Genomic DNA, 69,630 nt, shown 5'->3' with positions numbered 1-69,630 from the left:
TGCCACCTCCTCTGCCTTCCTGGCTGCCCAGGGATGTTCCTGGGCCACAAAGAAGGCCACAAATGTGCCTTAATCCTGACATCACTAATAGTACTGCTGCTTACAATCAACCTACTAGGCCTATTACCATATACATTTACCCCAACCACCCAGCTATCAATGAACATTGCACTAGCCTTCCCACTATGACTAGCCACCCTACTCACAGGCCTATGAAATCAACCCTCAGCCTCCCGAGGACACCTACTACCCAAAGGAACCCCAACACTACTAATTCCTGCCCTAATCATAATCGAAACCACCAGCCTCCTTATCCGACCACTAGCGCTAGGAGTCCGCCTCACAGCAAACCTTACAGCAGGACATCTCCTTATTCAACTCATCTCCACAGCCACAACCGCCTTACTCCCCATCATCCCAGCAGTGTCAATCCTATCTGCATCAATCCGATTCCTCCTAACAATCCTAGAAGTAGCAGTAGCCATAATCCACACCTACGTCTTTGTTCTCCTACTAAGCCTATACTTACCAGAAAACATCTAATGGCTCACCAAGCACACTCCTACCACATAGTAGAGCCAAGCCCCTGGCCCATCTTGGGAGCAGCTGCCGCCATACTTACTATGTCACGTTTAATCATATGATTCCACCACAACTCATCACAACTCCTGGCCCTAGCTCTGCTCTCCATAGTCCTAGTTGTAATCCAATGATGACAAGACGTTGTACAAGGAAGCACATTCCAAGGCCACCACACCCCTACTGTCCAAAAACGCCTGTGACACGGAATAATCCTCTTCATCATATCCGAAAGCCGCCTTCTTCCTGGGTTTCTCCTGGGCATTCTTCCACTCCACAGCTGTCTGGGCACCAAGGGCATGTGCTGCTGCGCTCAGCGAGCAGCTGGGTGGGGGCTGATCCAGGGCATAGAATCATAGAATGGGTTGGGTTGGAAGGGATCATCTAGTCCACCCCCCTGCCATGGACAGGGACATCTTTCATTAGATCAGGTAGCTCAAAGCCCCACCCAACCTGACCTTGAACACTTCCAGTGATGGGGCAGCCACACTTCTCTGGGCGACCAGAGTCTCACAACTCTTACTGGAAAATATTTCTTCCTTATGCCCAAGCTAAACCAACCCTCTTTCACTTTAAAACCATTGCCCCTTGTCCTGTCACTACAAGCCTTGATAAAAAGTCTGCCTCCGTCCTTCTTGCAAGCGCCCTTTATATATTGAAAGGCCGCAGGAAGCTCTGCCCAGAGCCTGCACTTCTGCACTCTGAACAACCCCAACTCTCTCAGCCTTTCTTCATAGCAGACGTGTTCCAGCCCTCGGATCATTTTTGTGGCCCTCCTCTGGACCCGCTCCAACAGATCCATGTCTGCAGTGCAAGCTGTTGGAAGCCCCCTGGAAGAACGTTTGCGAGGAACAAGTCAAGCTGCCACACACCTTCTTTGTTTTATTATTCTTCCTAAAGGAGGTCTTGAGCCTGCGGGTGGTCATTGTGGCTCGCCACCTTCTCGTGAACCTGTACTCGGTACATAGCGGTGTACAGACAGAGCCGTCGTAGGGAGCACAGCAGCCACCTCCCTCCGACCGGTCACCTGGCATTCACGGTGTTAGTAAAAAAGGATTTGCTCACATTTTGTTTTCTTCTCGTTCGTGCGCAGGTACTGGAAAGAAGGCAGCAGAAGTACACCCTAGCTAAAACCCCTTGTATTGCTGGCAGTAACGGTGCCTCTTGGCTGGGAGCATGAGAAGTACCCCTTTTCATGCTCTTGACCCTTTATATACAGTTTTGAGACTACTCACATATTCATTTTTGCAATGTACATAACCTATATGCTTTGGCCATGACATCCCTTGTTACCATACGCTTTTGAGGATTTGTTCACATCAACCCCCATGCAAGCATGCTTAATGCATATTTATAAGCTGAGTTTGCACTATTTTGTTGCAACTTTGGCGCTTTCAGCTGGTTTGGCCTGGTTTCTCCTAACAACAAACCCTCTTATGCAAGTGCGGTCATTGTTGGTCAAGTTCCATTGCGCCTGTGTGAAAATGGGCAACCATTTACGCAGGACAGTGCATACACCCTCCTGCCTGCAAATCGGGCAAGAACCAGGTCTGAGGCAGAGCCATCGTGGGGCACGCACACGCAGAAGGGAAAGCAGCAGCCACCTCCCTCCAGCCCGTCAGCTGACATTCATTATTGACACAGTCGCGCACTTGTCCTACAATCACAGATGTCTGTCTTCTCTTTCTGGTTTTATTTCAAAAGAACCGGGACGTCACTGGGCGGCTCCCAAAGGCAGCCGCCAGCTTTGGTGGCAGGACCCAGTTAAGGATGTCCCTGTTCAGCAGGACCAGGATGAGGACGACGATCTGCAGGAAGGCGAGGAACAGAAGAAATCTCCTGTGGGACAGGAGAGGGGTCAGGCAGAACAGGGGGCAAATGTGTCTCAGCTCTTTCCAACCACCCTCTTCGCACAGCACCGTGGCACCTTGAACCGTGCTGGGCACAACACTCCCCGCTCAGGACTGGGGTGAGGGGCCCGGCTACCTCTCTCGGCTCTACTGTACATCTCCCCGGTGGGCCCCAAAATCCCCCCCTACACGCCCCCCAAGCTAGGAAGAAAAGAAATACTGAACCATTTCATCCCAGAGAAGTCCAAAGCTGCCTAGTGCCCTTGGACCACTGGCACGGACATGCCAGTGCCTATGGAAGAGCCCCGGCACCCTGACTCCCCCGGGCCACTCACCTCAGCCAAGAAGTGATGTTATGCCTCCTTGACGCCAGCTGCTCCTCCTAGAGGCCAAGGCACAGCAGGGACATGTGTTGGGGTGTGCGAGGCGGCGAGGTTTGGGGGCTCAGCCCCCTCCCTCGTTCGCGCTGAGATCAGTGCCCCCATGTCCCCCGGGCACAGTGCAGACCCTTCCCTCCCCAAGGCCCACAGCGGGGTTGTCTGTCCTACCAGCCGCACAGCCACCATCTCCTGCACAGCGACTCGCCTGTCTTGTCCGCCTGCGCCGCCTTCCCCCTGCTACGGACACCATGGGGTTCTGGGCTGTGAGAAGAGACCTCGGCCGGCATGGTGGCCCCCTGGGTGGCCAACAGGGAGCCAGGGTGCTGCCCAGGCTCTGCCGGGGCTGGCACCAGGCACCGCGGCATCCCAGCACTGCACAGACCCACCCCCTGCCCCTGTCCCGCCCCAGGCCTGGGGGGCATGGAGGAGAGCCTGGGAGCTGCTCAGAGTGGTGCAGAGCTGCTTGCAGGAGTCCCGAGTGGCACAGAGGGGTTTTGAGCTGCTTAGGAGAAGACAAAGGGCTCTGCAGAGCAGGCTGGAGCAGCGGACAGGAGCCACAAAGATGTCTGCAAGTGGCAGAGCTCTGCCCAAAGCTGCTGAGCATCCCCCACCCCGCTGCCCCAGGTTTCAGTCGGGGCCCCGTCACCACTCACAAAGCTGTTGGCTCTCGGAGGCATTCCTGTCTCTCCAGGAGGTGCTGGAGCTTGTTGCTGAACAGCTTGTGCCAGCTCTGACCACTGCTCCCCCTGCAAAGCAAGCGGGACACATTGCAGGGAGCCATGGTGGGAAAGGGCATCCCCACTCAGTCCCCAGGGCACCGGGAGGTCAGGCCAGGGCCAGGGCGGCAGGCACACGGGTGTCCTGGGGCCAGCACCATTGCTCAGCAGCTCTGGCCACTCCCCGAGGCACTTCTGGGTGCGGGTCACAGACCTTGATCAGCTCCCGCACTTTTGTGCCTCTCTCTGCCTTTCCCTGACAGAGGTGTGCCTGGGAGAGAAGGGGGAATGGGAACGGCTCCAGGAGGGGCAAGGGGTGGAGGAGGACCCCCATGCCACCGGCCAGGGCGCAACGCCACACTCCCCATCGCCTCCCCTCCAGCCCATGCCTGGGTTCCTCTCACACACGGTGTCCCCGTGCACCCAAGTGAGGGTCACTCATCGCACCCCCTTCCCCAAAGCCATAGTGCTGTGCCTGCTGTGCCTGCTGTGCCTGCAGACCCATCAGGGTCCCCTCTGCAGCACAGCCACAGCCAAGAGCCTGGGGGATGTCCAGAGGCCCAATCCCTCCATCATGGATGCCATATCCCAGAGTAAATATCCTCCGCAGCCACACCACTGCCCGTGGCTGCTGGGCTGCACGGACCCAGCACTGGCACCCCCCTCCCGGACCCTGTCAGAACGGGCCTCCTTTTCCCCTGTACCTTCAGCACCTCTTCCAGGCTTGCAGCTGCCTCCTCCTTTGCCAGCTGAACGTGCTCCTGTGGGAGAGGAGGGGAAGAGAATCAGGCATCAGGGCACCGGGACGCTCCCACGAGTGCACGCATGGCTCCCTTCGGGCACTGCCTTTGCCCTCACGTCCCCTCTCCTTCCCAGCCCTGCAGGCACTGCAGGCAGCCAGAGCGACCCCCAGGCCCAACTCTGGACACGGTCTACAGCTGGACATGGGGCTGAGCAAGTGGCTCTAGGTGACCCTGCTTGAGCAGGGGCATTGCACAAGACCAGATGATCTCCAGAGGTCCCTTCCAGCCTCAACCAGTCTGTGATTCTGTGAACTCACCTTTGCCTGGGCCACCAGCCCCTCCAGCTGCTGGAGCTCCCGGCGGTTGTTCTCAAAACACCGCGCCACAAGACGGTTCTGGGAAGAGGAGCCGGACACAGGCACTGAGCCCCTGACACAGGTGCCGCAGCTGGGGGACGTGGGCAGAGGAGGGGACACTAACCTCCATGCTGAGCTCCTCCATGGTTTGCCGCAGCTCCTGCTGCTGCTTGCCCTGCAGGGGGAAAGGAGGGCTCAGGGGCTCAGGTCTCGCAGCCCCAGCCCCCGGGCACAAGGGGAACACTCCACACCTACCAGACACTGCAGCAGCTCCTTGTGCCTTTGTGAGTCACCAGAACACTGCAGCAGGCGCTCCCGGAGCATGCGGAGGTCTTGCTTCAGCACCTCTGCCTGCATGGCTGCACCTGCGCGTCGGGAGCCAGCAGGGTGTGAGGGGCACGGCCGTGGGAACTATCAGGCACGCACACTCACAGGGACGTTGCCCTGCCCTGACTCACAATCGCACGTGGACACGCGGGTGCGCTCAGGAGAACGCAGCCCTGCACGGCTGTGCACAGGCACGCCACCCTGCTCGCCTGTAGCTGTGCCCAGCACTGCAGGCACTGGCACAGGTACAGCCGTACGCCCACGGGCACAGGCACACAGCGCCTTGTGCTGCCCAAGCACAGGTGCACCCGTGCTCTCTCATGCAAAGGCCACACACATGCACCATCAGGAATGGCCAGGGCTGGCACAGGAGCCTCCCCCAGAGAGGGGCTCCGTCAGCCGCCTGCACTCACGCACCAGCATTCCACTCTGCCAGCGGTCCTGTGCTCGTGCATGCACTGGTTCCATGCGCGGCTTGGCCTGCACCAGCCGGGTGCTGAGCTTCTGGCCAGGTATGGCGCAGGGCTGAGGAGAGAAGGAGTTTCTCCTGCCCTGCTTTGCCGGGCACCCGCGCGGCCCCTCTGCACAGTGGACGCCGGAGAGGTTGTTGGCGAGTACTCTCCATACTCCTGCCCAGCAGCACCCAGGTTCTCCTCCAGATGCTCCCCCGCCTCTGGGAGCAGCACCCTTTGTACCCTCCAGGGCGCCCGTGTCACAAGCCCACAGTGACATCACGGGGACACGGCCACCACTGCCCACTGTGACACGACAATCACCTCCCCGGGGCTGGTGCCAAGAGCTGACGTGAGAAACAGGGCATCACTCTCAGCACCCACTCTCAGCGCACGGCCGGAGCAGCCACGGTCACCGCGTGTCGGCCTCTCCCCACGGGGTTTGCCTGTCCCGCGGAAGTCCAGCTGCGGCAGCTCCCCACACCAGGTCCACACGGGAGCTGGGCTGCACATGGACTCCCAGCAGGCACACGCAGACACTCACAGAGAGGTGCGTGCAGCACGGGTGTGCACGGACACACACACCGCTTGGGCTCCAAGACAGGGCTGAAACACCCAGCCCCCACCAGGATCCAGCACCCAGCTCCGGGGGGGAAGTGCAGCCCAGGAAGGGGAACAAAAAGACTAGCCCTGTGCTCTAGTCTGTGCTTGCAGGCTGCCAAGAGGAGTGGAGTGTCTCTCCTGCTCAGAGAGCCGTGGCTGCTGGCACGCAGGGGAGCACCAGGAGGAAGGGGTGGGGGCACCCGGCAGGCAGGCAGTGACTGAGGGGATCAGGGCTGTCTGGGGGGAGGCAGAGACATCTGTGAGGCTGATGTCTTTAACAATGCCCGGTGAGCAGCATTGCTGCGGAAAGCCGCCTGCCACGCAGGAGCATGGAGCGTGCCGAGCTTGAGCCTCTGGATATGAGGCAGGGTGTGAAATTCACTGTCTGTCATCGCAGCACCTCTCTTTCGCTCGACTTTTAAGTAATTCATTAATACCTGACGGGCGTTGCAACCTGTCCTGTTTTCTGATCATTTGGGTTTGTCCATCTGAGGGAAAACCCCATGCCTTTCCTCAGCTGCAAATACCAATAGAGAGAGCATTGTAGGTGGACATGGTGCTGGAGATGGAGACACCACTGGAGGTGCAGACGCCACTGCAGATACCTTTGCAGACGCACAGTCCATTGGCCAGAACATTGTAGATGCAGATGCCATTGCAGATATCCTTGACAATGCCTTTTCACATACAGCCATAGACAGCAATACCACGAGGAAGATACCGACTCAATTGCAGATGCAACGGCAGATACAGGGGCACATACAGACAGAAAACACCTACCATTAGAGATACAAGTACAGTCACAGACACCGTTACACATACACTTGCAGGGGCAGTCATAGATACAGACAGAACTGCACATGCAGTTCCAGCCACCAGAGGAGCCACAGCCACGAGTACACATTCAGTTACAGCTATGGATACAGATACAGAGTCCAATCTCGCTCCTGGGAGGGGATCCATTACAGAGAGAGGTGCTGTTACACATACAGGGAGTGGTAGACATACCACTGAAGGTACAGGGAGTATCTGCATCTCCATTGGGTGACTGCAATGGCTTCAGCATCTTTGAGAGCAACTCTAAAGGCAATTGCATCTGCAAGGCCATCTGCAGTGGTATCTGCGTCTGCAAGGCCATCTCCAGTGGCATCAAGGGCTCTATCTTCAAAGGAAGCTTCAACGGCATCTCCATCTGCAATGGCGTCTGCAAAGGTACCTGCATCTGCAACGGCATCTTCATCTGAAGTGGTGTCTGACATGGCATCTGCATCTCCACTGGTGTCTGTAATGGTTTCTGCATCTGCAATGGCGTCTGCAATGGCACCTGCATCTTCAACAGCATCTCCATCCGCAACTCATCTGAAATTGTATTTGCATCTGCAATGGCATCTGCATCTGCAGTGGTGTCTGCAGTGGAGAGCGTACAGATGCACACAGAGCATTGCAGACGCTATGGCTTTGCAGATGCCATTGCAGATTCAAATGCCATTGCAGCCACCATTTCAGCTGAACAAGCCACTGCTGACAACCCTGCAGGTGCTGCTATCAAAGCAAACAGCACTGCAGAGGCAGGTACCACTGCAGCTGAAGAAACCATTGCAGATGGCATTGCAGATCCAGCTCCCGCTGCAGGTGCAGAGGCCCTTGGAGATGCCGATCCCATTGCAGCTATCGATAGCGTTGCACATACTGATACAGGTACCCACGCCATTGCCGATGCCACTACCAGGACTGTCACAGATCCCAACACCAGTACAGAGAAGGCGATAGCATTACAGGTAGTCACACAGATCCTGAGACCGTCAGTGGTACAGATACCATTAGAGATACCCCTGCGCTTCCTAGTTCAGCTAGAGAGGGAATTACGTGTGCGCATACAGAAACCATTCCAAGTACATGTGCAGGTCCAGATACCGTTAGCAATGCAGATACAGTTACAGGTACAATTACGGGTACAGGCACAGATACCATTAGAGACACAGATACTGGCACCATCAAATACACTGCTGCCAGCATCATCACAGAGAACAATATCATTACAGGCACGGACCCACACTGAATTGCCAATACAACTGCAGGGACAGGCACAAACCAGACACAATTCCAGATACAGGTGCAATTGCACATACAATTGAGGATACAAGTGCAGTCACTGATCCAAGTGCACTTTCAATTACACCAAAAGCAGCAGATACAGCAAGTGACACCATTACCGACTGAGGGCCCGTGACAGACAGAGGAACCATCAGACACCTCTGCACCGCAAGTTCCCATTGCAGATGCTATTGATGATGCATAGAGTGTTGCGGATGCCAGAGCAGATGCAGATGCCATTACAGACAGAGACAGCATTGCAAATGGCATGGCAGATCAAATACCATTGCAGAACCCATTGCACAGACCTTTGCAGATGCACAGATGCCACAGGTGCAGGCACCAAAGCCAATAGCGCTGCAGATGCAGACGCCATGCCAGATGCAGATTCTGCTGCAGCTGCAGATAGCACTGCAGAAACCACCGCAGAGACCATTGCTGATGCAAAGTCAGGTGCAGGTACACTAGGAGATGCAGAGGCCACAGCAGACACTCAGAGCATTACAAATGCCTTTGCCGATGCAGAGGCCATCGCACATTCTGACCCCACTACAGATCGAGACAGCAATAGTGTTACAGAGTGACACACACGTACCGAGACCAATAATGGTACGTGGCGTTAGGGATATCATTGCAGGTAGAGGCAGAATTACTCGTGCACGTACAGAAACCAAATACACCATTTGCCATGGACTGATCCAGACGGCACTGGAACAGGGTGAAGCTCCAGAACATCTGCATTACATTGATGACATCATTGTGTGGGGCAATACAGCAGAAGAAGTTTTTGAGAAGGGAAAGAAAATAGTCCAAATCCTTCTGAAGGCCGGTTTTGCCATCAAACAAAGAAAGGTCAAGGGACCTGCACAGGAGATGCAATTTTTAGAAATAAAATGGCAAGACGGACGTCGTCAGCTCCCAATGGATGTGATCAACAAAATAACAGCTCTGTCCCCACCAGCTAGCAAGAAGGAAACACAATCATAGAATCATAGAATTGTTTAGGTTGGAAAAGACCTTTAAGATCATCCAGTCCAACCATTCACCTAACATTACCAAGTCTACACTAAACCAACCAAGGGTAGACTAGACTAAACCATGTCCCCAAGTGCCACATCTGCCCGTTTTTGAACGCTTCCAGGGATGGTGACTGCACCACCTCTCTGGGCAGCCTGTTCCAATGCTTGACCACCCTTTCCGTGAAGAAGTTTTTCCTAATATCCAACCTAAGCCTCCCCTGGTGCAGCTTGAGCCCATTTCCTCTTGTCCTATTGCTAATTACGTGGGAGAAGAGACCAACACCCACCTCACTACAACCTCCTTTCAGGCATCGGTAGAGAGCGATAAGGTCACCCCTCAGCCTCCTCTTCTCCAGACAGAGTGCCCTCAGCCGCTCCTCAGAAGGCCTGTGCTCCAGTCCCTTCACCAGCTTCATTGCCCTTCTCTGGTGTCCTGGTTTCGGCTGGGATAGAGTTAATTTTCTTCCTAGTAGCAGGCACAGTGCTGTGGTTTGGATTTAGTAGGAGAAGAATGTTGATAACATGCTCATGTCTTTAGTTGTTGCTAAATACTGCTTATGCCAGTCAAGGACTTTTTCAGCTTCCCATGCTCTGCCAGGGGCACAAGAAACTGGGAGGGGGCACAGCCAGGACAGCTGACCCAAACTGCCCCAAGGGCTATTCCATACCATATGACGTCATGCTCAGTACATAAACTGGGTGGGGGTTGGCCGACTGGGTACCGATCGGCAGGTGGTGAGCAATTGCATTGTGCATCACTTGCTTTGTATATTCTTATTATTATCATCATTATTGTCATTATTATATTGTTACTATTATCATTAGTATTTTACTTTACTTCAATTATTAAACTGTTCTTATCTCAACCCAGGAGTGTTTCTCACTCTTACTCCTCCGATTCTCTCCCCCATCCCATCGGGGTAGGGAGAGTGAGCGAGCGGCTGCGTGGTGCTGAGCTGCTGGCTGGGGCTAAACCACGACAACTATAAATTGGAGAATGCTGCTGTCACCTCTTCTCTGTATAGAAACTGGGGGGAGTTGAGCAGGGGGCAGCGATTGCTGCTTGGGGACTGGCTGGGGATCGGGTCAGTGGGTGGTGAGCAATTGCATCATAGAATCATAGAATCATAGAACGCTTTGGGTTGGAAGGGACCTTTAGAGCTCACCCAGCCCAACCCCCCTGCAGGGAGCAGGGACAGCTTGAACCAGATCTGGTTGCTCACAGACCCGTCCAACCTGACCTTGAAGGTTTCCAGGGATGGGGCCTCCACCACCTCTCTGGGCAACCTGTTCCAGTGCTTCACCACCCTCAGTGTGAAAAATTTCTTCCTTATACCCAGTCTAAATCTATTCTTCTTTAGTTTAAATCCATTATTCCTTGTCCTGTCACAACAGGCCTTGCTAAAAAGATTCTCCCCATCCTTCCTGTAGGCCCCCTTTCAGTACTGGAAGGTCGCAATAAGGTCTCCTCGCAGCCTTCTCCAGGCTGAACAACCCCAACTCTCTCAGCCGGGCCTCGTAGGAGAGGTGCTCCAGCCCTCGGATCATTTTGGTGGCCTCCTCTGGACCCGCTCCAGCAGCTCCATGTCCTTCCTGTGCTGAGGGCCCCAGAGCTGGACGCAGGGCTCCAGGTGAGGTCTCACCAGAGCAGAGCAGAGGGGCAGAATCCCCTCCCTCGACCTGCTGGCCACGCTTGTTTTGATGCAGCCCAGGATTCGGTTGGCTTTCTGGGCTGCAAGCGCACATTGCTGGCTCATGTCCAGCTTTTCATCCCCCAGTAGCCCCAAGTCCTTCTCCGCAGGGCTGCTCTCCATCCCTCCATCCCCCAGCCTGCATTGATATTGGGGGTTGCCTCGTCCCAGGTGCAGGACCTTGCACTTGGCTTTGTTGAACCTCATGAGGTTCACAGAGACCCACCTCTCCAGCTTCTCCAGATCCCTTTGGATGACATCTCGTCCTTCTGGTGTGTCAACCGCACCACTCAGCTTGGTGTCGTCTGCAAACTTGCTGAGGGTGCACTCGATCCCACTGTCTGTGTCATGGATGAAGATATTAAACAGCACTGGTCTCAGTACGGACCCCTGAGGAACACCATCTGTCTCCATTTGGACATCGAGCCGTTGACCATTACCTTCTGGATGCAACCATGCAACCAATTCCTTATCCACCAAACAGTCCACCATTCAAATCCATATCTCCCCAGTTTAGAGAAAAGGATGTTGTGGGGGACTGTGTTGAATGCTTTACAGAAATCCAAGTAGATGACATCTGTCATCTGTGAGGAGCTCCTCACTCATCCATGCTGGCCTCCTGCTGCCTTTGCTTGATTTCCTGTTTCTTGGGAGGCACCTTTCTTGAGCTTGGAAGAGGTGGTCCATGAATATCAAGCAGCTCTGCAGGACCCCTCTTCTCTCCATGGCCATCTCCCATGGGATTCTTCCAAACTGATCTCTGACAAGGTTGAAATCTGCTGTCCTGAAAGCCAGGGCTCTAGTCCTGCTCTTTGCCCTGCTCCCTCCCTTCCGCATCCTCAACTCCACCATCTCATGGTCACTGCAGCCAAGGCTGCCACTGGCTTTCAAATCCCCGAGCAGTTCTTCCTTGTTCAGCAGTGCCCGGTCCAGCAGAGCACCTCTCCTTCTTGGTTCCCCCATCACCTGTGCCAGGAAATGCACTCGAGAAATCTCCTAGATTGCTTGGCCCTGCCGCATTGTCCTTCCAGCAGCTACACCAGGGTGGTTCAGGCCCCCCATGAGGACCAGGCCCTGTGAATGTGAGGCTTCTTTCACTTGTTTCAAGAAGGCCTCATCTACATCTTCCTCCTGAACAGCTCTCTAGCAGATACCTGCTAACGCAGCACCCGCGTTGGTCTGCCTTCTGATCCTGAGCCATAAGCTGGCTCCCGTCCCACCCCGAGCAGGAGGCAAGTCCACCTCCTCGCCTCCCCAGATGGTCCTTCCTGAAGAGCCCGTGTCCCTCCACTGCAGCCGTCCTGCTGTGCCATTGACCCACCACACCTCCGTGGTCCCGGTGTGGTCACAGCCCTGCAATCACGCACAGACTGCTGGCCCTGCTGGTGGTTCTCCATGCCGCGTGCATGAGCGTGCAGGCGCTGCAGGGAGGCACCAGCTGTGCTGGGTTCCCAGGAGGAGTGTGAGAGCCTCCTCTGTCATGCTGCCTGTGTGTTGGGATGTGCAGGAGTGGGGCTGCACGTCTTCAAGCTGTGGGCTATGTGTGGACTTTATTCCCTCCTCCACCTAGGAGCACTTCTGGGATCACACATGGGGTGTGCATAATCCCTTTAGAGCGGTCCAGCACCGGGCACAGGCCAGTCAGTCCAGCTGGGAACAGCCCCAGAGCTCTTTATTTTGTATTTATAGGTGGATCTCAGCAGCTGAGAAGCCTCCCAGCTTCTTTGCTAACAGCCACTGCTACGGCCGCTGCTGCCGGCACCTTCCCTGCTGCTGCGGTACCAGCACCTAGTGCTAGGGAGGAAGAAAGAAAAGCCTATGACTGTATGGAGAGGGAGAAGGCAGAGAAATCCTGCAGGCATAGCTCAGGCCACCTGTGGTGGGATCTGCTTGCGATGAAGCCTGAAGGTGTCTGTGAAGTGGGAGAGGCCCCTGATGCCCAAGCCCATGAGAAGGCCCCAGGTGCAGCTGATCAGCCTGGGGCTGAGTCAGGCTGGGCCAAGACCTTGAGTGCCCCATACAGGTGTCCCCCCAGGGGCAAGGTGTCTTGGCCCAAGACTTTTCAAGGGAAGGACATGCTCTCTGCTTTGGAAAGGGGAGAGCCAGCCATCAGAGGGACCCCTCTGTCTTCAGCCAGGACTTCCACATCCCAGATGGAAAGCCAATTCTGGATGCCCGGGCAGTCCCCTTGGGTGTCAGGGAGATCCAGCCCACAGCCAAGCTCCAGAACCTGCTTCAGTCTCACAAGGGCTGGCAGAGAAATATCCTCTTTCCCCCAGGGCTGCCCTCAGTGGAGGGATGGGCTTCCCTTGCAGCTGGGGAAGCACCATCTCTTTTTGGAGATAGTTACCAGGGGAGCTGCCTCTGCTGCTCCTGACGCCGCCTGTGGTTGTCAGTGACGTGCTTGAATATGTTCCTCTGTGCTTGATACGGCTCCAGCCTTCTGAGGACCTGGAGCGCTCGTGGGGAAAGGTGCCTGCAACAACAGGGAAGCATCATCCCTCAGCCCGTGGGGTCATGACTGCTTGGCTGCCCCGGGCTGTGTGCAGAGCCAGCGCACACTTACTCAGGCCGGAGTCTCTCCCGCTGGGCTGCTGCTGCCATCTCCTCTGCTGGGAGAGGGTTTTCAGCCTTTCTCCAGCTCTGGGTGACCTCCTTTCTCCTGGGCTGGGCTGGAGGGTGGGGAGTCCAAGTGCCTCCAGTGCCCAGTGCCTGCCAAGAAGGAGACACTCTCAGCAAACCAGACGGCAAACAGAGGTGCTGTTTGCTAGAGGACTTCTCTTCAGAGGAGCCTGCAGCAGGACCTGGGAGCCGGGAGACTCAGCATCGTCTGCCCGTCATCATGGCCGACGGCTGCTTTTGCCCCTTGGACCCTGCTGCCAGTCTCCCTGACAGGGATGAGCAGGCAAAACCCTGCCCTGCAGCTGGGTCAGTCCTGCTCCCACTCCCTGGAGACCTGCCGCCCTGGTGCCCCGAGAGAGAGGGTCACTGCTGCTCTCAGCGGTGTCAGTCACTGCCCGTATCTGGGGCGGCTGTCGGTCCTCCCCTGCAGACCAGGCTTGCCACGCTGCCCATTCTGCCTTTGCTTGCTGTCGCCGCTCTTGCCACTGGGTCTTCCCTCGCTCCCACTCTGCAGACAGCTGCCAGACCTCCTGGAGGGGATGGAAACGCAGCAGCAGACAGGATTAGTCTCAGCTCCCAGAGGGGATGTTCCTTTGGGCCTGGCCCATGTCGGTGCCTCTTGCTTCAGCTGGTCGGTCAGCAGCGCTTTTCCCCTAACAGATGAGGGGCCGTGGAGTCATGCCAGGCTCCTCAACTCATGGCAAACACAGCTGAGCGAGCAAAGACCTCCACTGTCAATGACCTAGAAAGGACTTGTACACTTTCCATAGCCCCTGGACACAATAAAGTGTTTCATGACAAACCCAGGGGCAATAACAGGCAGGAAGGACGTGCAGCCCCTTCCTTTTCCTGAAGAAGATCTGAAGGAGGTGACAGCCAGGTTACAATGAACGCACGCCAAGGGATCCTTTCAGGATGGCTCTCTGCACAAAGAGGCTTTTGCCGAGTCTCAACCAGCACGGTAGTTACAGCAAGGCAGAGCACGTACCTGCAACGCTCTCTTGCAGGCTTCAGAGGACGGGAGTGCAGCGGTGGGCCTGGCTGGAGGAGCTGGCTCCTGCCTGCCTGGCTCCTTCATCCTGGGGGAGCTGCCTGGACACGGGGGGAGCACACTGCAAAGAGACACCAGGAGGAGTCGGCATGAGCACGGGGCACTTTGGCCTCTCCTTTTCATCTGGTACCAAGGCTCCCCAGGCTGGCAGAAGCAGCAGGGGAGGTGGGGCCATCTCCCATGGCAAGGGGGAGCCTTTCCTGAGCCCCATCAGATGGATGGGAGAGGGCTGCACCTCAGCTCTGTTGTGAGGGCAAACAAAGCGATGTGGGGTGCACTCAGCATGTGCCGTCTTCCTCACTAAGGGGCCTGCCATGGGGCAAGCAAGCTCATAAAAACCGTGGGGCATGAGTCAGGCACTTTCCTGAGTCCCTGCATCCGCACTGTCCAAAGGGGATGTCTCTCCCACATGGGTGCAAGGATCCCTTTCATCCCTTCCCACAAGGCTCTCACCTGGCAGAAGGCTTCTTCCCCATGTCTTGCTGCCTTGTGCCTGGCCCCTGGCTTGGCAGCACGGGGAGGGATAACTTCACCCGCCTGTGCAGCAGCTGGTCAGGATGCCCCTCTGTGCCTGGGAAAGGAGGAAGCTCTTCAGAGCAGCCGCGTGGAGAGTGCGTTTTAAGTGGGCTGTGGTCACCCAGCGTGGGGCAGGGTACCCGTACCTCTTCTGCTCCCATGCTTTTCTGCAGCCTTCTTGTGCCAGGTGGAGAAAGACTTGGCCAGCGCTCTGCTGACCACCAGGAACTGAAACCTGGAAAGCAAATGATGACACAGGCTTGAAGAAGGGTGACCCTCTACCCTCTGCAGCTTCCCAGCACTAATCCTCCTGACTGTCGTGCAAGGCATGGCAGCCCTTTTCCTTTGTGGCCATGCACAGGTTTTACTGGCAATCTCCCCCCAACACCAGAAAATGCAGCTGCAAGTCCTCTCCGTGTGCAGCTGCTTCTCTCTGGTGGGAATGACGGCAGGCTGGGCGTGAGAAACACAATCACGGTGCCCGGTCACTGCAGGAGAATACAGGCATAGCCCAAACTCAGCATTAGTTAACCATAAACCAGTCACTTCAGGACTGATCCCTGACGTGATGCTGAGTGTTGAGCCCCGACAATGCGCGCTGCTGAGCAGGAGCTGGGAAGCCGCCCGCTCAGTCGGTCGGTCGAGGGCTGCAGAGGAAACGCACTCACCTTGGGAATGCCTGGGCAGGAGCAGCCTGCATCCCCCGAGCGGTGGTCGCTCCACCGCAGACATCCGCAACTGGCATCCACAGCTTCTGCAAAGTGACCCAGAGCTGTTGGAAGGTTTCCAAGGCAGTTTTCTCTTGGCTCCCAAAGGAAGCAGACCTGTCTCCTGCTCCAGAAGAAAGCCACTTCTCCAAACCCCTCTTCCAAATCCTCCTCCATGAGCGTTAGCCCTTGCTCTGCTCTGGAGAAGCTGCACAGCAAACACTGAAGCTGCGCAAGAACACTGCCAGGCTTTTTGTAGGGCAAGGACCCAGAAACTCAGAAGAAACTTTCTTTGCTAATGGAGAAGTTAGTGGGGGTGAGCATGGGGAAAGGCACTTGAGTGGCCTGCAACGTCCAGGCTGGCCAATGGCGACTGGGTTGCTCAGCCTTCAGTGGGCTTCCCAAAGACATTGCAGCAGCCCTCAAAACCTGAGCAGCTTACAGTGTGAAGCAGTGCAATGCGGCTGGCCTTGCTCTCCAGCCCTGTGACGCAGTCGTAGTAAAACCGCATGCACAGGACACCGTCTTCGCAGGACAGAACGCCAATGTCCTTGAAGGCGAAGGAGAGGTGCTGGCTGTTCCTCAGGTGGTAAGAGTACAAGAGTATGGTCTCTTTCACACAGTCCTCCACCGTGTGCCACGGCAAGGAGGTGGCTCGCGATAGCCACCTGTAGTTCAGCGGCTTGATCTTGACATTGCCTGGAAGGAGGAGGAACAGCGTCACTGCCACAGCAGGCCACATTTCCATCTAAGAGTCATAACAAAATGCCATAGAAAAGAGCTCCTGGGGAGTGGTTTGTTTTGGGGGAGCTCAAGCTATGCCCCGACCTTTGGACGCAATTCTCTACTTCTCCCAGCCCTTTCCAAAAAGCAGAGAGCACACACCCCAGCCCCGGACATGGAGGCCGAGAGTGGAGGGTGGCCGCTGCCTCCTCACCAGGGATAACCACTGTGGGGAACGTCAGCTCCTGCAGGCATGACACATCAATATCCAGCTGGAAGACGGGTCTGCGAACCACATACACCTCTTTGTCGCCCTGGCATTGCTCTTGGACCATAGCGAAGGTCCCGAGTCCTGCAAGCAGGACACCCTGCCCAGGAAGAAGACAAAAAGGCTGATGAGTGAGTACTGTAGAGATGGCAAAAGTAAAAGCTGTGGCCAAGGCCCATGTTCTCCATTGGTTTTCTTCCCCTCCTCAAAACACATGCTAACGTCCCTTGGCTGGAGAAGAGCCCAGGCATTTCCAGCACAGGCACTGATTCCCAGGGATTATCCTTGGCATGGACCCAGCATAATCCCCTGCCTCTCTGCTTGGTCTCTCCACTCTGAGCACAGGGAACGTGAAGCCCTATTGTGCGCCAAGTGCTTTCTCAGACTCGATCTGGCCTTGGTTTCTCTCTTGGTTGACCAAGAAGCAGCTCTGGGCACATGGGATTGTCTCAGTGTGCTGCCACGATGCTCAAGGAGGGATGGCTCCCCGGGGCCCAGGCTCTCCAGGGCAAAGGAGGACCAAGACGCCAGCCTACCTTGTCCAGCTTCAGCTGTCCCAGGATATACGCAGACACAGCATCCCAGACAGCCACAACCTCTGGAAAGCAAGGGAAAGAGGTGTCAGGCTGCAGGCCAGACGGCTCACGGCCTCTCGGCCAGCTCCTCGCCCAGGGGGTGACAGAGGCGGGTGTCCACAAACAGCCCAAACAAACACTGCCATGGCTGCGGAGCTGGGCTGTGCTCCAATGTCAGACTGCCAGCCTTCCTCTGCTCCCGGGGCAGGGCTGGAGCAGAAATGGGGATGTGGGAAGGGCTCAGGACCAGGGCAGTGGCCATCTAAGCCCCAGAAAGGGATGGCACCCCAGTGCCCAGGACACGGTCTGCCAGCCTGGTGGCACAAGAGGATCCCCTGGGAAGGAACAGAGGTTGTCCCAAAGCAGAGTGCTTGAAGGTAAAGGACTGATTTACATCAGAGGCATTTCCAGCTGGCTGGTGAGAGCCCCGTGGGAGCTGAAGGACACCCCAGCCCCAGGATGCAGGACCCCTTTTCATCCCAGAGCCAGAACCCCAAGAGGTACCCGATCCCAGGGAAAGCTGGCCCTGGATGGGCCCTGTCGCAAGGGGACCGAGCCATTCCCATGGGAGCCTTGGGACTCAGGGCAGCCGGGAGACCTGCTTGCCACATTGTTCCCCGAGCCCGGTGGGACCCTCAGGCAGGGCTCTCGCGGCAGCCCCCAGCCCCCTCCAGCCACTCCCACAGCCCAGCAGTGGCAGCTTTTGACAGTGGACAGCCCCGGTGCCTCCCCTTGGGAAGGAGCTCTCAGAACCCTTACCCTTGGTGGAGAGATACAGGAGCGTGGGGAACAAGCTGCTCAGCTCCAAGCTGACGGCCACGGTGCAGCAGCCCTCCATCGCACTTGCTGATGGCCCCTCAGCTCAGGGAAAGGGATGCTCTTTGCAGCTCCTTGCCCAAAACTCCTCTCCGACGTGCCCCTACTTTCCCTGTCAGCAAGGGTCCTGCCTGTCAGCGAGGGTCCTGCCTGTCAGCGAGGGTCCCCCAGCACAGCCCCGCTTCCTCCAAACCCCACTCCTGGCTGTGGAGCAGCTCCAAAGGGCAGCACTGGGGAGCCCCTGAGCAGTGCCCAGCAGCACCCAGGCCTTGCTGGGAAGTGTCGGCACCTCTGCGGCGCTGGGGAGACCTCCCTGTGATGTGGGGCATCCCCCTGTGACATCAGCCCGCATCATTTGAAGGTGCATTATGACACCAGCAGGGAGACGGCACAGCTGGGGAGAGAGGAGAGACATTTCCCCTCTTGTCCTGGGCAACAGTCATCCCCTTTCTCACCAGTCCTTTTCCAAAAGCCCCGCCTGCCCCCTGCACCAACACGCCTCTGCTACTGGGAGCCCATCCGGGCAGGTGGGGTTTGGGGGTTGGCTGCAGTTGGGCAGTTACAAGAGATGGGATCGAAGGCCTGTGGGATGCAACAGCCCCTCCAGTGTGCCCAAACACTCCTCTCTGCTGCGTCTCGCTTGCGTGGCAGGAGTAGGATGGGCTTGACTGCACTGGTTTTGGCTGGGATGGAGTTAATTTTCTTCATAGCAGCCCATAGGGTGGGCCCTCCCCAGCCATCCAGACCAGGCCCTCCTACCAGTGCCCCCCTTCCCTCCCAGCAATTCCCGCCTCCCAGCCAGGAGCCCTGTGGGGCTGAGGTTCAGAGAGACACAGGCAGAGGGGGTCTGGGGGTGCTGAGACACCTCTGTCCCACTGCCAGGGCGCGCATGGGCCAGGGTCTCCTTCAGCACCCTGGGGGCAGGGAGGGGAGAGGGGCCTGGAGAAGGGCCCTTGGGGGTCTGTGCTTGAAGGCAGGGAAGGAGGATGCGGCTCCAGGCTGGAGCAGGGCAGGCGAGGCACAGCCCTCCCCATGGGCACCTAGGGCAGCCCCTGTCCAGCCCGGCCCTGGGGTTTGGGGCTTGTCCTCACCAAGCCCTCTCCAGTCAGGTGTGTCTGACCTGTCTCGGCCAGGTAGCTGAGCTTCCTCCACTGCAGGAGCTCTGCACAGGCGAGGAGAGTGTCCCTAGAGGCCTGCAGAAAAGCAGAGGCTGGGAGATGGCACCACAGCCCAGGCAAGGAGACCTGGCATCCTCCTGCTCTTGGCCAGGCTCCGAGCTCTTCCCAGCCCCTTAGGAGAAGAGGCAGCGGGGCACAGAGTCTGAACTGGGTTCAGTGCCCAGGGCAGGGACACAGGGCAGCCACCACCTCACATATCTCATGCTGCCGGCCAGCAGAACAGGGATCCTCAAGCGCTGCTGAGCTGCTGCCAGGGATGGGGGCAGACTGAAGGGCAAAGCAGGTCTAGGCCCACAGCTGTAGGCAGCGAGGGCTGGGCTCCCAGAGACACCGGAGCAGGACGGCACCAGCAGCACCTCCCCATGGGAATCCCCCAGCAAGACGCTTGGCTCCCCAGCTGCGGCTGCCCCAGCTGCTTCACGCCCAGGCTCCGGGCAGGCAGAGCTTTGGTCCCAGCACGCAGGGCCGGTCCCCCTCTGGCTGCATCTCCCCTCCCACCGCTCTCCCTGCCCCAGGCTGGGGGACAAGCTGCCTCTACACCCCTTGCAACTGCTGCACCCCTCTGTGCAGACCAAGTTCACTGGCCCAATGCAGGGGGACCTGGCGCAGCAGCGCTTCGTTCCTGGGGCTATCCTGCTCTCTGGGTGCTGGGACATGCCCTGGCCCAAACAGCGGGAGGTCTCTTGGGCACAGTCTGGGCGGACAGGGACTGGGGCTCAAAGCCCTGGCCTCCCACGCCTGCAGGGACAGCTGGGGAGCCTGTAGGGACTGGTGTGTTTGGTGGCCACAGGCTGCTGCTGAGTGCTGCTGGACCAGGCAGGGCAGCTCTGGGAAATGTCCGTGCCAGCTTCTCTGGCCCTGCTTGCACTGGCTCTGCAGGGACCTTTCCTACGGACTGCGCTGGAGGAGAGCTGAAAGGGTCGGCGGGGAGGAGGAAGGCAGCGGTGGGCCCAGTGCAGGGCAGGAGGGAAGCTCTGCCCTGTCCCCAGTGACTCAGGCACCGGGACCCCGAGGTGACACACATTCCAACAGTCCGACTGCCAACAGCCCTCGCCCCTGATGCCCAAGCCCCTCCCATGGTGTCAGCACACCCTTCCCCACACCACTGGTAGGGTTTCAAATCTGTACCTCGGCCACGCTCTCCATCTGGTCATTCATACGGAAGAAGAGTGGGATTGGGCTCTTCCACACATTCTTCTTTCTCTGTCTCCTGCTGTCCCTCACCACCATACTCATCATTTCTCTGAGGCTGATGCAGAGCTGCTGCACCTGGCTGGACTTGTGGTAGGGAGGAGGACGGGAGGACTTCAGCAACAGCCGCTCCCTGCCCGTGGTGTGCAGGGGCATTAGTGTGGCCACTGGGAAGGGACAGGCTCCGGGGCCGGCTCCTGAACACAGGAGCTGTGGGCCACATGTGCAGCCACAGCTGAACGGCCCTGGGCCCCTGAAAGGCCACACAAGAGGCGTGAGGAAGGGAGCATCCCTGCCCGAGTGCTGCCCGCAGCGCTGGGCCCAACAGCAGCTGGCCTTGCAGAGTGCCCAGCACTGCGGCTCAGGCTCCCACAGCAGCCTTACATCGTCAAAGAGCTGCAGGAGCTCCTCAGAGAGTTTCGGAGCAATGGGGCTGGCCCCATGCCTCTTCGTAACACCCAACACATTCCTGCAGACAGACAGGACCTTCCTCTTAACGTCAGCATTGGCATCCTGCAGGCTCTCCATGATGCCTGGCAGCAGGACCTGCATTGTTCTTGCCTGCATGAAAAGCACAGTTTCCTTTTTGTGAAGTGGTGAAAGACCACCCTGACCCCTGAGTCACATTACTGCACCCTGCTCACCATCTCGGGTTCCTTCGACAAGGTGACGAGGCCTCTGAGCATCACTGAGAGCATCACCACGCTTGGACGCCTCAGAAACCTGCAGACTTTGCACATGTCAGCAAACTCCTCTGCATCCATATTAATGCGGGCCAGCAGCTGAAAGGAGACGGCAGTGAGAGAGCGGCAGAGCCCGCAGGGCTCCCTGCACCATGCAGCTCCTGGTTCCCACTGGCATCTCAGGGCAAGGGCACCGGGGCCACACAACCCATCCTGGGGGCAGCTCTGCCCGTGGGGGCCATGGGTCTGTGCCAGCTCCTCCTGCCCTCTGGCCACCAGCAGCCACCTGTTCCGCTGCCTCTGAGAAGCGATCGAACAGCGAGAGCGAGCACAAAGGTGGCACAACACGTGGGTGGTGACGAGTGTCTCCTGTCCCCAGCCTTGCAGCTTGCTCAGCCTGTGGAGACGCTGTGCCTCTGACCCAGAGCCAGCAACCGGTCTGTCCCTTCCCTTCCCTTCCCTTCCCTTCCCTTCCCTTCCCTTCCCTTCCCTTCCCTTCCCTTCCCTTCCCTTCCCTTCCCTTCCCTTCCCTTCCCTTCCCTTCCCTTCCCTTCCCTTCCCTTCCCTTCCCTGCCCTGCCCTGCCCTGCCCTGCCCTGCCCTGCCCTGCCCTGCCCTGCCCTGCCCTGCCCTGCCTTGCCCCAGTCCCAGGTTTCCAGCCTGCAGAGCAGGGCAGGGGGATGCAGGCGGGGGGAAGCAGTGTGCTGCCCGGGCAGGGGCAGGCTTTGTGCTTGTGCCTCACGCACCTCCCTCCCCTGGCCCTCAGCTCCCCGAGCAGAGGCCACCGTCCCCCCAGTCCCAGGGAGAGGCACTCCCTGCAGCTGAGGCCTGAGTGCCAGCATCCTCCCTGCGGAGCTCTGTCGCAGCCAGACCTCTCATGTGCCCAGGACAGCTGACAAAGCCGTGCTGAGGATCAGCCACTGCAGTGCACGGGCGTCAGTGCTGTTTAGTCACACGCTGGCCCGAGCAGAGTTTCCTGGCCCCCTTTGCCCCGCTGCTGCAATGATTGATGGAACACGTGTGTGCTCCTCTCTGGGCATCAGCCCCATGGAGATGGAAGCCTGCCCTTCACCTCACCTCCAGGGATGCTGGCGGGAAGAGGGGTGCAGGGGGAGGCCCGGTACCAGGACGAGGGCGTGTGAGATTTCTGCCCCCATGTCCCCCCACCGCACACCCTGGGGTGCTGTCAGAGCCTGGGGGCACCTCAGCCCAGCGAGGCCATTTCCCTCACCCTCTTGCTCTGCTCCTGCTGTGCGGCTGGTGACGCGTGTGGCACAGAGGGCTGTAGCCCTGGGGGGCAGAGGAGGCTCAGGGGTTTTCTCCTCTCCATCGAGCCCTGAGTGGGTCAGGGCATGGGAGCAGTGCCTGCAGCAAGAGCCTCCTCCTGCCCATTGCCCTGCAGGGACGTTGAAGGGGCCGTGCTCTGCAGTGCAGCCCCGTGCCAGGGTCAGGCCCCAGTGGAGAGCTGCTGCTGACTTCCCCCATCTTGGGAGGGTGCAAGGGCTGTTTTCTGCAGAGGGTGCCTGGGCACCCAGGGGACAAGAGGGCTCTGCTTGTCACAGACATGTCACGGGAAGAGAGCGTCTCTGCTGCAGGCAGGTGTCAAGGGGATGTAGCTCAGTGGCAGAGTGCCTGCTTCGCGTGTGGGAGGTCCTGGGTTCAACCCCTGGCATCTCCAAGGGTGCTTTTTCCCTCCGTCCCCGGCCCGTCTGTGGGGTGAGGAGGGCTGTGCCTCTTTTGAGCCCCCTCTCAGAAGAGGGGCAGGCAGCTGTGCTGGACCACAGCTCAGGTCACTGCCCTGCACCACAGACCCACCCCACCCACCGCCCAGGGACAATGCTTGGCAGCAGAGTGCCTGTGGGGAGAGCTCAGGGAGTGCACAGGCAACAGCAGCGCACTAGGAATCCTCCCTGGCTGCACTCAGAGATGTGGTGTGAGGCTGCTGCTGCAGCCCAGGTGCCCTTTGGGATCAGAGCCACACTGCCCTCGAGGCTGTCCAGGGCTAAGGGTCTCAGATTGTCCTGGCTCCAGCTGGAGATCCCAAACCGCCTGGGAAGGGACCAGGGAGAAGAGCCCAGCGTCTGTCCCATGCCACCTCCCCACCAGCTCTGCCCTCCCCACCTGTAATAGTTCTCTCTTGCTCTGGCACCTGGCAGAGCTTTGCCTCCTCCTCCTCCTCAGGGAGATGAGCCACAGGCCCTGGGGGTGTGTGAGGGTGCAGCACACCTGAGCCGGAATTGCCCATTGCATGGCATTTTGGGGCCTGAACACTCTGGCCCTGCAGGCTGGCTCCGTTCTCTGGAGCCAAGCAGGATCATCACTGTGCCCCAGATCTGTGCTTGCTCCTGCAGCTCCCAAGCACCTACCCAAGGGGCCTGATGGTGAGACCCCAACCTTCTGCACTGCTGCCCCATGCTGGGCAGAGCACGGCTGTGGAAAGCCCATGGGAGAGCAGTGTTCCCAAGGCAAGACCCCCAAGGCGATGGGTGACACACATGGGCACTGCAAACACAGCCTCCATCCCCCAGGAAACTCCCACCGGGGCAGGCTCCAGCCCTGCATCTCCACAGGGAGTGGTGGGCCCAGAGCTGGGGAGGGAGGGGCTGGCTCTGGGGCCAGGGGCTGCCTGCAGGAAAGCTCTATGCACTAGAGAAGATGAGTGTGTGAGCCTGGGCTCCCCCGAGACCCCCCCAGGGTCACCCCAGGGCTGGAGGAGCTCCCAGCAGGGAATGGGCCAACGCTGGCATGGCAGAGGCTCTTGGTGACAGCTGCCTCCTCCCCTCTTCTGCTCTAGGGCCACATCCTGCTCTTGGCAGTGATACTGAGCTGTGGATGCTCCCCGCAGGGAGCCATGGACACCCAGTGCACCTTCCAGCCCGCAGCAGAGGAGGCCATCGGGCAAGAGCTGGAGGCTGTGGAGACCCACCAGCAGCAGCAGGGAGGGCCCTCAGGGCTCCGTCTTCCTGCCCAAGTGTCAAATCCTTCTCCCCACATGGCTCCTGTGGGAAAGCTTTCTCTGCCCATGGGAGCTGGGGCAGGTGAAAGCACCAGCCCAGGGAGAGGGAGCCTGGCTCAGCTCCCAGCAGTGCCTGCTTTAGGGGAGTGTCCTGCTTTTGCCTGGGACAGAGTGAATTTTCTTCCACGGAGCTGGCATAGAGTTGTGTTTTGGATTTAGGATGAGAACAATGCTGGTAACACACTGATGCTTTAGTTGTTGCTGAGCAGTGCTCACACTGGTCAAGGGCTTTTCATCTTCCCATGTCTGCCAGGGGCACAAGAACCTGGGAGGGGGCACAGCCAGGACAGCTGACCCAAAGTGGCCAGAGGGACATTCCATACCATGTGACGTCATGCTCAGTATAGAAACTGGGGGGAGTTGGCCATGGGGCAGCAATTGCTGTTCGGGGACTGGCTGGGTATTGGTTGCTTGGTGGTGAGCAACTGCATTATGCATAACTTGCTTCGTATTTTTTATTATTATTATTATTACTATTACTCTTATTTTTATTGTTTCTACTACTTTTTATTTTATTTCAGTTATTAAACTGTTCTTATCTCAACCCAGGAATTTCCTCACTTTTCTCCTTCCAATTCTCTTCCCCAGCCCACCGAGGGGGAGGCTGAGCCAGCGGCTGTGTGGTGCTTGGCTGCCGACTGGGGCTAAACCACAACACCTGCCTAACAGTGGGACAAGGAAAGGCAATTCCCATGCCCAGTTTTTTTCCTGATATGAGAAATGCCGCTGCTGGAATGAAATCTCTCTCCCTGGCTGAGGAAGGGAACATCAGTGGTTCCTTCAGCCTCTTTCACAGCAGGTTCCCCTGGAGCCCCAGGGACACCTGAAGGGGGAAGGAAAAGCCACGCCTTGGGCTGGTCCTCTGCTGCTGAGCTGGGCTGGGCTCCTGGGAGCTCCTGGAAGCGGGCAGCGCTGCAGAGACAGCTCTGCCCAGGAGCAGCTCCTCTGCAAAGCGCAGCAGGGCTGAGGGCACTGCCTGCAGGCACCAAAGGGAGAGGAGCGAGGCAGAGAGAGATTAAAGGCACTGTGGAGTAGGAGGATACCGAGAGCTGATGGCAGGGGAGAAATGTTGCAACCACAGAACTAGCTGAGACTGGCAGATGCAAGCAGAATGAAGAAGAAAAGGAGCAAGGAAACAATTCCTAGGGAATGAGGTAGCTTCAGAAGGCGGCCAGCCCAGCGACCAAGAAAAGCAATAGGAAATCAAGAGACCACCGACCAGAATTAAGTAATGGGACTTGGGTTGGGGTGATGGGTGGTACATTCTGGGAAAGCTGTCTGTAAGGGTATAGCTGGGGTCTGCCATCTGCAGCAGGGGCTCCTTGCCTGGAGGCACCCAGCTCGAGCTGCTCTGCATGTCGGATAAATGAACCACGTATTTACTCAGCGGGCTGGCGACTCGTCTTCTGCGAGCAGGAACCTAGGGCCGAGCCCTGCTGAGGTGGCACCCGCGTAATTCCTACCATGGTCTAGGTGGCGGCTGCGTCATTCCTGAAACAACAAGCCAGGTGCCTGCTCCTGCCCTATCACCTCCTCAGGCACCTGTGACATCACAAGAAGCTGCAGAAGCCAGGTGCGTGCTCCTGCCCTAAGCGCTACAGAGCCCCCTGTGACATCACAAGCACCTGCACGAGCCAGCTCCTGCTCCTGCCCTATCACTCCTCAGCCCCCTGTGACATCACAAGCACCTGCACGAGCCAGCTCCTGCTCCTGCCCTATCACTCCTCAGCCCCCTGTGACATCACAAGCACCTGCACAGCCCAGGAGCTTGCTCCTGCCACACCATCTACTCAGGCACTCCTGACACCATGAGCAGCTGCGCAGAGAAGCTTCCTGCTCCAGCTTTGTCACCTACTCAGGCACACGTGACATCGCAAGCACATGAACAAGCCAAGTGCCCCCTTCTACCCTTTCACCTCCTCAACCACCTATGACCTCACAAGGGTCTGCAAGAGCCAGGAGCTTACTCCTGACCTAATAACGACACCCGCCATTGACATCACAAGCGTCTGCCCTAGCCAGGTGCCTCCTCCTGCCCTATCACATCTGCAGGGACAAATGACAACACAAGCTCCTCCACAAGCCAGGTGTCCTTTCATTCCCAAGCAGATACTCAGACAACAGTGACCTCAAAAGCCGCTTTGCAAGCCAGGGGTCTGCTTCTGCCCTCCCATCTAATCAGTCATCAGTGACATCACAAGCACCTGCACAAGCCAGGTTCCTGCTCCTGCTCTCTCAACTACTCAGGCACCTGTGACGCCATAAGCAGCTGCACACGCAAGGTTCCTGCTCCTGCTCTATCACCTCCTTGGCATCATGCGACATCACGAGCACCTGCACAAACCAGGTGCATGCTCCTGCCCAAACACCTACAGAGCCACAAGTGACATCACAAGCAGCTTCACAAGCCAAGGGCTCGCTCCTGCCCTATCACCTCTTCAGGCACACGTGACACCACAAGCACATGAACAAGCCAGGTGCCTCCCACCCTATCATCGACTCATCCACCTATGACATCACAAGCACCAGCACAACTCAGGGGCCTGTTCCTCACCTACCACCTACTCTGGTGCCTATGACCTCAAAAACATCTGCACAAGCCAGGGGGCTGCTCCTGCCCTAACACCTGCTCAGCCACCAGTGACCTCACAAGCACCTGCACAGCAGGAGCGTCCTCACTGCCAACAGCCCGGCGTTTTCACCTCCATCTCCTCCTCTGTCTCCCATCTCCCCGTGCTCTCCTCTCCCCCAGCCACCTTTCTCACCCTCTCCATGACCTCCCAATGCCTCTGCCTGTCTTCGTGACTGTCTGGCAGATGTTACCTCGGAAGCATTGTCCCAGCCAGGTCACCTGCACCTCCTCCTCCCTCTGCTCTCATCGTGACTGCGCCAGCTGTCTGATGTGCTTTTTGACCTCGTGAGTCCTCTTGTCCTGCCTCCCTTCTGCTGTTTCTGGGAAAATCCTGTTCCTGCAAGACAAGCGGCAACCAGGCAGTGCCCCCTCTGTGGCAACGTACCTGCCTTTCCAGAGCTGGACAGCTGGTGGGAACTGTCACCATCAGCAGCGCGTGAAGTCTTCTCCTGGCACAGGCACAGCTCTGGGTGTGCTTGGTGCGTTCCATGTTTCCTGAAGGAGAACAGCAACACTCAAAGTGGCTCCTGGGCAATGTTCTGCTGGGAGAGCTCATTGGAAGGAAGGTTTGCTGCAGGTCCCGAGGCCGGTCCGGGGCTTCTCCCTGTCCCCCAGCTCAGCCACAGGTCCCACAGCTGGCTTCACTTCTAAGAAAAGAAACCGAATCCCTCCAGATTAAGTAGTCAAAGACTTTTGGAGGGCGATTTGGGCTTCAAGTCCAGAACAAAAGAATTTCCAGTACAGAATCTCAGCCACCACCTCCATGATCGTCTTGGCAGTGACCCACAAAGGCTGCGCTGTAAAAAATGTGACAGCTGATAAAAAGGACCCTGTCCTCGCCAAATCTTTGTTTCCCTCATGCTTTCAGACTACCGCAGTAAATTATCATACTATTAGTCTGTAATTACTACCCATCTGAAAGCCCTCCAAAGCACCATTCGCTGACTTGACTCACAGCACTGTGCATAAGGGAGAACCACCACTAACCACGCACCCACCCATTACTCCTTTTGCAGCATGGCCTCTGTGGCCGAACACGTCTACATGGATATCTCCTCCTGACAGGACACGACCGGACCGAAAACAGTATCTTACCTTGTCTTGGCTCTAGTGAAAGCAAAGGATTGGAATAATGATACAAACCAGTTGAAGAGAAAGCAGGAGAGCGGAAGAGGCAGAAAAGCTGATGTGTCTCCCCCACCCCTAACTTCAGAGGGAGTTTTAAGTTTTTTTCTTTTCTGTTTTTTTTAATCACACACCTGCTGGTTAAGGAGAACTGAAAAGTATAAGACTAAGACTACCAAGTCTGTGGAATTACTCTTCTGTCCAGGACACATTGCTCTATTTTAGTTTAAATCTCGGTGGAGAGCTTTAACTTAAAATCATGGAGTTCTGATATGGGAAGAGCAAAACGTACTCTGTAAATCTTTGAAAAGAAGAGTATGTTGAAGGAAACCTGTTCATATAAACTATAAATGACACGTTTCTGCTGTCAGAGGTTATAACGCTTTTCAGTCCCTTTGCCTGCCTCATCTTCCCTGTCTTCACGTTCTTCTGATGACACTAGAGCTCCTGCACGTCAACAGAGCATTAAACTGGTCAAGTACTCTTCTAAACCGTATAAAATCCAAAATGCCCTACACAGATGCCTGGAGGTTTTGCTGTTACCATCACGTTAACACCACCATCGGCCCTGCCAAACCTACAACCTCCAAAACCTGAAGACAATCAGCACACAGGCACACACATATCCATCTTGTTCTGTCCTTGCCAAAACTGCTGGTGACTTGCCATCAGCCTCAGTGACCAACAGCAGGCAAGTCTCTCTCATTTGGCTTTGCTCTGATGCAGCTCCTAGAAAAGCGGCTCTTTCAGAAAGTCATGTCTTCTTATGTTGGGAATGTGTTTCAAAAGGGAATGCTTTTAATACTCTAGGATGGTAAAACTAAGCATGGCAATCTCGCCCCAAGTCCCAGCTCTGCCACAGATAACCTACCTGCTCATTAACATGGATGAAATTCTAGTCATGGGAGAGCACTAAGCGCTATCTTTTTCCTTTTTTTTTCTTTTCAACAAAAGGGTGGCACTTCTTCCCGAATGCAAGACGAGTCACGTGGGGTATACAGACAGCCCACGGAAAACTGAGAAATGAGTCTGTGATCACTGCCATCCCCATTCCTTGCCCCTCCAGCACTCCTGTCACGCTCCTGTCCTTGCCCGTGGTCAAGTCACGCAGTCTGCGCAACACGTACAAGACGCTGACTTTGCCAGGTATTGCCCAAATCACCTCTTATTCAAAATCTGATCAGCTCAACTACTTCACACACAGAGTCAATGCGGCCTTTCATGACTCAGCCTCCCTCCTCCTGTGATTTCCCACCGAGAACCAAGATGACAGCTCCTAATTACACGTCCTGCGAGCAGCTTCCACCCACCGTCCCCTGCTACACCCAACAGGACAGCACCGTCCTCTCCCCTGCCCGTCTCCACGCTCGGGAGGAGCTGTTCACACCCCTGGCAGCCGGCCTTGCTGCCTGGGAATTCCTGCTGCGCTGCTCAAGGCCATGGGAACTGTCACCTCGCGGCCGCATCCACATCACCGTGCTGCGTTCTGAAGGACACTGCCCATCTCTTTATAGTCCCCTCTGCCTACAGCCAGCTGCTGCCTTCTCCCTCGGAAACATCTGGGAAAAGCAACCTTTTTTTCCCTGAATGCCCGCTTTGACCTCCCCACAGGACAGGCCCACAGGCCATGGCTGTTGCTGTTAAAAGTCCGCAGCAATACAGACTTGTGCAGGGATGAAAAATACTCGGTGGCTCAGCTCATTTCAATCGTTTCAGACAAGGCTTCTGGCCAGAACGCAGTCGAGAAAATGTAAAACCAGAAGCTACCGACACTGCCACCTCGACGGGCAGCTCTCTCTTCATCAGTTCTTTGCCTTTCTTTCTGTTCTCGGGAGTACGTACCACGATTTTCCTCATCCAAAGGAACCAGAAAGGTCAGTGCCGAGCCTGCAGAACCCCTGGCACCCACACGCTCGGTGCCTACGCAGCGGCATTAGGAGGGCCCTGCACCCGCAGCAGAGACCCAACGAATGCACCCTTCTCCCGCGCCGGCAGCAAGGAAGCTCCGCTGATTGCTCAGCCGTGGCCAATGGCGCGGCTGTTGCCAGGGGGGCAGGGGCAGCCTGGGCCTCCCCTCCCAGAGCTGCCCCCCAACACCGCAGCTGGCTCCTCAGCCAGCCGGGAGCCTGGGCCTGCCGAGAGACGGCCTTCAAGAAGGGCCATGTCACCTGGAGCTGCTCTCCCAGCAGCGCAAGGGCTGTGCACAGCTCTGCCCTCCCTCGCTCCGCTCAGGGGGGCTGGGCCTGCTTGGGGAGGGAGGGGAGGGCAAGGGAAAGGGGGGGAAGGGGAGGGGGCAGGACAGGAGGGGAGGGGGCAGGAGGGGAGCTGCCCTGCATTTGCCCTGCATCAGCAAGGCTTTCCCGAAAGGCGGCTCTGTCTGTGCTGCCAACCACAGCCCTGGGCAGGAGGAGCTGTGTGCCGGGAGCCGCTGGTGTCGGCCAGGCCGGCAGCAGGCCGGAGACGGGGCTCTGCCCCCGGTGCCAGCGCCTGTGCTGAGCCCAGCACCCAGGGCCTTCCTCAGGCCTCGCCTTCCCCCGGGCGGTGAGGAGGAGAGACGCCCTGCCCTGGCATGGCCCAGGGCATCCTCCTGCGGCCAGAAGGAAGGGCAGAGCCCCGTCGCTCTCCCCACGTCCTTCGCCTCTGTCCCCAGGGCTCCCCAGCGCTGGCAGGCCCCGCAGGGCTTCAGGGCCAGGCAAACGGGCAGGCGCCAGGGGCTGCTGGGGCTCAGGGCAGCTTTGGGCATCTCAGAAGCCGAGGCGCTGCTGCCCCTTTGCTTCTGCAGATGCAGGGACGTGCTACCCCCTTCATGGGCAAAGCTGTTTTTCCTATTCGAGCCTGTTGTGTGATCAGTGCAACCCACTTACTCCACGCAGCATCAGTTGCATGATGTGTAGAGGGGACCCTCCCTTTGAACATCCAGCCCAGCACCGGCAGTCGGGGTGCCAGCAGGAGCTGGCCTTCAGCACCAACCACTTCCGAAGCAGCTCGAACCCCTTCTTATGCTGCCAGTATCTCTTTCTCAGTTGGAGTACAGCGGGCTTCAGATCCTCTGTATCCCCGACTCCAAAACCCTCGGGGTTGACCTTGAGTCTCCCCTGGTGCTTTCTGCCAGAGGCTCCAGGCAGGGCCATTCTCCCCGGCTGCGGTGTAGAGCACATTTTTAATATCCTGCCCTGCCTGGACCGGCCCAAGGGCTACTGCATGAACTATCTCCCGTTTAATTTGTTCAAAGGCTTGTTGTTGCTCAGGGCCCCATTGGAAATCGTTCTTCTTCCGGGTCACTTGGTAGAGAGGGCTTACGATCTGACTGTAATTTGGAATATGCATTCTCCAAAAACCCACAACGCCTAAGAAAGCTTGTGTGTCCTTTTGCTAGTTGGCGGGGACATAGCTGTTATTTTGTTTGATCACATCCATTGGGAGCTGACGACATCCATCTTGCCAGTTTATTCCTAAGAACTGGATCTCCTGTGCAGGTCCCTTGACCTTTCTTTGTTTGATGGCAAAACCGGCCTTCAGAAGGATTTGGACTATTTTCTTTCCCTTCTCAAAAACTTCTTCTGCTGTATTGCCCCACACAATGATGTCATCAATGTACTGCAGATGTTCTGGAGCTTCACCCTGTTCCAGTGCCGTCTGGATCAGTCCATGGCAAATGGTGGGGCTGTGCTTCCACCCCTGGGGCAGTCGGTTCCAGCTGTACTGAACACCCCTCCAGGTAAAAGCAAGCTGGGCCTGCACTCTGCTGCCAAAGGGATGGAGAAAAATGCATTAGCGATGTCAGTTGTGGCACACCACTTGGCTGCCTTTGACTCCAGTTCCTATTGAAGTTCTCGCATGTCTGGCACGGCAGCACTCAGCAGCGGTGTAACTTCGTTCAGGCCACAATAGTCCACTGTTAGTCTCCACTCCCCATTAGACTTTCTCACTGGCCATGTGGGACTGTTAAAGGGTGAGCGAGTCTTGCTGATCACTCCCTGGCTCTCCAGTCGATGAATCAGGTTATGGATGGGAATCAGGCAGTCTCGGTTGGTGCGATATTGCCGCCGGTGCACTGTTGTGGTAGTGATTGGCACCTGTTGTTCTTCGACCCTCAGCAACCCCACAATAGAAGGGTCCTCTGAGAGACCGGGCAAGGTGGACAGCTGTTTAATTTCCTCCGTCTCCAAGGCAGCTATCCCAAAAGCCCACCGGTACCCTTTGGGTCCCTGAAATACCCTCTCCTGAGGTGATCTATGCCAAGGATGCACGGAGCGTCTGGGCCAGTCACAATGGGGTGCTTCTGCCACTCATTCCCAATTAGGGTCACATCAGCCACTAGTACAGTGAGCTGTTGGGATCCCCCTGTCACTCCAGAAATACAAATGGGTTCTGCCCCTCTGTAGTTTGATGGCATCAAGGAGAGGAGACAAGAGGGCAAAGGCAGTGCCCGAAGGGAGCCATGAGTGCACTCATGCGAGCGTCCCGGTGCCCTGATGCCTGCTTCTCTTACCTCCTCTCCCACAGGAGCACGTTCAGCTGGCAAAGGAGGAGGCAGCTGCAAGCCTGGAAGAGGTGCTGAAGGTACAGGGGAAAAGGAGGCCCGTTCCGACAGGGTCCGGGAGGGGGGTGCCAGTGCTGGGTCCGTGCAGCCCAGCAGCCACGGGCAGTGGTGTGGCTGCGGAGGATATTTACTCCGGGATATGGCATCCATGATGGAGGGATTGGGCCTCTGGACATCCCCCAGGCTCTTGGCTGTGGCTGTGCTGCAGAGGGGACCCTGATGGGTCTGCAGGCACAGCAGGCACAGCAGGCACAGCACTATGGCTTTGGGGAAGGGGGTGCGATGAGTGACCCTCACTTGGGTGTACAGGGACACCGTGTGTGAGAGGAACCCAGGCATGGGCTGGAGGGGAGGCGATGGGGAGTCTGGCGTTGCGCCCTGGCCAGCGTCATGGGGGTCCTCCTCCACCCCTTGCCCCTCCTGGAGCCGTTCCCATTCCCCCTTCTCTCCCAGGCACACCTCTGTCAGGGAAAGGCAGAGGGAGGCACAAAAGTGCGGGAACTGATCAAGGTCTGTGACCCGCACCCAGAAGTGCCTCGGGGAGTGGCCAGAGCTGCTGAGCAATGGTGCTGGCCCCAGGACACCCGTGTGCCTGCCGCCCTGGCCCTGGCCTGACCTCCCAGTGCCCTGGGGACTGAGTGGGGATGCCCTTTCCCACCATGGCTCCCTGCAATGTGTCCCGCTTGCTTTGCAGGGGGAGCAGTGGTCAGAGCTGGCACAAGCTGTTCAGGAGCAGGCTGAGGTCAAGAAGGTACTGGGGACTGGAGGGACGGGGGCTCCACAGGTTTGTGGGGGGAAGCCCCCTCAGAGCAGACATGGCATGGACTCCTGACCGGGCCCTTTGCTTCTCCAGCTGCTCAGGAACAAGCTCCAGCACCTCCTGGAGAGACAGGAATGCCTCCAAGAGCCAACAGCTTTGTGAGTGGCGATGGGGCCCTGACTGAAACCTGGGGCAGCGGGGTGGGGGATGCTCAGCAGCTTTGGGCAGAGCTCTGCCACTTGCAGACATCTTTGTGGCTCCTGTCCGCTGCTCCAGCCTGCTCTGGAGAGCCCTTTGTCTTCTCCTAAGCAGCTCAAAACCTCTCTGTGCCACTCGGGACTCCTGCAAGCAGCTCTGCAGCACTCTGAGCAGCTCCCACGCTCTCCTCCATGCCCCCCAGGCCTGGGGCGGGACAGGGGCAGGGGGTGGGTCTGTGCAGTGCTGGGATGCCGCAGTGCCTGGTGCCAGCCCCGGCAGAGCCTGGGCAGCACCCTGGCTCCCTGTTGGCCACCCAGGGGGCCACCATGCCGGCCGAGGTCTCTTCTCACAGCCCAGAACCCCATGGTGTCCGTAGCAGGGGGAAGGCGGCGCAGGCGGACAAGACAGGCGAGTCGCTGCTGCAGGAGATGGTGGCTGTGCGGCTGGTAGGACAGACAACCCCGCTGTGGGCCTTGGGGAGGGAAGGGTCTGCACTGTGCCCGGGGGACATGGGGGCACTGATCTCAGCGTGAACGAGGGAGGGGGGCTGAGCCCCCAAACCTCGCCGCCTCGCACACCCCAACACATGTCCCTGCTGTGCCTTGGCCTCTAGGAGGAGCAGCTGGCGTCGAGGAGGCATAACATCACTTCTTGGCTGAGGTGAGTGGCCCGGGGGAGTCAGGGTGCCGGGGCTCTTCCATAGGCACTGGCATGTCCGTGCCAGTGGTCCAAGGGCACTAGGCAGCTTTGGACTTCTCTGGGATGAAATGGTTCAGTATTTCTTTTCTTCCTAGCTTGGGGGGCGTGTAGGGGGGGATTTTGGGGCCCACCGGGGAGACGTAGAGTAGAGCCGAGAGAGGTAGCCGGGCCCCTCACCCCAGTCCTGAGCGGGGAGTGTTGTGCCCAGCACGGTTCAAGGTGCCACGGTGCTGTGCGAAGAGAGTGGTTGGAAAGAGCTGAGACACATTTGCCCCCTGTTCTGCCTGACCCCTCTCCTGTCCCACAGGAGATTTCTTCTGTTCCTCGCCTTCCTGCAGATTGTCGTCCTCATCCTGGTCCTGCTGAACAGGGACATCCTTAACTGGGTCCTGCCACCGAAGCTGGCGGCTGCCTTTGGGAGCCGCCCAGTGACGTCCCGGTTCTTTTGAAATAAAACCAGAAAGAGAAGACAGACATCTGTGATTGTAGGACAAGTGCGCGACTGTGTCAATAACGAATGTCAGCTGACGGGCTGGAGGGAGGTGGCTGCTGCTTTCCCTTCTGCGTGTGCGTGCCCCACGATGGCTCTGCCTCAGAACTGGTTCTTGCCCGATTTGCAGGCAGGAGGGTGTGTGCACTGTCCTGCGTAAATGGTTGCCCATTTTCACACAGGCGCAATGGAACTTGACCAACAATGACCGCACTTGCATAAGAGGGTTTGTTGTTAGGAGAAACCAGGCCAAACCAGCTGAAAGCACCAAAGTTGCAACAAAATAGTGCAAACTCAGCTAATAAATATGCATTAAGCATGCTTGCATGGGGGGTGTCACGAATGCAGGTTTGTGAATCCTGCTGATTATGTCAATTTACTATGAATAAGTGACGTTACACAGTTTGATTTAGTAACAGTTAGAATTTGCTTGTAGCAAATGGCAGAATTTGATTTTAATATTTTTAATAGCACTCAATCATCAATGATTAATAAAGTGATTAGACAAAATTGATCAAAACCGTGACTTAATTACAGATTCGAAAATGGCAAGGTTCACTCTATTACTACATGGAAGTGCATAAAGGAAAATTGAATTACACAGAGTTGGAATGATTCATAAAGGGATGGCGTATGTAGGGGACACGGAAACCCTCCCGCTGAGTCACGAGGTTCGGAATGGACCCGCTTGCTTTCTAAACTCCTTCTCAGAGAGGAGTCTGGGTGCGGCTGGGCCCACTCTTAGTCTCAGACTTGGTCAATTGTTTATGAGAGTAATGCTATAAGAATAATGCAGCAGTATAAGACTCCCTTTGAAATTCAATCATACATCTACAGACTACTTAAACTGATTCACGCATGCATACTCACAAATATGAATGCATCCCTGCTCACTGCAGGGGGGTTGGGCTAGATGATTTCTCAAGGTCCCTTCCAACCCAAAGCATTCTATGATTCTATGATATATATATAAATGGTATACCTGTTAAAAATTCCCCTCGAGTTTAGTGAAATACGTCTAATGCCTTGGCATTTCTCAGCAGGCGAGAGTAGAGCCTCGAGGAGTGAAGAATTTCAGACGCCCAGGCTCCGTTGTCGATCTCCAACAATGGAGTTCTGCTGGCAGCAGACTTTCGGGAGTCTGCTAGTTTTGCTGACTCTGAGAGGCGTTTCGATCAGAGGGAGATGCTGGTGTGGCCCACGGCAGTCCAGGAGAGCTCAAAGGGCCTCACTTAGGACTGCTGTTTATAGGATTGTGAGATGATTGACTTTAATCACCAGTAAATTGCCATCTGAGCCACAATTTGGGTCGGCTTGTTGCTGGAATTCCAGCAATGATGATACCACTCTGTTTCAAGGCTGTCTGGGGTAGCTGTTTGTTCTTGCTCCCCTCGTTAGGCATAATATGAAGATCTTGATAAGATCAGGGCCGCTCTCTGCTTCAGCCATGTAGGAGTTTCTGGTACACTTAAGGGGCGCTTAACGGACCAACTCACTACACAAAAGCTGCGGCCGAAGAGAAAGGGGGAAAAAAAAGAGAGGGGGGGATGCACCACCACAGGGAGTTGATGTGAACAAATCCTCAAAAGCGTATGGTAACAAGGGATGTCATGGCCAAAGCATGTAGGTTATGTACATTGCAAAAATGAATATGTGAGTAGTCTCAAAACTGTATATAAAGGGTCAAGAGCGTGAAAAGGGGTACTTCTCATGCTCCCAGCCAAGAAGCACCGTTACTGCCAGCAATACAAGGGGTTTTAGCTAGGGTGTACTTCTGCTGCCTTCTTTCCAGTACCTGTGCACGAACGAGAAAAAACCAAAATGCGAGCAAATCCTTTTTTACTAACACCATGAATGCCAGGTGACCGGTCGGAGGGAGGTGGCTGCTGTGCTCCCTACGATGGCTCTGACTGTACACCGCTATGTACCGAGTACAGGTTCACGAGAAGGTGGCGAGCCACAATGACCACCCGCAGGCTCAAGACCTCCTTTAGGAAGAATAATAAAACAAAGAAGGTGTGTGGCAGCTTGACTTGTTCCTCGCAAACGTTCTTCCAGGGGGCTTCCAACAGCTTGCACTGCAGACATGGATCTGTTGGAGCGGGTCCAGAGGAGGGCCGCAAAAATGATCCGAGGGCTGGAACACGTCTGCTATGAAGAAAGGCTGAGAGAGTTGGGGTTGTTCAGAGTGCAGAAGTGCAGGCTCTGGGCAGAGCTTCCTGCGGCCTTTCAATATATAAAGGGCGCTTGCAAGAAGGATGGAGGCAGACTTTTTATCAAGGCTTGTAGTGACAGGACAAGGGGCAATGGTTTTAAAGTGAAAGAGGGTTGGTTTAGCTTGGGCATAAGGAAGAAATGTTTTCCAGTAAGAGTTGTGAGACTCTGGTCGCCCAGAGAAGTGTGGCTGCCCCATCACTGGAAGTGTTCAAGGTCAGGTTGGGTGGGGCTTTGAGCTACCTGATCTAATGAAAGATGTCCCTGTCCATGGCAGGGGGGTGGACTAGATGATCCCTTCCAACCCAACCCGTTCTATGATTCTATGCCCTGGATCAGCCCCCACCCAGCTGCTCGCTGAGCGCAGCAGCACATGCCCTTGGTGCCCAGACAGCTGTGGAGTGGAAGAATGCCCAGGAGAAACCCAGGAAGAAGGCGGCTTTCGGATATGATGAAGAGGATTATTCCGTGTCACAGGCGTTTTTGGACAGTAGGGGTGTGGTGGCCTTGGAATGTGCTTCCTTGTACAACGTCTTGTCATCATTGGATTACAACTAGGACTATGGAGAGCAGAGCTAGGGCCAGGAGTTGTGATGAGTTGTGGTGGAATCATATGATTAAACGTGACATAGTAAGTATGGCGGCAGCTGCTCCCAAGATGGGCCAGGGGCTTGGCTCTACTATGTGGTAGGAGTGTGCTTGGTGAGCCATTAGATGTTTTCTGGTAAGTATAGGCTTAGTAGGAGAACAAAGACGTAGGTGTGGATTATGGCTACTGCTACTTCTAGGATTGTTAGGAGGAATCGGATTGATGCAGATAGGATTGACACTGCTGGGATGATGGGGAGTAAGGCGGTTGTGGCTGTGGAGATGAGTTGAATAAGGAGATGTCCTGCTGTAAGGTTTGCTGTGAGGCGGACTCCTAGCGCTAGTGATCGGATAAGGAGGCTGGTGGTTTCGATTATGATTAGGGCAGGAATTAGTAGTGTTGGGGTTCCTTTGGGTAGTAGGTGTCCTCGGGAGGCTGAGGGTTGATTTCATAGGCCTGTGAGTAGGGTGGCTAGTCATAGTGGGAAGGCTAGTGCGATGTTCATTGATAGCTGGGTGGTTGGGGTAAATGTATATGGTAATAGGCCTAGTAGGTTGATTGTAAGCAGCAGTACTATTAGTGATGTCAGGATTAAGGCACATTTGTGGCCTTCTTTGTGGCCCAGGAACATCCCTGGGCAGCCAGGAAGGCAGAGGAGGTGGCACAGGGCTCTCCGGGGAGCACCCTGGGTGCCTGCAGCAGCTCTTCCTGGTCTGGGGACAGCAGCTGGCCCAGCACTGGCAGGAGGGAGGCAGGGAGGGAGGCCAGGACAGCAGCACCACTCGAGAGAGAGAGAGAGAGACAGCCTTGCTGCTGATCATTTCCACCATGCACAGCGTCATCTCCGTTAACACCGTGTGAAAACGCGTGCATCTGAGCAGCCCTGCGTGTATGCAGAGGAGCCAGTCTGCATTGGGTGGCCCTCCAGCCTGAGGGGACCTGCACACCACGCTGCTTGATGCCAGGAGCCAAAGGAGCTGCTGCTCTCTGTGCTCCCGGGTGCTTCTGGGCCCCTTGTCTCTGGGAGCTGCAGCTGCGGGCGGAGGCTCACCCACAGGGTTGCTCCCTCCAGGCAGCACAGCAACCCTTTCTTGGTAGCCCCTCTCAGCTCATCACCAGCATCACCAGGCGGCTCTTGTGATGTCATAACCTGCTGCCCTCCATAAAACCCCGCGCTGCAGAGGTGGGCAGCAGTGCGAAGCAGAGCACTGGCAGCAGCTAGCGCATGCCTAGAGAAGAGGTGCTTGGGTCTCGGGAGGAGAGCAGGCTTTGCCCTGTGCCTGGTCGGTGTGCTGGGCTTGTGGAGATGCCAGCCACTTTGGGCAGGTGGGTGCAAGGGGGCCCAGAAAGCAGAGGGTGGTCAGGCCAGAAGCCTTGTGTGCTGCCTGGCTTCCCGGCAGGAGCAGGCAGCCCCACAGCATGGGGGCTGTCTGCACTACTGCCCTCCAGCCGGGCAGCCCAGCAACCCCATTCTGGGGGCACGGCCCTGCCCCTGCTGCGGGGAGAGCCGAGCAGGGCCAGGCTGCTGCCCCTGTCTCAGGCCAGAGCTCTTTGTGCCCCAGGGGTGGGGTGCAAGGGGCCAGACCTTCCCAAAGGCCCTTGGGCTTTCAGACTTGCAGCTGTGCTGAGCACAGGAACCTGGTGGCAAGCGAGCTCCTAAGCGGATCCCTGGCAAATACATGTCCCAGATTTTGTGCTTTGCTAACAGCAGTGGTCCTGCTCTTTTAGACAACGCCACATCCACCAGAAGGGCAGGAGTGTCCTGAGGCTCCTTCTCCTGCTGCTTCCCGTCCTGTCGGGTGAGTACCCCTCACCAAAAATGGGCCTCTCAGTCCTGGGGAGAGGGAGCAGCTCCTGAGGAAAATAACCATCTCTTGACAATGTGACCCACAGCTCTTGTCTACTGCTGGAGACACCCAATGGTGTGGGGAACGGGAGCGTTGCAGGTAAGTGTCCCTTGCTGTGGGAAAGCCAACGCCTGCAAAGGCCGTCGCTCTGCCCTCCTGCCTCCCCTGGGAACACGCAGTGCCTGCTCAAAACTCCCCATCACCGCTGAGGCAGAGGCGAGGGAGGAGCACTTCTGGTCATCCTTCAGTCTCCTTAGCGCCTGCTTGGGGTTTAACACGGAGACGGATCTTCCCGAGTGACTTCCAGAGGGTGGCAGGCTGACGTGGGGAGCACTTTGGCAGAAGGTGCCTTTGCTGCCTGCATACCCATCGGAGAGTCTGGGGCGGGGGGGGGTCAGATGGAGACCCGAAAGATGCTCTGCTGAACGTGGATGGTTAAAGAGGCCAGGTTTGGGTCAGGGTCTCTCCAAAGTGACTGAAAGCAGCAGGAAATTCTGCCACCTCTCCGTAGGGGAGTCTCCTTTGGGAAGCCCTGGCAGTGCTCCTCATGCTTGCTCCAATAGAGTGTCTCTCCAAAGAGTCAATTTTGGCAGTAAACAAGCTACTTAAGGAGTCCATCCCACACCCTCTTTATCTTGCAGGAGGTGTCGGGCCTTCCTGAAGCGGAGCTGCAGTCTCTGGGGTAAGAGCGCTTTCTTGCCAAGCAACACACGCTGTGGAGCCGTCTCAGCTGGCTTCATGCTGCCTGCACTCACTTGCTTCGCACCCAGGGCTCCCGGCCTTTCCATCTACTACCCACGGTGCTGGAAGGGAGCCATTTGTAAACCAGAGGAAGGAAAGGGGCCGGGGGACGGGGCTTGACCCAAGCTCACCTGACCCTTCTCTGCACGGCGTTTGGAGCCTGCCTGCAGAGGCTTGGCAGCTGCTGGACAAGACCTGCTTTCCCTCTGCCTTGCAGGAACTCACAGGCTTGGCTGGAGCAGAAGATGCGGGAGCTCGAGGAGACGGTGGCTCAGGTGTCTGCTGCGAGGGGGAACATACTTCAGGCAGTGAGAGAGGTCCTCGTAGACCATGGTGTCCAAGCAGAGAAGAGAGAGGTAAGGGTGCTGGCGGTAGATCAGAGACCCCGCTACCTATCCGGGCTCCCTCCTGCTGCTTCCTCTTGGCACTCTCAGAGTCGGCACCTCTTCCGACAGGTCTTGCCTTGGGTTTTCTGACACACAGGCGCTCCTTGGCTCTGTGCTAGGGCTCGGGGTTCATGCAGAATGGCCTGTGCACGTGTGTGTGTGTGTTCACTGCCATCTCTCCATTCCCAATTTTTCCCCAGGAAATTCTGCATTTGACACAGGTGGCAATTAAGAAGGTGCTTGAAAACTACCTCCAGATGCCTGACTGGGCTCTGGAAGCCATAGGTAGGAAGACAGGAAGTCTCACTGCCCTCACGTTGTCTATGGCACTCCCCCAAACTCTGCCAAGCTCTGCTTTCCAGCCTGAGAAATGCATCCTAATGCACTGCTTCAACTCCTAATCTCTCTCCACCGTCATGTAAGGTGCCACCATTGATGAGGAGAGGACATCCAAGAGTTATGGTGAGCAAGGCAAGAAGACCTGGTGGCTTTTTCCATTTGCCTTCTCTTCTGGAAACCCTCCAGAGACAATCTTGCAGGCAGGTGTCACCAAGGAACTCCTGGCTTCAGTGTGCTTCACCTCCTTGCTTTCCATTGGCAGACCAAGTGCACAGCACTTTGCCGCAGCCTGCATTGCATTCCTGACCCCTGCGATCCCTGGCAGCACTGTGTCCCATCAGGAAGGGGACCGAGATGAACCCAGCTGCTGTGACCTGCCCACCACCCTTGGCTGCAGTTTGCCAAGGAACTTTGTCCTTGGGAGTCCCACTGCCATACGGCATCTCTGAGGGTCCCTTTCCAGAGTGGGTGGGAGTGGTGGGGGCTGCTGAGCCATGCCAGCAGCGAGAGGTGCTCCTCTGGGCCCCCGGCCATGATCTGGTCTACCACGTCTGAAGCAGGGTCCATGTCTGCATTGGACCTTGTAGCTGCAGCGGAATCTTTGAAGGACGATGGGGTGGGGTACGCTAGGGAGACCTGCCCTTTCTTTGCAGGCTCTGAGAAAGCAGAGCTGCCTTGGGAAAGGCGGTGGAGCCCAGAGGGTTTGTAGAAACACTTCCATATTGCCCTGCTGCCCATGCACTTGTACTCATTTACAAACAGGATTGCAGCCCACAGGCAAGGCAAGGTCTCTGCTTCTGGCCAAACAGGCAGCTGTGGTGGCTCTTTGGCTGCCAGTAGCAACTGATGGTCATGGCTTTCTGGTTTCAGCCCCGTATTGCCCCTGGCAACTGCTGGGCTTTCCAAGGATCTCGGGGCCACGTGGTCATCCGGCTGCCTGAGCAAATCTGGCCAAAGGCTTTCACCATCTGGCATATCTCCGAGGCAGTCTCTCCTTCCGGGGAGGTCAGCAGTGCCCCCAAAGACTTTGCTGTCTCTGTAAGTCCTGGCCTTGCACTTCTCGGGGAGGGTTGGGGGTGGGGGGCGGCCCCAGGGAAAAGCTGTACCAGAGACGTGCTTCTCGTGGTGGCTTCTCTCAGAGCTCTGTCTGGGGCTGGGTGCTGCAGCGCACCGCATCCCCTGGGGCGCCACTGGGGGCACGTGCAGGTTCTGTGCCTTTGGGGGCTTCTTCTCTGCTTCATGGCCAACGATCCTGGAGCACATGCTGAAAGCATCCCGACCCACACTCACCCTAAGCTGAGTCACCAAGGGAGCCAAGGGAGGTGGGCAAGGGTTCCCGCGTTTGGCCTCGCCGTGCCCATTTTCTGACACCCTGCTTCGGCCTGGCTGGCTCCCTTTCTCTCTCGTCTTTGAGGGAGTGGATGAGGCAACGGCAGAAACTCTCCTGGGGACATTCACCTACGACGTGCACAAGGAGATCGCTCAGACATTCCATGTGCAGGTACCGCAAGAGCTGTGGGCAGGATGCCCGGGAAGAAGGCAGGCTTGTCTGCAAGTCCTTGGAGGAAGGAGTGCAGAGGATCACCCCAGCCAGCCTCTGCTCTCCCACGCTCCATGCCCCTGCGGGGAAGGCGGCAAGAGGAGGGCAAATGGGGCTTTGCTCTGCTGGCCGAGGCAGCTGCCCCACCTTTGCAAGGGCTTTCCTTTCCCTTCGGGTAGCGCAGAGAAAGCAGCAGTGGGAAGGGGTGCGGGAAGGGAAACAGTCCCCCTCAGGGGAGACGGTGGCAGGGAGGATGGCAGACGCCTGCCCCCCTCAGCGGGACTCTCCCCGTGTCCCGCGGCAGCCCGGGCAGCACTGTGCCTCCGCTTTCCACAGCTGCCCTCAGCAAGCCTCTGAGGCCAGGCCTTTGCTTTCTAGGCACAGAGGGCTCCTCCTTGGCCCTGGCAAAGGGGGCTCTGCTTGCCCTGGCTTCCTCCTCCGTCAGGGCTGCCCTTTGGTCCTCAGCAGGGGAGCGCAGGCAGGGGGGCCTCCCGCAATCTGTTGTGGCTCTTCCCACCAGCGCAATGATGGCTCCCCCCATTTCTTTACAGAAGGAGCTTCCCAGGACCTTTCGCTACATCAAATTCCAGGTGCAGAGCAACTGGGGAAACCCAGAGTACACCTGTGTGTACCGGGTACAGGTTCATGGGAACATGGTGAGCCACAACAACCACCCGCAGGCCCAAGACCTCCTTTAGGAAGAATAATAAAACAGAGAGGATGTGTGGCAGCTCGACTTGTGTGTCTCCCTTGCAAACGTTCTTCCAGGGAGCTTCCTACAGCTTGTGCTGCTAGTGGGGAAGGGAGCTTTGTCCCTCAGGAGAAGGATGCTTGTGGTCCGGGCTGCAAGGGACAGCGCAGGGGAATGGGGCTTGAAGGAGAAGCCCCCGTGGTCCAGCTCCGGCTTCCACAGCCCAGGGTCACTCACCAAAGCTCCAGTGTCACTGAGAGAGCAGAATCGCAGCCCCGGGAAAGCTCTCCTGCTGGCAGAGAAGAGGAGCGAAGCAGGGCTGTCTAGGCACCATGTTTAGTGTTTCATTTAAGAGCAGATAAAACGGGATATCCCTGGAGAATAATTCCCGCTTTTTGTCCGTTTACTCTTTCTGTGGTCACCTCTTAGCTGCCTTGTGAGATGGCACTGACTGTGGGGGCTTGGGCAGATCATTTATGAGCAGACACCCCCGAGCTCCTCGGTTGCCCTCAGACTCCCCCGACCCCCTCAGTTCCCAGCCAGACACCACCAATTACCTCAGCTCTCCCACACACACCCTGGAGCCCCTCAGCTCCCCCCACAAACACCCCTCATGCCCTCACTTCCCCCGCAGACACGCCCATCCCCTTCCCTTCTCCCACACCCCTCCAACCCCCTCAGCCACCCACGTACCCGCTCCCCCCGCTCCCCCTCTGGACACCCTGGCCCTGCCTGCTCCCCACTTCAGCCCCACACTCGCGATGCCGGGCAGGTCAGCGTACTTGGGGTCAGCCATGGCCGGGGGGCATTGACAGGGGGGACGTTTTCCGCGGGATGCCCCTGGGTGGCCTTGGTGTTAGCAACTTACTCATAATTGCTTTTAAATGTGATGAAGATAAACGAGGAGCATTTAGGAAAACCTCTGCAAGAGCTGATGTGGGTGCAAATGTTCATAAAAAGGACATGGGTTAAGAAATGGAAGAAGAAAGGGTCTTTTAGTCTACCTGTGCCAAGACTAAATGGGAAAGGTCTCTCTCTGCTGCCTGTCTTTAATGTCCTGCCAAGAGCCATGGAGAAAACATCTACATGGGATTAATAACTGGATCTTTTTAGAGATGAATTTAAGAGTGAGAGGGGAATTCACCACCGTGGGTACATTTACTTTAATCTTCCTTTTCTGGCCAACACAACTGTAAAAGCCCTTCTATTATTCTTTGCATCTTTTGCCAAATTCAGCCACAGCTCTTCCTTCGCTTTCCTGATTCCATGCCTACACATCCAGGCAGCATCCCTATACTCTTCCCACGACACAGGGCCCTGCTGCCACTGCCTCTGCATTTCCTTCTGACGCTGCACTTGGACCAGGAGCTCCTTACTGAGCCATGCGGGCCTCCTGCCTTCCTTGCACAATGTCTTGCACATGGCAATCAAGAGCTCTTGCACGCTAAGAAAAATGTTCTGACAGATCTGCCAGCTCTCTTCAGCTCCTTTAGCCCTGAGGGCAGTGTCCCAGTGCGTCCCATCCACTAATTCCTTAAACCACTCAAACTTCACTCACCTGAAATTCAGGGTCCTGACCCTACTCTTTACCTGGCCCATATCGCCATATCCCTCAGGATCCAGAATTCCACCAGGGCATGATCACTGCAGCCCAGGCTGCAACCAGCCTTGACCTCTCTATTTACTTCTTCCATGCCTGCAAGCAACAGGTCTGGTAATGCTTCCCCTCTGGCTGGGCTCTCTATCACCTGCATTAAGAAATTATGCTCGACACACTCCAAGAGTCTCCTGGACTGCTTACAGCTCGCTGTGCTGCTTTTCCAGCAGACGCAGGGGGACTGAAGTCCCCCAGTAGGATCTCAGCCTCCCAGTGGGATGCTTCCTGCCGCTGAAGTAAGAACGCTTCCTCAAAAGGCTCCTCGTGCTCAGGTGGCCTGGAGGGAACACCAGCCATAAGGTTTCTAGCTGCACAGTGGTGCTTAGCTCCTCCTCTCTGTTACCCAGGCTGCGTGCATTGGTGCAGAGCCATTGGTACACACCCTAATTCCTGTGAAGCTTTTCACAGCTGTTTCCCTGTTTCTTCCTAATACATCACCAGCCCATGGCTCCTCCCTCTTACTCAAAACTCCATCCCCTTCCTCACTAAGTCGAGTTTTACACGCACCTGGCCTCTTTTATACCATTTTCTGCCTAACCCCACTTTGTTCCTCCCCGCTTCCCCTTCCTCTGCACGTCCCTCATGGCTTTGCATAGCTCTCCTGATTCCCGCATCCCTCCCAGTCCATGGTCCCTCTGATTCACAATTATGTCACTTGACAAGTCCGGTTGGTCCTCTGGGAAGTGGCACCTGTAGTTTCTTGATGGCACAACAACTAGTGTGACTGGCAAAGTTCCTTTCTTGTCATTCACTCCATGTTTCTTTTGTCAAGTCTCTGTCTCAGCATACTTTGCTTCTGGTTTCCCCTTTTGTCTCTTAGCTTCCCAATTCACAAGGTCCCCAAGCAGATAACCTTGCTGGAATAAACACTCTCCCCCTCTCACACGCCTCCATCCATCAGCATGACTGGCCAGCTTTGGTTCCCAGCACTGCCTCCCTCAGCATCTGCCCGTCAGGTTTGTGTCCCTGTCTCTTCTTGTCTGTGGCTTCCTCCTTTCCTCATTATTGTATTATCCCTTGTGGCAGCCAAACAGGGCCTTGACCCAATACTCTCAGGGGATCAGACATGCTCCCTCCACACCCCCATACACAGGTGAGAGCAAGCTATGCTGTGGCTGGCTGTCACGAGCAAGATGAAAATAGAGACCATGCCAGCGCACGCGTAGACAGCCCCCACACAGAGCGAGGGCTCCTTTTGTGCCGCTGTCAGACGGTGACCGCAGGCGGTGCTGGGGCAGCTGCAGGCTCCCCAGGAGGAGAAGCGCAGATAAACTGCCCCGAGGGCTCAGCCAGGGCTGCTGTTCCATGTCACTTCCATGGCCCGTATGTTTTGCGGGACAGTCGCTGCCGGGGCCTGGAGCTCGGAGGAAACTGGAGGCTCGGGCAGCTGCGCAGGCCCAGCTCTGGCTGGGGTGTTTGTAGCTCCCCAGGGCCCTTCCTGCTGCCTGTTGGGATCCCTGCCCTGGGACACGCCAGCAGCACAGGCCCCGCTGCTCCGCCAGCCCTGGCGGGACAGGTGCCGCGCCCAGCGGCTGCCGGGGGAAGTCCCGGCCCCTGCCAGCAGCCCCGGCGCCATTTGCCCTGGCAGCCCCTCTCCTCTCCCGCCACGTGCTCTGCTCTGATTGGCTGCCAGCACCGGCCACCCCTTCCGCTGTGCCCAGCGAGACATCAGGCGCAGAAGGCCCTGCCCCTGCCTGCACAGGGGCCGCCACTTTGGTTTGGCCGCCAGGTTGGGACAGGGTGCCGCCATGCCATGGCCGTCAGCTGCCATTGGGTGACACCTCATGCTGCTCTCTGATTGCCTGACGGCCATTTCCTGACACCGTCACACCCACCTGCTCTCAGGCAGCCCCTGGGATTGGCTGGCAGGACTGGCCACGCGTCCCGGTGTCCCCAGGGCCACGGCACAAAGGAAGCCCCTGGCATTGCCCACAGGGAGGCTGCCACTTCCCACAGCCTCCTTGCCCACCTCTTTTCATCCAGCACTGGGATTGGCGGGCAGCCATTTCTTCACCCCTTCATACCCATGTCTTCTCAGGCAGCCCTGGGATTGGCTGCCCACTGGCTTTGGGCCAGGAAGGGCTCACATGTACATATATGGACATTTATCTAAAATATATCTATTTATAGATAAGTTTGGAAATAGGTCTAAACAGATATTTATTTATAGATAGTTGCACTATATATATGTATACTGAACCGGCCTAGAAATCAACACAGTCGCCATCAGCACCCAGCTAAGTCACCCAATATCCTGCCCCCTACTAACATCATCCATTGCAGTAAAACTAGGCCTAGTTCCATTCCACTTCTGATTCCCACAAGTCCTTCAAGGATCATCCCTAACTACTGCCCTACTACTATCAGCAATAATGAAATCCCCCCCAGTCACCATTCTCTTCCTAACATCCCACTCACTCAGCCCGACACTCCTAACCAGCATAGCTATTGCCTCTGCCGCCCTAGGGGGTTGGATAGGACTAAACCAAGCCCAAATTCCAAAAATCCTAGCCTTCTCATCCATCTCACACTTGGGCTGAATCGCCATCATCATCATCATCTACAACCCCAGCCTTACACTACTTACCTTCTACCTGTACTCGCTAATAACCACCGCCGTATTTCTCACCTTCAACACAACCAAAACCTTAAAACTAGCAACAATCATAACCACATGGACAAAGACCCCGATGCTAAACGCAGCCCTACTACTAACCCTACTCTCCCTAGCAGGCCTTCCACCACTAACAGGCTTCTTGCCCAAATGACTCATCACCCAGGAACGAACTAAACAAGAAATAACAACAGCAGCCACTACCATCACTAGACTGTCACTACTAGGACTATTCTTTTACCTCCGCCTCGCGTATTACTCAACAATCACACTCCCACCAAACTCCACAAACCACATAAAACAGTGGCACGTCAGCAAATCAACAAGCACCCCAATCGCCATCCTCACCTCCCTATCGGCCCTACTACTACCTATCTCCCCCATAATTTTGACCATCATTTAGAAACTTAGCATAGCCAAAACCAAAGGCCTTCAAAGCCTTAAACAAGAGTTAAACCCTCTTAGTTTCTGCTAAGACCCGCAGGACGCTAACCTGCATCTCCTGAGTGCAACGCAGACACTTTAATTAAGCTAGGGCCTTGGTCTAGACAGGTGGGCCTTGGTCCCACAAAATTCTAGTTAACAGCTAGATGCCCAAACCAACAGGCCTCCATCTATCAGGCTCTGGCACGCTCTTAGCACACATCGATGAGCTTGCAACTCAACATGAATTTCACCACAGAGCCGATAAGAAGAGGAATCAAACCTCTGTAAAAAGGACTACAGCCTAACGCCTTGACACTCGGCCATCTTACCTGTGACCTTCATTAACCGATGATTATTCTCAACTCACCACAAAGATATCGGCACCCTATACCTGATTTTTGGTGCATGAGCCGGAATAGTTGGAACCGCCCTTAGCTTACTTATCTGCGCAGAACTAGGACAACCAGGGACCCTCCTAGGAGATGAACAGATCGACAATGTAATCGTCACCGCCCATGCTTTCGTAATAATCTTCTCCATATTAATGCCAATTATATTCGGGGGCTTTGGAAACTGAATAGTCCCACTTATAATCGGCGCCCCAGATATGGCATTCCCACGCATAAACAACATAAGCTTCTGACTCCTGCCCCCATCCTTCCTACTCCTACTAGCCTCCTCCACAGCAGAGGCAGGGGCAGGCACAGGGTGAACTGTATACCCCGCCACTAGCTGGTAACCTAGCCCATGCTGGAGCTTCAGTAGACCTAGCCATTTTCTCTCTCCACTTAGCAGGTGTGTCCTCCATCCTAGGCGCAATCAACTTCATCACAACTGCCATCAACATAAAACCACCAGCCCTCTCACAATACCAAACTCCACTATTCGTATGGTCCGTACTCATTACTGCCGTTCTACTACTACTATCACTTCCAGTCCTAGCTGCCGGCGTTACCATACTGCTAACAGACCGAAACCTAAACACCACATTCCTTGACCCAGCAGGAGGAGGAATCCAGTCCTATTCCAGCACCTATTCTGATTCTTGTGGATGTATATATATATGTATTCATGTATAGATTCATATACACATGTAAACATTTATGAAGGTAGAGAAAGTAAATATATGTAGCCATAAACCATTGGTATGAAATGGATAAAACCTTTTTTGTAATAAGAGCTAGTGGAGTGAGCAATTAACGTTTAAATGTGAATAGAAACAAAAGGAGAAGGCCAGGTCGGGGTCCCCCACTTTACCAGGCTGCAGAACAAGCCCTGGCAGGGCGGGGCTGGGGGGCACTTTGGGAGGGCAGAGGGGTGCCCGAAAAGTGGTGGGGCGTGGGCAAGCTGGAACATGCCCAAGGGCTATGGCCCGCGTCTAGGAGGCCTCCAAGGGGCCCCCACAGCAAATCCTGTCACCTGCAAAGAAGAGCCCAGTGCTGTGAGCCGGACTGGGAATCCCCCCCAGCCCAGCCCAGCCCAGCCCAGCCCAGCCCTGCAGGGCGGCCATGCAGGCTTCCTGGGGCAGGCTCTGGGCTTTGACCAGTGCTGCAAGACACAGGCCATGCTCTCCGTGAAAATGGAAAACCAGGACAAAATGCCAGCTTCAGAAGACCACGTGCATGGGTACAAAGAGGAAAAGACCCCAAGGGAATCCCACAGAAGAACCACATGAATGAGAAAAAGCAGCCAATGGGCCCGTGAACTGCACACTGCACTTTGAGGGGTCACACTAAGAAGATTGATGGTGGAGGTGAGCTCCCTTTCCCCATGGTTGGGGGCATCTCACAGCTCCCTGTAAGACCATTGTGGGGTGCAGGCTGGTGCTACATGTTTTGCCTCATCCTTAGCTTGATGACCTGATTGAATGTTGCAAAAAACTCCAGATGACTGAGTGAGGGGAGACGTCAGGAGTGGGCTGGGACTTGTCCAGGTCCACCTGAGCCTCACCAGCCAAACCCAGTACCCTGTGTGTATGTCATGTGAAAGGACAGGGAAGCAGGGGGTGGTGGTTGATGGAAATGCATTGAATCCTGCAGGCCTTGAGCAGGATGCAAACGGTTTGTAGAAAGGGGTGGAGATTGTCCTGGGTCTGGCTGGCATGGAGTTCATTTTCTTGACAGCAGCACGTATGGTGCTGTGCTGTGCGCTGGTGGCTAAAACAGTGCTGATAACACGGTGACGTTGTGGCTATTGCTGATCAGTGCTGGCGTAATGTCAAGGCCTTCTCTGTGTCTCATTGCGTCCCCACAGCGAGGAGGCAGGGGGTGGGCAAGAGGCTGGGAGGGGACAAGGTCAGGGCAGCCCACCCGAACTGACCAAAGAGATAGTCCATGCCATCTGGCATCTTGTTAAGAAATACAGCTGGGAGGGGAGTTTCTCCAAAGGAGCCATTGCTCGGAGACTGGCTGGGCATCGGTCTGCTGGGGTGAGTGAGTGCTTCTCCATCCCTTCTTTCCTTTTCTCTTGTTCCCTCCACTTCTTCAACTGTGTTTATCATCACCCATGAGTTTTGCTCTCGCTGTTGCCCTTCCAGTTGTCTCCCCCATCCTGCTGGGAGGGAGGCAGTGAGTGCCTGGGTGGGGTTTAGCTGCCGTCTGGGGTCACTGCACCACATGAGCACATAGCACCTAGGCTGGTGTGTGCTTGTGAGGTCACTGCTGCCTGAGTAGCTGATAGGCCAAGAGGAGGCTCATGGCTTGTGTAGGAGCTTGAGAGGTCACTCTTGGCAGAGTAGCTGATAGGCCCGGACCAGGTGCAAGGCTTGTAGAGGAGCTTGTGAGGTCACTGGAGACTGAATACCTCAACAAGGAGTACATGGCAAACAGGGGGAGATGTGCTTGTGAGGTCACTCTTGGCAGAGTAGCTGATAGGCCCAGAGCAGGCCCCTGGACTCTGTAGCTTCTTGTGAGGGCATTGCTTCCTGAAGAGCTGACAGGGCAAGAGCAGGAACATGGTTTGTGGGGGTGGTTGTGAGGTCACCGGTTCCCAAGTAGCTGATAGGCCAGGTGAAGGCGCAAAGCTTGTGTAGGGGTTTGTGAGATCATTGCTGTCTGAATACTTCACAAGCCAGGAGAAGGCCCATGGGTTGTGCAGGTTCTTATGAGGTCACTCAGGCCTGAGGAGCTAATAGGCCAGGAGCAGGCTTATGGATTGTGTAGGTGCTTGTGAGGCTGCTGGTGCCTGAGTGGATGATGGGCCAGGAGCTGGCACATGGCTTGTGAATGTCCTTGTGATGTCAGTAGTGCCGGCATAGCTGGTAAGCCAGGAACAGGTCCATGGCAGGTGGAGATGCTGTGACATCACCTGTAGCTGCGTGGCGGATAGGCCAGCAGTATGCACATGGCTTGTGTACGAGCCTGTGATTTCCCTGCTGCTGGAATAGCTTTTAGGCCGAGAGCAGGCATGTGGCTTGTGTGGGTGCTTCTGATGTCATGCAGATCATATGGAGCCCCTACCCAAATGTGGCTTTTTGGAAGAAGCATCATCATCAGGAGCCCATGCACCACAGGCAGAGGTGTGACAGTGTAAGCCATGAGCACAGAGCAGTGGCAGCAGGAGGGGGTGAGGTCACGTCACCGATGGCACCCGTGGCCGTGGGGCTGGGTGCAGAGCGGCCGTGTGCATGAGAGGGGCACGACGGGGGACGGGAGCTGCCTGGCCCCGTGGCTGCCAGGCCGAAGGAGCAGCCCCTGCAGCCCTGGCTGGAGCAGTGGGGCTGGGGGTGGCTCGGGGGCACGGCAGGGATGTGCCTGGGCACGGTGCCAGGAGGAAACCACAGACTTCCTGCACGGGCGCTGCCAGGGGAGCGCGGCGAGCGCTGCGAGGCCACGTGGGCTGTGGTTTGTGCACCTGCAGGCTCCAGGTCCCGATCCACCCGCGGGGAATAACGGCACCGCTCAGTGACACGCTGAGAGCCAGGGACATGTCTGAGCCTCGGGGCTGCGTGTCTGCTGCCAGGGCAGGGCCATGTCCCAGCTCCGGCTCCTGCGAGGGACCCACCGTGGGTCTCTCCAGGGAGGGAGGCGTGAGCCAGCACTGCTGGCATGGAGCTCTTCCCCTGGCCAAGGCTTTTTCCCAGCTGCTGCTGCCAGCACAGCAGGGGCTGTGGCAGGGGAAGGGGCTGTTCCCTTCCCATCCTGACACAGGTCGCGCGGCAGTCCCAGCTCTGTGCTTCCCATGTCTCGGGGGCGTCGGGACACTCACGCCTTGGGCTCTTGGATGAGCCCAGTGCAGGAGATGCTCAGTGCTCCCTGTCCCCACAGCAGGCTGCAAGGAGTGACAGACTCCTTTCCCCTCCACGCTCAGCTCGTCCTGTGACGATCCCCCACCGCAGCGGCCCTGACGCCCGCAGTGGGACAGAGATGTCCCTCATATATGGTCATGAACGGAGCTGGAGAAGTTCATTGGAGGACTGGTCTGTGTCGGAGGGGAGATAGCTGCCGCTCATGTCTAAAAAGGTGCTGCTGCTTCGCTTGGCTCCTCCTGCAGCTGGGTCGGCATCTGCAGAGATATATCAGCCTGCCATCGTCGTTGTCCCCGTGAGTTGCCCGGAGCCGTGGCAGGGAGCGGGGCACAGCAGGGCTGTGCCAGTGGGGCAGGAGGCTCAGGATGGGGATGGAGGGACTCCTGTCCCCTCGGGTGCTGTGCCTGCTCCTCTGGGTGCAGCTGTGCAGGGGTAAGTGCTGGCTCTCTTGTCTCACCGCCCAGGGCCAGTGGGTAGCGGCGGGGTATCAGGATCCCTTTGGGGCTGGGGTTGCTTTCCCAGCAACAGTGGGACAAGGGTCAGAAGGTGCTCACGTCCATGGACTTTCTGCCTCTCTGTGTTTAAGACAGCCCGTGCCTGGCTGCATTTAGAGACCTCCCCCATCCTGGGGTACCCTTTTGGGCTCCTTGTTCCCTGGGCTGTGCCCCTGGGGCCAACAGTGGCCCAGGGGGTGATGGCAGCACTCAGGGATCCCCAGGGCACAGCCAATCTGCAGGGTGCCCCGCAAGGTTTGTGTGCTGCTCAGTGCCCCTGGGTGCAGGGGAGCCCCGACCCCAGGAAGGCAGTTTGTGTCCCCCAGAGAGAAGGGGAGCGGGCTGTCTGCACTCGCAGGCTGCAGAGAATTTTCCTTCCTGGGGGCCCCGGCCGAGCACAGGGGCTGGGCTGATGCCAGGGGCGAGGAGGGGACGTGGGTTAGGGGAATCCTTGGGATTGTGTCGGTGCTCCCTGAGGACACAGAAAGCCCTGGGGGTGGTGTGGGTTTGGGTGGTGCCAGGGAAGGTGGTGGCCGGGGAAGCTGCAGGCGTGGGGGCATGGGGCTGTGCAGGGTGTGCTCGGCTGGTGAGGAGACGGTGCCCTGTGCAGAGCCTGGGGGCACGGTGTGTGGGTGGGCACGGGCAGGGGCCGTTGGCATGGGAAGAGGTGCCAAGGGCTGTGGGGTGGTGAATAGTCCATCAGGGCTGGACTTGGGCACCCCAGCCACGCACAGACCGTGGGGACAGGAGGGACCCCAAAACTGCTGCAGGGACAGCCTGGAGGGGAAGGGGCTCCCACCCCGGTGCCTGTGACTCGGCCTGGGCAGGGGTGACCCTTAGACCTGCAGTCTGGAGCTCGGCACTCTCCTGACCGGTCCCATGTTGCTGTTTGAAGGGGCTGCAGAGCTGAGGCTGGAGGATGGTGGTGGGCCCTGTGCTGGGCGAGTGGAGGTGAAACACCAGGGCCAGTGGGGAACCGTGTGTGATGACGACTGGGGCATGAAGGATGCTGCAGTGGTTTGTAAGCAGCTGGGATGTGGGTTTGCTCTCAAACCTTATGACTCCTTTGGGCCAGGATCTGGCCCCATTTGGATGGATGACGTTGATTGTCATGGCAATGAGTCTGCCCTGTCTGACTGTACACACCCTGGATGGGGACAACACAGCTGTAAGCACTATATGGATGCTGGAGTGACGTGTTCAGGTAAGGGGCCAGCCTGTTCCCCACCTTTGGGACCAGGACAGGGGAAGGGACCTGGCTGTGCCCTCAGGGAGCAACAAGCGGGCACCGGAGCAGGGCTGGGTGTGGCCGGTCACACTGCCAAGCTGGGACTGTCATTGCTGCTGTCCCTGGTCCCTGAGGAAAGAGCAATGGGAGCCCACCCTGTGTGTCCAGCCACTGCCAGGCCCCAAGGTGGCTCAGCCCACCTTCAATGGGGGCTTTCAGCAGGGCCTGGGGGCACGGTGTATGGGTGGGCATGGGTAGGGACCATTGGCGTGGGAAGAGGTGCCAAGGGCTGTGGGGTGGTGAATCGCCCAGCAGGGCTGGAGTTGGGCACCCCAGCCCTGCACAGACCGTGGGGACAGGAGGGACCCCAAAACTGCCGCAGGGACAGCCTGGAGGGGAAGGGGCTCCCACCCTGGTGCCTGTGACTCGGCCTGGGCAGGGGTGACCCTTAGACCTGCAGTCTGGAGCTCGGCACTCTCCTGACCGGTCCCATGTTGCTGTTTGAAGGGGCTGCAGAGCTGAGGCTGGAGGATGGCGGTGGGCCCTGTGCTGGGCGAGTGGAGGTGAAACACCAGGGCCAGTGGGGAACCGTGTGTGGTGACTACTGGGACATGGATGATGCTGCAGTGGTTTGTAAGCAGCTGGGATGTGGGTCTGCTGTCACAGCTCCTAAATATGGACACTTTGGGCCAGGATCTGGCCCCATTTGGATGGATGACGTTGATTGTCGTGGCAATGAGTCTGCCCTGTCTGACTGTAAACACCCTGGATGGGCACAACACAACTGTAAGCACTATATGGATGCTGGAGTGACGTGTTCAGGTAAGGGGCCAGCCTGTTCCCCACCTTTGGGACTGGGACAGGGGAAGGGACCTGGCTGTGCCCTCAGGGAACAACAAGCGGGCACCGGAGCAGGGCTGGGTGTGGCTGGTGACACTGCCAAGCTGGGACTGTCATTGCTGCTGTCCCTGGTCCCTGAGGAAAGAGCAATGGGAGCCCACCCTGTGTGTCCAGCCACTGCCAGGCCCCAAGGTGGCTCAGCCCACCCTCAGTGGGGGCCTGGGGCTGGGAGATTAATCCCTCTCCCTGCCCCGGGATGGCTGCTGGTTCCCATCTTTCTCCTCCCATTCAGCCAGGACCTGTCTGGCATTGCCGAGGGCCAGGTCCCCCCATGCCAGAGGCACCGGGAGCTGCTCACGTGGCCACCCACAGCCCCGGGGAAAGGCATGAGATGGCAAGGGACTTTTGGGTTGTGCCTGCTGGCAGAGAGGAGTCCCTCAGCCTGAGCAAAGGGATGTTCAGAGGGGAGGAGCGCTGGCCTCGGGCAGAGGAGCAGGGTGGCCCATGGCACCTCATTCCTCTCACACGGTCCCCCCATGAGTTCCAGCCCATGGGGATACGGCCCCAGGCAGGCAGGGCCAAGCTGCTGCCCAGCCTTTCCTGCCTGCCCCAGCCCGCGGCTGCCCTGTGCCACAGGGGCTTTGCCAGCACTTGCACTGTCCTCAGTGCCTGTGCTTGCACCGGGAGCTCGTGTCAGCCCAGGGCTGCTCCTCTGCCCGCTCTCCTGCCCTCTGCCTGGCCCTTGGTGGGGATGTGCGTGCCTGGCACTGCACTCTGGCCCTGGCTGAGGACCCCCTCCCTGGGCAGGTGCCAGAGTGGGGAGCTGGCACAGACACCGGCTGCGGATACAGCCGTGCCATACCTCTAGCCTGTCCCATGTCCCACCTAACAGCCTGAGACGGCCCGGAAAGAAAGGCTGTGTTTCTGGCAGCTCCAAGGGGCTCCTCATCCTGGCCCTGAGCTCAGTGCACAGATGAGGCTGCAGCAGCCAGCAGGGCCTGGGCCAGTCCCCCTGGGCCCCAAGTGCTCTGGGTACTGCAGTGCCTGTGGCTGGTGCCAGGAAGCCCAGGGTCTCCAGGACAGCAGCAGTGTGCCTGAGCAGTGCCTACGGCTGGGGCTTTGGGACAGCAGCAAACCCACAAGTGCTGTGATGATGCCTGAGGAGCGGCAGGGGGGCCCTGGTGTGTTTGTGCCATCGGCACCCACTGGCAGCGGTGGGGTGGTTGCGGTCTCTCTGCCTGTGGCCACCTTGCAGAGCAGCTGGGATGTAGGCACGTAACTGCCAGAGGGCTCTGGGAGAGCTTGAGGGGTCTTTGGTTGCTCCAGGATTTGTCCAGCTGGTTGGAGGGGACAGCCCCTGCTCAGGACGTGTGGAGGTCCATGACGGGAACCAGTGGAAGACTGTCTGTGACTCCGACTTTGGTCCCAAAGCTGCCGAGGTGGTCTGCAGGGAGCTCCAGTGTGGCGTACCCCTGTCCGTGCCTGGGGCAGCTCGCTTTGGAGAAGGTGTGGGTCCCATGTGGGACAGAGAGCTGCAGTGTGCTGGGAATGAATTCTTTCTCATGTTCTGCACCAGGGGATCCCCCAGGGACCAGCCTTGCACCCATGCAAATGCTGTCAGTGTCACCTGCGCACGTAAGGTCACAGGGGGACTGTTACATATCATTTCCCCACTGGGTCCCCTCATGGCTGCAGAGCTGCTGAGAGCAAGGCTGTGCCTGTGGAGCATGGGAGCCTGGTGCCAAGTGGGCAGCAGCCTCTGTGGGGCTGGATGTCCTCCGGCTCCTGCCTGCAGGGCCCTGCAGCCCCCAGGGGCATCTCCTTGGCTGCCTGCGCCATCCTGCCCGATAGCCAGAGCAGGGCCCTGGGCTCTGTCCCAGCCCCCCTGACTAGCCTCGCAGGAGGGGCAGTGTGGGTGGGGGGTGGCAGGGATATACGCACGCGTGCACACACACACGCACAGCTCCCTGGTACCCTCACAGCCACCCTCTCAGCCCAGTTCCCTTTCTCCCCTCTGCAGCTGCACCCAGGACGGCAGCACCAACCCCGCGAGCAGGTAACCTGTCCTCCCTGCCAGCGCTGGCTCTTCTCGGGGCCAGCTGTGAGCCACAGCTGCAGGGAGGGGGCTCCTTGCTGGGGTGTGAAACTCCCAAGAGGAGGCACCGGGACAGCAGTGGGGAGGGGCGTTGGGGAGGGCTCTCATTTACCCAGCAGCCTGGGAGCTTCCTCATCCCTCACTCCTGGGGTCCCCTACCCCTGCTGTAGTGGGGGGCAGCACTGGGGTGTGCCAGCCCCCACCTCTCCCAGGCCTGCTGCTGCCCTTTCTCTCTTCCTGCCCATGCAGATCCCAGCCGGGACCGTCCCACCGGCAGCGGGAGACTGTCATTGCCCGTCATCATCTGCATCGTCCTGGGGGCCCTTCTCTGCCTGCTCCTGGCCCTCCTGGCCGGGCAAGTGCGAAGCGCCAGGGCTGGGCGCGCAGGTGGGTCCCGGGGAAAGATGCCTCCTGGCAAGGCCAGGGGTGCTGGCAGGTGTCAGTGAGCGGCACAGGCAGAGCTGGGGGGATAAGCGTGTGTGCTGCCTTCATTGCCATGTGCCGCCTCATCCACCGCCTGACCATGGGCCATGGGCCACCAGCAGCAAGGGGTAGAGAGAGTCCAGGCACGGCGGGAGTTAGGGACGGGGCGAGGAGAGAAATGGCCGAGTTGGGCTGGGGGAGATGGGAGCAGAGAGGACACAGACGAGGACACGACACTGGCAGCGCTCCGGGCAGCTCTGGAGGGGTCTGTGGGGCAGGGGAGATGCCAGGAGGAACGTGGGGCAGCAGGGTCCATCCCTGTGGTTTCAGGCCCCCAGGCTGTTCCTCTGTGCAACCGTGACCTCCCCGCGGCAGGGCAGGGGCCGTGCTATGGATCCCTGGGGCAGAGAGGGGGCAGCTCCAGGGGGAGAGGAGAGGCGGGAGCTGCTCCAAGCTCAGCACCGGGGAGCTGACCCAGGGGCCAGAGGGGCACAAGGGCTGTCTCTGAGGGGACGCTGTGAGGGTGTCGCTGCCCCAGATCACTTCCGTGGGGACATTGCCCTCACTGAGGAAGGGGTAGTGGTGAGCAGGCAGCGCAGCGGGGCTGTGCTGTGGCCAGAGCCTTTTGCTGGCCCCGGGGACCAAAGCAGGGGGAGCAGAGCAGGATCCTGTCCCCTCTCTGCCTGTCCCTGGGCCAGCCCTGCCGCTGTCCGCAGGCTCGGGGAGAGCGTGGGAGCCCTTCCCTGACGCCGTCTATGAGGAGATCGCTTACAACCTGGCATGGGAGGAGCAGGCGAGGTTCAGTGGCTCAGGTGGGTGTGGGTCCCTCATGGGGGCACATCTGCAGGGCTCTGTCCCCAAACCTCCACCTAGGGCTGACCCATGGCAGTCCCCTGGCCTACGGTCCCTGCAGCGCTGGGGTGTGTGGGGAGAGCAGCCGGGTCCTGGGCCCAGCAGAGGAGCTTCCTCCCCAGCAGTTCTTCCCATCGCAGCCAGGGACAGCCCCTCTCTGCCTGCCCCTGCATAAATCCCTGGGTGGCACCGCAGGGCTGAGGGAAGGGGCTGTCCCAGGGCAGCTCTGGGAGCCCCGTTGAGGCAGGCTTGGTCCCAGGGGAGCAGGGTGAGTCCTGAGCCCTCCTCCCCACACAGCCCTGCCTCTGTGGGTCTCCCGTCCCCAGCAGCACTCACCACAAGCCGGCTCAGCAGAGCACACTCCCATAACAGCCGCTGCGCCTCTCTCCAGGCTCTCACTCAGAGGGGTCCCTGGCCAAGCTGCAGCCCTACCCCACGGACAGCAAGGAGGAGGAGGGTCCGGGCTCAGCACCAGGTAACAGGGTGCGGGAAGGAGTGGATCTCTCCTCCCTGCAGCCATGTGAGGGACAGCGGTGTCACTGAGTGTCCCCATCAGAGCTGGGGAGTCTCCTGGGGTGCTGCCAACACCAGGGTCTGAGCCCCACGGCCCTGCGCATCCTCCCGCCCTCTGCTCTGCAGACGTATCTCCTCAGTGTCACCAGCTCCCCTCTCCTTTCAGACGTCCCTGTCCTGCCTGGAAGTGACCCAGCGCATGGCTATGATGATGCCAGGGAGGTTTCTGCCCCTGGGGAGGATCCTGCCCCTGGGCAGGGAGCCTGGGAAATGCCCAGGGCACCAGAGGAGGGAGCAGGGCCCAGGGATGCCCCTGGAGGTGAGAGGGAAAGATGGCGCTGCCGCTTTATGGGATGCCATCCCTGGTGCCGGGTGAATCGCTGCCGTATGGAGAGCCCAAGCTCCTGGGATGGGGGACCCTGCCCTGGGAGTTTTCCCTGGGGGGCCCGGGGCTGGCAGAGGGAGCTGGACATGTCAGGAGGGAGGAGGAGATGGGAGGCAGGTGATGCAGAGAGCAGGAGGGGCACCCCATGGGGCCAACGTGCAATGGCCTGCCTTGCTGCTTGCAGGGGCAAACCTGCGCTCGCAGAGAAGTGCTGGGGCCCCTGCAGCTGAGGGAGATGCCTGGTCCCTGTCCCCAGAGAGCACAGGCTATGACGATGCTGAAGAGGTGTCTCTGGCACATCCCCCTGAGCACAGAAAGGCTGCGACAGCAGAGCTCAGTGCACAGCCATCCCTGAGCCCCGCGCCAGGAGAGCCCATCCCTGCCGTGCAGCTGGGTGCAGCTGGGAGCGAGGAAGGGACTTTGCAGCTGGGAGAGCCGTGAGCACCAGGGAACCGTCTCCCTCTTCCCACGGGCAGCAGAAACAGCCGGCCATTGCCTCTCTTTTGATTCCCCTGGTTTCACGCTGTGCCTCCGCAGTTGTTCCTATTAAAAGCCTTTGGGGTATGGCCCAGAGCTGGTGCTTGCCTGCCCGGCTGTCGGGGTGTCTCCCTGAGGCTGACTGGGGGGAGCAGAGCACAAAGACGTGGTGGTGGGGAAGGGGCACATCTCGGGGGCAGCGGGCTCGGGGTCAGGCTGTGGGGCTGCCAGAGCCCATGGTCCCTGGGCAATATTCCTGCTGGCAGAGACGTTTCCACCCTGCCAGCAAAAGTTTCCTACAAAACTGTCTCTCTGCAAGGTGCTGTGATGTGCCCCAGCGGGAGCGCCCATCTCCTCACCTGGGGCTTCCCCAGCTGCTCTTTCCCCCAGGCCCTGCCTGGGCCATGCTGGTCCCACAGCACACAGGCCACGACAGAGCTGCCGTGTTGGGCTGAGCCCTGGGCTGTGGCTCCACACAAGTGAGCCCTAAGGTGGCTGCGGTGCCCTGGACCCCCCAGCCAGCCCCAGGGGCTATCACATCCCGCGGATCACCTCCCACACTGGTTAGGAGGCAGCTCTGCTCCCCCCAGCCACTTGCTGGGGAGCACGGGGCTGGCATTGCCCCTTGGCTGCCTCTGCCAGCACCCCAGTCTCCATGGGCTCTTCTTGCTGCCTTGGGCCCTGGCAGAGCCCAGCACTCCCCTCACAGCCCCACAGCTGCCTCCATCCTGGGCAGGGGCTGGAAGGCCCCATGGCAGCCCTGGCAGCCCCTCCTCCTGCTGCGCCTCAGCCCCAACCCCTGCCCTCCTGCTGCCTGGCCACGGGGCTCAGTGTGGGTTTGTGCTGGGGCAGTGCCTGTGTGCAGGTGCAGGAGGGGTGGGAGCAGGGGGCATGGGGGGACCTTTCCCTCAGCGCTGGGGGAGGCAGAGGAGGGAGAGGCCAGGGGGAGGGAGAAGGGATCCCCATGAGACGTGGACTGGAAGCCAGAGCCGTCATCCAGCCCCTGGCCTGGAGAAGGGCCTGGCTGGGAGGGTGCTAACGTGGGCACATTTCCATGGCAGAGGGTATTTTGTGTCCCTCCCTGTCGTGCTGTCACCCCAGCCAGCAACTAAGCACCACACAGCCGCTCGCTCACCCTCGTCCCCTGCCCCGGTGGGATGGGGGAGAGAAGTGGAAGACTAAAACTGAGTAAACTTGTGGGTTAAGAACACTGTAGTAATTGAAAGAAAATAAAGTAAAATAGTAGTAGTAGTAATAATAATAATATTAATAATAATATACAAAGGAAATGATACACGATGCAATTGCTCACTGCGCACTGACCAATGCCCAGCCAGTCCCTGAGCAGCGATCGCTGCCTCCTGCCCAACTCCCCCCAGTTTCTATACTGAGCATGACGTCATATGGTACGGAATAGCCCTCTGGCCAGTTGGGGTCAACTCTCCTGGCTGTGCCCCCTCCCTGCTTCTTGCTGGCAGGGCATGAGAAGTTGAAAAGCCCTTGACCAGTGTGGTCAAGCACTACTTAGCAACAACTAAACCATCAGTGTGTTATCAACATTATTCTCAGACTTAATCCAAAACACAGCACCATGCCAGCCCCTAGGAAGAAAATTCACTCTATTCAGCCAAAACCAGGACAGCATCCGCCCCTTATTCTACACCACCTACGTCATGCCCAGCTGTGCGGTGTTGAATTGCCAGATGTTTCCATCACTGCTGCACTTTGCTCAGTTTCCTCAAAGTTCATTCTTCATTAATCTGGGTGATTGTTACAGTAAGACCGCTGATATGGCATATAGCGACCAGAGAAGTGATGATATACAGTAGTATATAACACTTAACATCATACAATTCAATTCTTTGGCTATTTTCACCCCAAATCAAATTCCCTTGAGGTACACATCAGGTCCTTGAGCAAAAGCAATCCCATGGATGGGTTTGCCCTTGCCCGAGGAGGGAGTAACCCAGAGGGACTTCCCCAGCATATTTTTCATGTGTGCTACAGGGACTTTATCCCGCTCTACAGTACATAAGAGATTTGATTGGGCAGGGCCAGCTCAATTGGCAGATCCCCTGGTGTTGACTAACCAGGTGGCTTTTGCTAAATGTGTATGCCAATGTTTGAATGTCCCACCACCCATTGCTCTCAGGGGAGTCTTTAACAGTCCATTGTATCATTCTATTTTCCCGGAGGATGGTGCGTGATAGCGGATGTGATACACCCACTCAATGCCATGCTCTTTGGCCCAGGTGTCTATGCAGTTGTTTCAGAAATGAGTCCCATTGTCTGACTCAGTTCTTTCTAGGGTGCTATGTCACCATAGCACTTGCTTTTCAATACCCAAGATAGTGTTCCAGGTGGGGGCATGGGGCACGGGATATGTTTGCAGCCATCCGGTGGTTGCTTCCACCATGGTGAACTCACTCCAGTATGCCCATGCCTCTCTCGTAGTAAGGAGCCCACCACTGAACACAGCACTCCAGATGTGGCCTCACCAGGCCAGACGAGAGGGGAAGGTTCACCTCTCTTGACCTGCTGGCAGTCCTCTTCCAAACGCAGCCCAGGATGCTGTAGACCTGCTTTGCCACACAGCCACACTGGTGCCTCATGCTCAGCTGCTTGTCCGCAAAACCCCCAAGTCCTACTCTTCAAAGCTGCTTTCCAGCCAGTCGCCCCCCACAGCCTGAGCTGCTCCATGGGGTTACTCTTGCCCATGGTGAAGAACTTGGTGTTTCCTTTGCTGAACTTCATGCAGTTCCTCTCTGCACAGTTCTCCAGCCTGCCCAGGTCTTCTTGAATGGCAGTGAAACCATCCTGCGCATCAGGCACTCATCTCAGCTTTCTGTCACCCACAAAGTTGCTCACGATGCCCTTGGTCCCATCCTCCAGGATATTAAGGAAAGCTTGAATAGAATGGGCTCCACCACTGGTGACTGTCCTGCAGCTGGACTTTGTGCTGTTTTGACCATTCAGTCCATTTTCAATCTACCTCATTTTCCAATTATCTAGTCCAGACTTGCTCAGCTTGTCTACTGCCTCTCCTACAGGAGAACAGGGTAAAGCTCTCCAGATCCACCTTTGTGCCCTTCTTCAAGACACAAGGGACACTTGCCTTTTGCTTTCTTCCCAGCCCTCAGGAACCTCTCCCTATCACCATGACCTTTCAAAGGTGATTTCAAGCAGCCTTACAACGACATCAGCCAGCTCCCTCAACGCTCATGAGTGCATCCCCTCAGGTCCCATGGACTTATGTATGTCCATTTCTTCTAATGTGCTGCCTAACCTGTGACTCCTACACCAAGGGTAAGTCTTCCTTGCTCCAGACTTTCTCTCTTGGGGCCTGAGATTCCTGAAGGCTGGTCTCACCAGTAAAGACAGAGATTGAAGAAGGCATTGAGTACCCTGGCCCGTCCTCTGTTCTCTGTCACCAGGGTCCCTGACACATCTAGCAGCAGGCGCACATTTTCCCTAGCCTTCCTCTTGCTGCTGGAATCCTTGTCAAATCCTTTCTTCGCATCCAGACTGAATTTCCAGATTGAACTTGAGGTGGGCCTTGGCATTCCTAACCCCTTCTCTGAATGTTCAGGAGGTTATTGGTGCCCTCCAGAAACCTCCTGCATGTTTCCTGCTGTACTGTGCTGCCCCTCAGGCAGATGTCTGAGTGCCTAAAGTCCAAAATGAGGACCAGGGCCTGAGAATGTGAAGCTTCTTCCAGTTGGCTGAAGAAGTCTCATCTGTTCCTTCTTCCTAATATGGTTGGTCTGTAGCAGACATCGACTGCACGTCACCCGTGCAGGTCTGTCCACTAATCCCGACCCATCAGCTCTCAGCTGGCTCATCACCTGTCACTAGGCAGAGCTCCATGCAGTCCTGCTGCTTGTTCACACACTGGGCAACTTCTCCTCCTCACTGACCTGCCCCATCCTTCCTAGAGGCTGCTTCCATCCATGGCCACACCCCAGTGGTGTGAGCTACGTGACCGTGTCTCTGTTATCCCCATGAGATTGCAGCTCAGGACCTCCCCACAGACCCCTGACTCCTTCGGTTTGCTCCCCAGACGGTGTGCACTACTGTACAGGCACATCAGAAGGGTACCCAGCCAGGCTGATTTCCCTGCTCAGATTCAGGGCTGCTTGACAGGTGCCCCTAAAATGGTCCTCATCCCATCCTTTGCTTTAGCTCCTATTTTTCCTTTCCCTCTTTTCCCCCTCACAAGTTCTTCCCTTTGGTCTTCCTCATATCCTCCCACACAAACAGCCCACCTCTTTTCCCTCTGACCACAGGCCCTGGCTTTGCTTGCCTAGTGCCCTCTTGGGTGTTTCTGGGATGGCTGCCATGGGAATGCCTACCTTGCTCAGCAAGTCCATTGAACTAGGACCTCCTTTTATTGTCTCTCATGTCCTCCAGTTCCTTGTGCTGTCATCTTGTTAGAGGCATCACTGGGCAGGGTGAGCCACCTACACACACGTATTAACAGCTGGCACAATGAAGCTTCAGTCCATGGGGACCTTGAGAAACTCTGAGATTTGGCCAACAAAACCTCACTAAGTTTTTCAAGGAGAAGTGCCCAGTCCTGTATCAGGGCCAGAATAACCCCATGCATCAGGGCAGGCTGGGACCTGACTGTTGCTACCAGAGATGCCCTGGGAGCCAGTGGAGCATGCTCACCACGAATAAGACCAGCTGCATACAGGGCTGTATTAGGAGGAGCGTGGCCACCCAGACAAGGGCAGTTACCTCCCTCCCTTGATTCAGCACAGTTGGGACCAAGTCTGGAATAGTGTGTCCTGGTGTGGGGCTCCTTTCTCTGGAAGAGTGGAGAGGAACTGGAGAGGGTCCAGAGGAGGTCTGCCAAGATGGGGTTCAGGGCCTGAAGCACATGACCCGTGTGCAGAGACGGAGGGCCCTTGGCTCCTTTAGCCTCATGGCGTGGGGGCTAAGGGCACTGTAGCAACAGCCTGTGACTGCTTCAAGAGTGGTTTCAGAGGTGATGGAGAGTTGCCCTGTAGTGGAATAAAGCAGGACAAAACTACAAAGTTCAGCTTGGGATGTCTGTCCTGGACACAAGGAGAAATGAATGTCACTCAAAGGGTGGTGCTGTGGTGCAAGAGGTCACCCAGTGGGCGTCTGTGACCATCGCACGGCGTTGTGTTTCAGGGAGAGACATCAGTACAGGGAGGGACATGACAGGATGAGGGCAAGGTGGGAAATGAGATGGGTGTCTGCAGCCTGCAGGGAAACCAATGAGGCATGGGGCAGCGTGGGACAGCCTGAGGTGGAGATGGCCGAGGACACTGGCCAGGCAGAAAAGCTTAGCAGGACGGAGATCTCGGTCCCCTTGGCTATGGCACTTGTCTCTGTCACCGAGGCCTATGAGGACACACCTTGTCCTCATGACACTGGAGCCTTGCTGCCTCCTTGCACACCCCGGAGATGCCAGGAGGTGCTGTACCACCGTCCTTCAGCTGACATTGCACACCCCACATCCCACCACCCCAGGAAGAGCCCGGAGCCACGCTTGAGGGACAGGATCTCTCTTGCGAGGGGCTGGGGGTCAGGGCTTGGTGTTTGCCTTGATGAAACACATCAAGGCTTTTCTCAGCATCACTCACCTGCACTTTGCCTTTGCCTTCCTGCCATCACTGTCTCCAATTTTCTGCTCTAACGAGTCCATGGGAAAGCTGTGTTGGTAATGGCCCTCAGTGAGACCTGTTAATACTTCAAGAAACTTCAGCGGTTGCTTCTGGCTTTACCTTCTTGAGGAGTTTTTGCAGTCTCCTGTCAGAATCAAAGGTGCAGGGACTCGGCACCAAATCCACTTTAGGCTCATTACAATGCAGAGAGCCCTCATGTGCTTTGTCTCTTCCTGTAGTTTTCTTCAAGATTCCACAACCTGTTAAGCTGATCGGTAGTTAAAGAGAGAGTTTTCAAGGAGTATTTAATGGAGGAGGATTTTTGCTCATTAAAGGTATCTTTTATTAATTTCTGGTTTACAGAGAAGAGGTGATAGCAGCATTCTCTAGTTCATAGTGATTCAGATGGTCACACTGTATGGACAGCCTTTCTCCTCCCCTGCCCAACCCCACCATTTCTCTCATCAGCCACCTGGGACTTGCCTCACTTTTGCTGACATCAGACTTCTCCACTGAAGCCTGCAGCTGGCTATTACAGCTCCTTTGCACCAACTCCCACCTGCTTGCCTCAGAGAACTGGCTGCTCACAGGCACAGAAAGGTTTCTCTTCATTACCAAGCAACAAAAGTAAAAGATGATTCCATTCAGGAAACCATAAACCACACACCTCAGCTGGCTGCTGTGTGGAAGCAGGACCTGCTGAGCTCTGCCTTCCACAAGGACCATCCATACAAGAACTCTTTGAGACCCAGAGATAGGAAAGGACAGGTACAAAAGCAATGAAGGAGTTGGCTAAAGAGACCTTGAGGCAGACTACTGGAAGATGGGAGAGTTTTTAACTCCCTGAAGCTCCAAGCGGCAGCTCCACACTTTCTTCAGCTTCTTCAGTGCATCTTTGAGCTCCTGGTTCCTCATGCTGCAGGTGAGGGGGTTCACTGCAGGAGGCACCACCGAGTACAGAAGAGGCACCCCCAGGTCAAGGGATGGGAAGGAGATGGAGGGGGGCTTCAAGTAGGCAAACGTGGCGGTGCTGACAAGCAGGGAGAGCACAGCCAGGTGAGGGAGGCACGTGGAAAAGGCTTTGTAGTGTCCCTGCTCAGAGGGGATCCTCAGCACAGCCCTGAAGATCTGAACATAGGACACCGGAATTAAAATAAACACAAAAAGAATAAACAGGCACTAACTACAGTTAGGCCGACTTCCCTGAGGTAGGCGTCTGAGCAGGAGAGCTTGAGGGTCTGAGGGATTTCACAGCAGAGCTGATCCAGGGCATTGCCTTGGCAGAGTGGTGCTGAAAAGCTGTGCAAGCTGTGTGCATCAGAGCACAGAGACAGCCACTGCCCCAGGCAGCTGCTGCCATGTGGACACAAGCTCTGCTGCCCAGGAGGCTCCTGTAGTGCAGGGGTTTGCCGATGGTCACGTAGTGGTCATAGGCCATGAGAGGGAGGAGAGAATACTCTGCTGAGATCAAGAAGAGGAAAAAAAAAAAGATCTGTGCAGGATGTCCCAAGTGGGAGATGACCCTGTTGTTCCAGAGGGAACTGGCCATGGATTTTGGGAGAGTGGTGGAGATGAAGCCCAGGTCGAGGAGGGAGAGGATGAGGAGGAAGAAGTACAAGGGGATGTGGAGGCGGTGGTGGCAGGCCATGGCAGTGATGGTGAGGCTGTTGCCCAGGTGGGCAGCCAGGCAGATGCCCAGGAAGAGCCAGAAGTGCAAGAGCTGCAGCTCCGCGTGTCTGCCAGCGCCGGGAGGAGGAAGTCAGTGATGGAGCTGCCGTTGGACATCTGCTGCTCCGGGCATGGGGCACTGTTCAAGGAGGAAAACACAGTAAGTTAGGGGAGACTTCTCTGAGCACAATCAAAGCCATTTCCCATAGATACTCCCCCTGCCAAGCACACCCCATTTTCTTCCTCCAGGAGACTCTCCTCAGCTCTGTGGCTGGAGCCCTGGTTGACGCTGGCTAAGTGTGCCGTGAGGACAGGGCCCCTGCCCACAGCATGCCGAGGAGTCAGCCCTGCTCTGCAGCAGTGGGTTCATGGGCACCGTGGGGGCAGGGGCAGTCCTGCTGTTTGACTTGCTCAGGTGAAAATGGTCCTGACGCAGAAGGGCTTGTCAGCATCTGCACTCACAGTGCTAAGGCATGGGGATGGCAACAGCAGTTTGAGGGGTTTGGGGCTCTTGACAGCTCCCCTCATCTCACCTGGGGAGTGCTCTTGGATGTCAGAAACCCTCAGCATTGCTGCTGCTCTCAGGGAGAACAGAGTGAGTCCTGCAAAGCAAGAGGATTGCCTGTGGCTTAGAGCAGAGTGAGGGGAGTTGATCTGTCCCTCTGTCTTGTTCCCATCTACTCTGGAATGACACCATTCTCAGATGGAGGGTGATCACACTCCCGTGTTACCCTGAAAAGTCACCAGACAAGGCTGGGGGCAGACGGATCAACCACAGATCACTCAATATCTCTCCCTTTCTCAAGGTCTCCTCACCCCGCTTCTAGGCACGGACATGCATGGCTCATGTCACCAACCCCACAGCATTTCCTTGGTCATAGCATCTCTGCGCTTCTCTGTGGGACTTTCAGAAAACACAAAGGTGCTATGGGACAGCTTGGAAGGACACCTCAAGGAGACAGCCAAGTGTCCTAGCAATGGCATCTGATTAACAAAAAGCCAGCTCATTCCCCAGCTCCACAGGCTGCCTTCCCCACAGCCCCACAGGTGAAAGCTGGGGCACTTCATTTCCATGGACACACCTGCACGGGAGCACCCACATGATCAGTGTGTGACTCTGCAGCTGAAACTCCCATCCCCAGAGAGCCTGACAGCAAGAGCAAGATAGCAGGAACAATAGCACAGGTAGGTGGAGAAAAAGGAAAAGTACCCTGGGGTGCTGGCTGAGAGAGGCAAGCAGAGAGGCAGCTGCGCACCCAGGAAAGCGTCACCTTTACCCAGCTGGGCCACCTCCCCGACATTGCTGGACAGCTGCTCTCAGCCCCTGTGCTCTGCAGAGGGAAATGGACGCGTGGCTGGAGAGCTGCCCCACGGCTCTGCTGGAGCTCTGCCTGCTGAGGAGGTGGTTCATGCCTTGGAGCCCACGGCCCTGAGGGCAGAGGCTTTGCTGGCTGGGACAGGAGGCAAGGGGGCTTGCTCAGAGGAAGGCATCTCTACTGGGAGGGGAGATACACAGCTTTCTGATTCCTCCCTCCCACAAGATTTCTGGGTTTAGTTTCCTCCCATTCCTTGTTGTTGTAGAGAGCGATGAGGTCTCCCCTCAGCCTCCTCTTCTCCAGGCTAAACAATCCCAGTTCCCTCAGCCGCTCCCCATCAGCCCTGTGCTCCAGACCCTTCACCAGCTCCGTTGCCCTTCTCTGGACACGCTCCAGCACCTCAATGGCTTTCTTGTAGTGAGGGGCCCAAAACTGGACAAAGGATTCCAGGTGCGGCCTCACCAGTGCCGAGTACAGGGGGACAATCACCTCCCTGCTCCTGCTGGCCACACTATTCCTGATACAAGCCAGGATGCTGTTGGCCTTCTTGGCCACCTGGGTACACTGCTGGCTCATGTTCAGCCGGCTGTCGACCAACACCCCCAGGTCCTTTTCGGCCAGGCAGCTTTCCAGCCACTCTTCCCCAAGCCTGCAGCGTTGCATGGGGTTGTTGTGAGCAAAGTGCAGGACCCGGCACTTGGCCTTGTTAAACCTCATACAGTTGGCCTCAGCCCATTGGTCCAGCCTGTCCAGGTCCCTCTGCAGGGCCATCCTACCCTCCAGCAGATCGACACTCCCACCCAGTTTGGTGTCATCTGCAAACTTGCTGAGGGTGCACTCAATCCCCTCATCCAGATCATCGATAAAGATATTAAACAAGGCTGGCCCCAAAATTGAGCCCCGGGGAACACCGCTCGTGAGTGGCCACCAACTGGACTTAACTCCATTCACCACTACTCTCTGGGCTCGGCCACCCAACCAGTTTTTTACCCAGCGAAGACTACACCCATCCAAGCCATGAGCTGCCAGCTTCCCAAGGAGAATATTGTGGGAGACAGTGTCAAAAGCTTTGCTAAAGTCCAGGGAAATGACATCCATCATCCACCAGGTGGGTCACCAGGTCATAAAAGGAGATCAGGGTGGTCAAGCAGGACCTGCCTTCGTGAACCCATGCTGGCTGGGCCTGATCCCCTGGTTGACCTGCACTTGCCTGTTGAGTTCACTCCAGATAAACCTCTCCATAATCTTTCCTGGCACCGAGGTCAGGCTGACAGGCCTGTAGTTTCCCGGGTCCTCCTTCCGGCCCTTTTTCTTAGCATGCAAGAGCTCTTGATTGCCATGTGCAAGAAATTGTGCAAGGAAGGCAGGAGTCCAGCATGGCTCAGTAAGGACCTCCTGGTCCAAGTGCAGTGTCAGAAGGAAATGCAGAGGCAGTGGCAGCAGGGCCCTGTGTCATGGGAAGAATATAGAGACGCTGCCTGGAGGTGTAAGGACGGAATCAGGAAAGCGAAGGAAGAGCTGTGGCTGAATTTGGCAAAAGATGCAAAGAATAATAAGAAGGGCTTTTACAGTTGTGTTGGCCAAAAAAAGAAGATTAAAGTAAATGTACCCACCGTGATGAATTCCCCTCTCACTATTAAATTCATCTCTAAAAGGTAGATTTGTTAAAGGGTGGTTGACTGTTGTCATGGTGCCTAGACAGGCCTGCTTTGCTCCTCTTCTCTGCCAGCAGGAGAGCTTTCCCGGGGCTGCGATTCTGCTCTCTCAGTGACACTGGAGCTTTGGTGAGCGACCCTGGGCTGTGGGAGCCG

At 57.0% G+C, this 69,630-nt stretch overlaps 1 protein-coding gene and 1 pseudogene across 1 annotated transcript; one reads left to right on the top strand and one right to left on the bottom strand.

The window, feature by feature from the left end:
* Positions 1 to 37,902: 37,902 nt before the first annotated feature.
* LOC142595935 (SUN domain-containing protein 3-like) lies at positions 37,903 to 44,667 on the top strand. The gene is made up of 9 exons (XM_075724806.1): positions 37,903 to 37,929; positions 39,134 to 39,204; positions 40,211 to 40,349; positions 40,580 to 40,664; positions 40,803 to 40,918; positions 41,589 to 41,756; positions 42,133 to 42,219; positions 42,810 to 42,914; positions 44,566 to 44,667. Exons 1-9 carry the CDS (start codon positions 37,903 to 37,905, stop codon positions 44,665 to 44,667), a joined length of 900 nt encoding a protein of 299 aa, XP_075580921.1.
* Positions 44,668 to 65,648: 20,981 nt separating this feature from the next.
* Positions 65,649 to 66,273, bottom strand: LOC142595934 (olfactory receptor 14J1-like; annotated as a pseudogene).
* Between the last annotated feature and the right edge of the window lie 3,357 nt (positions 66,274 to 69,630).

This window comes from Pelecanus crispus, chromosome 25 (genome assembly GCF_030463565.1).
Source record: "Pelecanus crispus isolate bPelCri1 chromosome 25, bPelCri1.pri, whole genome shotgun sequence".
Lineage (NCBI taxonomy): Eukaryota > Metazoa > Chordata > Aves > Pelecaniformes > Pelecanidae > Pelecanus > Pelecanus crispus.
The sequence above is the reverse complement of the archived record's forward strand: the minus strand, read 5'-3'. Positions and strand labels throughout refer to the sequence as shown.

Coding starts and splice junctions, on each gene's coding strand:
- LOC142595935 (XM_075724806.1), top strand. CDS start 37,903: ATGTTCATTGATAGCTGGGTGGTTGGG. Junction 37,930..39,133: donor TTGATAGCTGGGTGGTTGGG/GTAAATGTATAT, acceptor CTGCTCTTTTAG/ACAACGCCACATCCACCAGA. Junction 42,220..42,809: donor CTCAGACATTCCATGTGCAG/GTACCGCAAGAG, acceptor ATTTCTTTACAG/AAGGAGCTTCCCAGGACCTT.